This window comes from Carassius auratus, chromosome 3, assembly GCF_003368295.1.
Source record: "Carassius auratus strain Wakin chromosome 3, ASM336829v1, whole genome shotgun sequence".
NCBI lineage: Eukaryota > Metazoa > Chordata > Actinopteri > Cypriniformes > Cyprinidae > Carassius > Carassius auratus.
This window is the reverse complement of record NC_039245.1, coordinates 13,257,011-13,328,462: the sequence shown is the minus strand read 5'-3', so window position 1 is coordinate 13,328,462 and position 71,452 is coordinate 13,257,011. Positions and strand designations below refer to the sequence as shown.

General features: G+C 37.9%; 5 protein-coding genes across 6 annotated transcripts in view; 3 read left to right on the top strand and 2 right to left on the bottom strand.

The window, feature by feature from the left end:
• The window catches only part of LOC113048716 (phospholipase B-like 1), a 15,822-nt gene extending 12,329 nt beyond the window's left edge, over positions 1-3,493 (top strand). Inside the window, exons 7-11 of the mRNA XM_026210538.1 lie at positions 317-517; positions 628-768; positions 869-1,054; positions 1,866-1,972; positions 2,047-3,493. Of these exons, the coding sequence (XP_026066323.1) occupies positions 317-517; positions 628-768; positions 869-1,054; positions 1,866-1,972; positions 2,047-2,214 (803 nt within the window). The 3' untranslated portion in view covers positions 2,215-3,493. The remainder of the gene's footprint in view (positions 1-316; positions 518-627; positions 769-868; positions 1,055-1,865; positions 1,973-2,046) is intronic.
• Positions 3,494-26,265: 22,772 nt separating this feature from the next.
• Positions 26,266-37,515, top strand: LOC113048700 (phosphomannomutase 1). The gene is made up of 8 exons (XM_026210537.1): positions 26,266-26,591; positions 32,197-32,314; positions 33,227-33,303; positions 33,444-33,535; positions 33,621-33,720; positions 33,874-33,949; positions 35,387-35,502; positions 35,581-37,515. Exons 1-8 carry the CDS (start codon positions 26,487-26,489, stop codon positions 35,701-35,703), a joined length of 807 nt encoding a protein of 268 aa, XP_026066322.1. The 5' UTR covers positions 26,266-26,486; the 3' UTR covers positions 35,704-37,515.
• A 2,884-nt stretch (positions 37,516-40,399) lies between these two features.
• Positions 40,400-43,200, bottom strand: LOC113048684 (DNA-directed RNA polymerase III subunit RPC8-like). Its single transcript, XM_026210536.1, has 6 exons — positions 42,677-43,200; positions 41,952-42,048; positions 41,727-41,813; positions 41,212-41,275; positions 40,879-41,107; positions 40,400-40,793 (listed from the first exon to the last, which is right to left on the bottom strand). Exons 1-6 carry the CDS (start codon positions 42,785-42,787, stop codon positions 40,743-40,745), a joined length of 639 nt encoding a protein of 212 aa, XP_026066321.1. The 5' UTR covers positions 42,788-43,200; the 3' UTR covers positions 40,400-40,742.
• Positions 43,201-45,246: 2,046 nt separating this feature from the next.
• LOC113048670 (protein Tob2-like) lies at positions 45,247-50,441 on the top strand. Of its 2 annotated transcripts, XM_026210531.1 has the most exons (3): positions 45,247-45,460; positions 45,735-45,782; positions 47,290-50,441. In XM_026210531.1, exon 3 carries the CDS (start codon positions 47,556-47,558, stop codon positions 48,711-48,713), a length of 1,158 nt encoding a protein of 385 aa, XP_026066316.1. In that variant the 5' UTR covers positions 45,247-45,460; positions 45,735-45,782; positions 47,290-47,555; the 3' UTR covers positions 48,714-50,441. The 2 variants fall into 2 exon arrangements, with proteins under 2 accessions (XP_026066316.1, XP_026066311.1); XM_026210526.1 differs by lacking the exon at positions 45,735-45,782.
• A 1,860-nt stretch (positions 50,442-52,301) lies between these two features.
• LOC113048662 (thyrotroph embryonic factor-like) lies at positions 52,302-56,315 on the bottom strand. The gene is made up of 4 exons (XM_026210521.1): positions 56,057-56,315; positions 54,868-55,203; positions 54,243-54,463; positions 52,302-53,186 (listed from the first exon to the last, which is right to left on the bottom strand). Exons 1-4 carry the CDS (start codon positions 56,169-56,171, stop codon positions 52,971-52,973), a joined length of 888 nt encoding a protein of 295 aa, XP_026066306.1. The 5' UTR covers positions 56,172-56,315; the 3' UTR covers positions 52,302-52,970.
• Between the last annotated feature and the right edge of the window lie 15,137 nt (positions 56,316-71,452).

The window sequence follows — 71,452 nt, the reverse complement described above, 5'->3', positions numbered from 1 at the left end:
TCTATTCGTTTGTTCACTCATTCTTTCATGTATTCAGTCACCCACTCGTTCATTCATAATTTGCTCACTCACATTCGTTCTAACTCACTCGTTCACTCACTCATTCATTCACTCTTTCACTCACTTATTCTTTCATTCTTTATCTCTTCTTCACTCACACATTCATTTCACTCTTTATTTAATTATTACTTATAATGTACCGTTTTTAAAGTAGTGGACAGTAGGGTTGTCACAATATATATTATTTTGCTACACAGTTATCATTGCAACAAAAATTCCTGTATTTTCCTCAGTATGACTGTGATTGTGTGTCCAGGGTGTCTGGAGTCTCTGGATGATTTCTATCTGCTGGGCAGCGGTTTAATGATGACCCAGACCACTAACAACGTCTTCAACACCTCGCTGTACTCCTACGTCACTCCTGCCAGCCTGTTCTCCTGGCAGAGGGTTCGACTGGCACACGCACTGGCAAAGACTGGAGAGCAGTGGGGCAAAACCTTCTCCAGATACAACTCTGGTCAGAAACACGTTGACTCGTTTGACGTCTCTAATGAAGCTGCTGATCTGCTGATGTTTAGATGTCTGTCGTGAGGGTGTCTCTGATCCTGTGCTGAATCTGTCCGTCAGGGACCTATAATAACCAGTACATGGTTGTGGACATGAGTAAAGTGAATCTGGGCAGCAGTCTGGAGGATGGAGCGCTGACTGTGGTGGAGCAGATCCCAGGACTGGTGGAGTATTCAGACCAGACGCAGACGCTGCGCAGAGGTCCGACTGCAGCACACTTCACTCTCAGCTCTTTCTGACTCCTGTGTGAACCTGGATGTGTCGTGCATCTGCTGCTGTAGTGAATGTGTTCATTCTGCAGGTTACTGGCCGTCGTACAACGTGCCGTTCCACCGTAAGGTCTACGATCTGAGCGGATACCAGCAGATGTGGAAGGAGCACGGCGAGGATTTCTCCTACGACCTTTGCCCTCGAGCCAAGATCTTCCGGCGCGACCAGTCGTCCGTCATCGACCTGAGCTCCCTCAAACACATGCTGAGATACAACGGTGAATAACACGCACTTATTAACTCCTGCTGCTGTCATGATGGAGGATCTCACTTTCAATCGTTTTTATACATTATTTATGTATTATTATTATTTTTATATATTATTTTATATATTATAAATTAGTTTTTATGTTTGTATTTTCATTTTTCCAATCTTTATTCATCTTTTTTTCATATTTTTATTTCAGTTTCAGTTAGTTTAACTTGAAGTACTAAAATAAATGAAAATGATGCAAGCTTAAGGTCAAGTTTTTGGGATATCTTTTTTTTTATGTCTTTACAGTTTTTGTTAATTTTTGCTTATACAGATTAATTTAAGTTTTTGTTACTTTAAGAAACGAGATAATTTGCTGAAATAAAAATAAATTATTTTTATATTTTTATTTCAGTTAACGTTTATTTTATTTCAAGTAACTAGAACCATTTCTCGTGGTTTTAGGTTTGATTAATGATAATAAACCTGGTCGTATATACAAATATAAAAATAATGAGATTACAATTAACCTGATTAGTTTAATTTCCAGTACTTTATTGTTCATTTATGACCGTCACAGTGAAATACTAAAATAAAAACATATTAACTTTTTTCAATTTGACTGAAGATTCCATAGAAATAAATAAAAACAATTAAACATAAAAAACAAATTAGCTTATATACTTTATTTCTAGTATTTTATTGTTTACTTATGATTGTTAAAATATATATATATATATATATATATATATATATATATATATATATATATATATATATATATATATATATATATAATTTACATTTTAGTTAATTACATCTCTGTCTGTCCTCAGGTTATAAGAGCGACCCGTACTCGAAGGGCGACCCGTGTAACTCAATCTGCTGTCGAAACGACCTGCAGGGGCATGGAGCCAGTCCTGACGGATGTTACGACACCAAGGTCAGCTGACCGCCGCTCATTAACCAATCAGAGTGCGTCTCGTGCCCTGCTGACGCTGTGCTGTCCTCGCTCAGGTCACAGATCTGCACATGGCTCAGAAGTTAGTGGCTGAAGCGCTGAGCGGCCCGACCACAGACGGAGGGCTTCCTCTCTTCTCCTGGGAGTCGTTCAACAGCACGTCCCATCAGGGCCTTCCTCCCAAATACAACTTCAGCTTCATCCTGATGCAGCCGCAGCTCTGAGGACCACAACATTTCACTTCTGGCCTGCTTCTGACCTCTATAGGTCCAGCACTTATAATCACAGTCTGTCCATGTAGCTTTTACTTTGAGCCGTAATATCCAAATCAATCTTTTCAATGATAGATTGAGTAAATCGTAATGCTTTAGTGCTCGTTTCCACCATACAAGAAAAACCAACCACCATGCCTTGGTAAATCATGAATAAATGACATAAAAACTTGAAATTATGATATACGCAAGTCAAAATTATAAGGTCAAATGTCAAAATCATGACGTACTAGGTCAAAATTAACATACAAAGATATGTTAACGATATATGTATGAGGTAAAAGTTGAATTTATAACACATTAATTTGAAATTGACACATAATTACTTGGTAAAATGTGAAATTACGGGACACTTAGTTGAAATTGACAATCTAAGTCATAACAACGAGGTAAAATGTCAAAATAATGAATAAAAATTAACATAAGTCATTATTTTAAAGTAAAATGTTGAGATTATGATGTACAAAGTTTAAAAGTTGACATACAAGGTTGAAATTGACATACTAAGTTACAATTATGATGTAAAATGTTACAATTATGAAACACTAAGTTGAAATTGAGATACTAGGTCAGAATGTAGATACTAAAACATCATGATTACTGCAGACTCAGTCAAATATGAGGTAAAAAGTCTACATTATGATATACTAGGTCAAAATTGACATACTGAGTCAAACTGAGGCCAAATGATGAGGTAAAAAGTTGAAATTATGAAATATGTAGAAATTTACATAAATACGTACGACTCAAATCTCAAATATGACTTTGATTTTTAACTTAACTTAATAAATATGACTTGCGTCATTTTCTTTTCTCATCATTTCGTCTCATAAATATGACTTGGAATGTCACAATTTTGAATTGTCATGATTATGATTTACTGAAGCATGACTTTTATTTTTGTCTGAAATAACCACAACACAGATGAACATCTCAAAAGTGAGGAGGTCAGTATCATTGTAATTTTTAGATGCAGTCCAAGATCCTAATGAACAACACACAGGTGAGGTTTTTAATGTGAGTGTAAACTGGAGTGTCTCGTTGAATCTCTTGAATGTTTCAGATCTCTTCTCTCAGGGAAGCTGACTCCGTCTCTTTTATCTTTTATCTTCGGCTCTGATTTCTGTGAGCATCTCTGTCACAATCAGTGTGTTTGTAATCAATGCCGCGTGTGATTTTATCTTTGATTTGACCAATGAATGAATAAACATAAGGTAAGCCTCATTTCTCAGTCTGTGTCAGAGTGTTTTTGTTGGATACATATTCATTAATTCAGTCAGTTATTCTGCACTTGTGCAATAATTAATTATTATCATTACAGTCATTATTGACCAAAGGAAGATATTCTAGGTACTTGGGTTTTCAGTCATTCATAAATAGTAATTTCTACCTGATGAAATATTTTAAAACTCAACATAAATTGAAAAATGTATGTTCATCTGAGATTTTACTGTCCCACTTTATATTAAGTGGCCTTTAGTACTATGTACTGACATAAAAAATGTTCAGTGTACTGATTGTGTTTATATTGTATTGCAAAGCACTTCTGCTGCTATTGAGATGGCAAACAGGTAAAGTTAGGGACAGGTTTGGTGGTATAGGTTTAAGTTATTGATTTAATTACAGAAATGAATTACAGATGTCATTACATGCAGGTATTTTTTTAAATATAAGTACAATGTATAAACATAATGATTAATATAACAAATGATTAATTTAAATGCAAGTACATAGTAGTTAAGCACACTTAAAATAAAGTGGGACTGACTTGGTTTTCCGGACTTCCATGAGTTTTTAAAGAGGATTTTTATATTTTTTTTAAGATTGTATTTTTTTTTTTCAGGTCTTAAAATCACACTTCTAAAATCCCCTCAGAGTCGTCTTAATTTTCAGCAGGTTTAGTTTAATTAAAAACCCTGTCTTATCAGCAGCTATGCTAATGATGTCTCTATTTGTTTCTCTGTTTTGCCACAGGATTTACAGAACTACCAAATTTAGCTACAAGTGTGATTGCATCATATAATTGCTGTTCATAGTGTTCATCGTCTGTTTGATTTAAGTCTTTAATTGATTTTTCCTTACATTTCTGTCATATGCACATAAACTGACAGTCACCACTGATAAGCAACTACTAAATATTGTAGAAACTTAATTGTCTGTAAAGCTGCTTTGCAATGATTTGTATCGTAAAGAGCAATATTGAACTGAATTAAATCATCTGCTCCTGGTCTCCTATGAAGGACTGAAACCATCAGCAAGTAAAATGTATTTTGCCTTGTGTATGCAAGTGCACTGCAGTTTCATTTTTGCAGTTAAACTTACTCTACATTAAATCATACACTTTCAGTTTTGGTTTTTAAACATTGAGAGGAAAAGGAAAGAATGTGCATTTTTGTGGTGAGTAAACTGAAAAAGTCTGATTATGCCATTAGTTTGTGGCTTATTTAAAGACAGTTTTATACACTGACTGAAGGATGCAAGATTATAATCATATATAATAATCTTCATGTTATTCCAAATGCATAGAACAGAAATTTAAACCCTAGCATATTTTGTTATGAATATAAAATATATGATGACACAACTTACATTTTTGAGTGAACTATCCCTTTACAAACTACAGCACACAACATATGAAACATATCAGGATTTGCATACTTAAGTCATGCAATTATATGAGATATGAAATATTACATCAAGTGTTATTTATAGCCAAGAAACATGCACAAACACAATCTACCATCAATGCATCAGACAGACAGAAGTGTGTTGGGTTTGAAACACAAATGTAGTGTTGAAGATAAAACAAGTATGAACTTTTTTCACAACTGGCCCTTTTTTAGATTTCTTTTTTCTTTTTGCATGTAATTTTGACTTTATGTCTCACAATCATGATATTTCATGTCTATTTTTTTCCTCATAATTACAACTAATGTCATACAATAATTATGATTTCCCATTGCAGGATGGGAATGATGCATGACACACACACACACACAGGCTGAAATGTTTTGGCTTTAAAATCAATAGATGCAGTGTTTTAGATTAAGACAGTCAATATTGTGTCTGTTTGTTGGTGGATGATATTTAATGTGATTCTCTTGTACCATGGTTTCGGGAAACAGTCTTGACTAGGTCGTTCGTTTTCATAAAGATGCATTGTACTATGGTGGTTAATCTGCGAGCTACGTCGTTGTACGGGAAACGCACCCCAGATCTGGACTCCGAATCGCGAATCATTTGATCGGGGCTTCGGAGCGAGTCCGCAAAACATTTGATTCAGATCGGGACTCCGAAGCGCGTTTCGTGAATCGTTTGATCGGGGCTTCGGAGCGAGTCCGCAAAACATTTGATTCAGATCGAGACTCCGAAGCGCGTTTCCCGAATCGTTTGATCGGGGCTTCGGAGCGAGTCCGCAAAACATTTGATTCAGATCGAGACTCCGAAGCGCGTTTCGTGAATCATTTGATCGGGGCTTCGGAGCGAGTCCGCAAAACATTTGATTCAGATCGAGACTCCGAAGCGCGTTTCGTGAATCATTTGATCGGGGCTTCGGAGCGAGTCCGCAAAACATTTGATTCAGATCGAGACTCCGAAGCGCGTTTCCCGAATCATTTGATCGGGGCTTCGGAGCGAGTCCGCAAAACATTTGATTCAGATCGAGACTCCGAAGCGCGTTTCCCGAATCATTTGATCGGGGCTTCGGAGCGAGTCCGCAAAACATTTGATACAGATCGAGACTCCGAAGCGCGTTTCGTGAATCATTTGATCGGGGCTTCGGAGCGAGTCCGCAAAACATTTGATTCAGATCGAGACTCCGAAGCGCGTTTCGTGAATCATTTGATCGGGGCTTTGGAGCGAGTCCGCAAAACATTTGATTCAGATCGGGACTCCGAAGCGCGTTTCCCGAATCATTTGATCGGGGCTTCGGAGCGAGTCCGCAAAACATTTGATTCAGATCGAGACTCCGAAGCGCGTTTCGCGAATCATTTGAGATCAGGGGTGCGTTTCCCAAAAGCATCGTTAGCCAACTATGATCGCGTCGTTACCAACGTAGTTCAACGATTCAGTGTTTCCTGAAACCATAGTTCAAACGAATATTCGCAAACTGCATCGCAAACTTGTGTCGTTGGAACGACAGCTCTTCACCTGTGGTTAGAGGCATAGTTCGTCCTTAGTTTGCTGTGTCGACGTCATTGATTGCGCCTCACCTGGACTGTGTTCTATTCAGAGTTATCGACCCTGTGCCCTATTCCTTTAGTAGATTTCACCATCCACTTTGAGTGATTTAAAAGACTTAAAGTTATGGTTTAAGTTTATTAAATAATTCGCCTTTTTAATTATTATTACAAATTCAGTTTGAAACTATATAGCAGCGTGGCCCTCGCGATTATTCTCCTTTCGAAGTGCCCCCTTAAGCATTAATCTTGCCGATTAGAACGCAGCCATTGTTTCGTTTGTGCGAAGAAACGGTGAGTTTGTCAAGAGATTTATCTTTGTTTAATTTTAATTTAAAAACATTCCAAAATACATATATCTCATATAACAATATTGGTAAAAAAAAAAAGTGTTAGAGGTTTTCACTTATATAAAATGTTAACACTCAAATTACTGTATTTTTATAGTAAATTAATTTTTAATTTTAAATGAATGTACCTAAATAAAGTAACAAAAAATGTATAAATAAGTGAGTGATTTTGTTGTTTTTACAGAATTAGAAGAATACTCTCTACAAATGTGTTTGTGTGTGAATAGAGAGAGTATACACTGTTTGCAAAAGGTTTTTTTTAATGTTTTTAAGTGTTCATTTAATGCATATCGGCAAAGAAACCAAATATTTAACAGAAATTATGTCAGATTAAAGAAATGGTTTAAACTCCTGCACAGGTGAAAGGACGTATGGGCGAAGAGGACATGTCTCCAGCAGCCAGATATCACCAAAGCCGTGCACCCTCTTCAGCCACCTGCAAACTGCAGAAGTGGCCCACACAAAAGTGTCATGTGTGCTTCCATCACCCACCCATCAGGCCATCACCCACCACCTCCATAAATTTCCAACAGCATAATAATGCAGTGTAGCTAACAACTGAAGTTTAAGCGTTGTTTCTTCTTATTGCCCTCTGAAGATGTGAAGCCTGATGTTGAAGGGCCAGACTGGAGAGGGCCTGATGTTGGGGGCCTGGACTTTGAAGGCAAAAGCCTGGTTGATGCACATGTATCCATATCTCCAAGGATCCTTCCATTGCAACAGGCCCCAGGATGGCCAAAACTGTCTCTTCCTCTGTAGGGACAGGAGGAACTGAACTGATACCCCATCAGTCTTGTTTGCTTCCCTCTTACGTGCCACAGCCCTCTGTTTTGTCACACTTGCGAAGTCCCTCCACTTATTCCTGACTTTGTCTGGGCTTTGTCCATATCCATAGCTTGAAAATAGCTGGAATTTACTATTTTCCACCACCTTCTCAAAAATAACTGCAATTTCAAGCATTGAAAATTGGGGGTTTTGTGTCATTTTCATTAACACGTCAAAATGGCAAGAAGACATAAATAGGAAAGATTGAGCAAAATAAGCAATCCACAACAGTACATCACAGTTTTTCTAAACCCATTTTTACAATTGTGGTTATCAATATTACATAAGAAATAGTATTTATCTGAAATTGTGAAATTATTGACATTGGGATCAGAAAAGAGCACATTTTTAACTTTTAAAATTCGTTATTACTCTACTCCTACGTAACGTCATTTCAAAAGCGTAATTTGAGTCGAAGAAAAGAAAAAATAAAACCAAATTACTGTAGGTGGCAGTATGTGCTCATGTCTCCAGTCAGCCGTTAGATCGAAGAAGAAGAAGAACGACAGCTCAAACCAACGTAGTTTGAACTATGGATCTGCCACACAGGTACCATGGTTTCGGGAAATAGTCGTGTCTAGGTCGTTCGTTTTCATAAAGATGCATTGTACTATGGTGGTTAATCTGCGAGCTACGTCGCTGTACGTGAAACGCACCCCAGATCGGGACTCCGAATCGCGTTTCGCGAATCATTTGATCGGGGCTTCGGAGTTTGCAAAACATTTGATTCAGATCGGGACTCCGAAGCGCGTTTCCCGAATCATTTGATCGGGGCTTCGGAGCGAGTCCGCAAAACATTTGATTCAGATCGGGACTCCGAATCGCGTTTCGCGAATCATTTGATCGGGGCTTCGGAGTTTGCAAAACATTTGATTCAGATCGGGGCTCCGAAGCGCGTTTCCCGAATCATTTGATCGGGGCTTCGGAGTTTGCAAAACATTTGATTCAGATCGGGACTCCGAAGCGCGTTTCGCGAATCATTTGATCGGGGCTTCGGAGTTTGCAAAACATTTGATTCAGATCGGGACTCCGAAGCGCGTTTCGCGAATCATTTGATCGGGGCTTCGGAGTTTGCAAAACATTTGATTCAGATCGGGACTCCTAAGCGCGTTTCGCGAATCATTTGATCGGGGCTTCGGAGTCCGCAAAACATTTGATTCAGATCGGGACTCCGAAGCGCGTTTCGGGAATCATTTGATCGGGGCTTCGGAGTCCGCAAAACATTTGATTCAGATCGGGACTCTGAAGCGCGTTTCGCGAAACATTTGAGATCAGGTCTTTCGAGCGGATTTGCAAAACATTTGATTCTATCATGTACTTGTCTAGATCAACTTTTAATAAAGAGAAAAGCGGTTTAGAGACAGATTTTTGTTAATAGCCTGTTAGTAATCCCACAGTCCATAGCATCAGTAACTGTATAATTTAGTAAGGGAAAATTAAAACAAAATAGGATTAGTTTCATTTTTTTTTTTTTTGTAGCAATGGTCATCTTAACCTCTGTGCAGTGTTCAGGGTATTTCAGGACCCCAAATTAAATTCTAATTCTAATATACTGCATCATACAAGTGTTTATTCTAGTTGAATATTTCGATATTCATGTAAGGAAACGAAGCCTTAATTTGATAAGTTTACATTTATTAATTTAGCAGACGCTTTTATCCAAAGCGACTTGGTACAAATGAGGATTAAAAAACAACACAACAAAAAGAGCAACAAAAAGTTTATAAACGAAAATAAACAAGATGCATGCAAAATGAAGGCAGATATTGTCTGATATGTTAAGAAATAATATAAAATAAAAATGCTAAATAATTTTGCCAAAATATGACTCAGAAAGTCCAGATGATTCAAGCTGTTCGTGACTGTGAGTGTAACAGCAGCAGCAGAGATTATTAACCATAAATGAAAACATTTAAAACTCTGATTCCTCGATTTAAAAAAATAAATTAAAATGTAGCAAAACATTACATTCAGATGATCTGTCGAACTCTCTGTGATTATCAGTGTCAGACTGTGTGTGTTGTTTTGTCCGAGGCTCGTGGGACAGGCGTACTACTCTGGCTGTGACATCATCATCCTGGGGAGGGACTTTGAGAGGATTCAGATCATCCCAGGAGCCAATCACGGGAACATCCAGGTGGACACACACACACACACACACACACACATACACACACGGTTCTGGCGTCCAAACATCAAGGTCTTTATAAACTGTTACAGCACTTACTCAGAGTGACACGTAGCATAGCTTTTAGCCTCATGGTTGCAGTTTGAGGTTTAGGAATTTATTTCATTTTTAAGCCTTTGTTTATGTAAGTTTTAATAATTTTAGCATTTCAACTTTTTTGTAAAAAGTTACTACTTTAATTTTAGTACCGTTTTCATTTAATTTATAGTGCTTTTTGCTTTACAAATCATTGCAAAACAACTTTACAGAAAATTAAGTTTCTACAATATTTAGTAGTAGCTTACATGATTTATCTATATCATTTTAATTTGATGAAGGTCATGGTGTTCTTCTTCACCGCAGAGAATGATGCTCTTCCTCTTGTTTTCCAGCTCAAATATCTGAACATCCTTAAATCGAGAAGCATTAACTGAAATATAAATGTGTTCATGTTTAAAACAAGAACAAATATCTGTCAGCGGCAAAGAAAAACAATAGTTTTCACCTTTGGCAGAATTTTTTTTCCCCGTTTTAATAATTAACCAATAAAAATCTAAAAATAAATATATTGAGTAGATAATAAAAATTAATATCTGAGGTCATTATGCATCTTCTGCACATGTCTTGGTTTCATGATGTTCATATATTAGCACTGGAATACAGAGTGAAATAATTTTTTCTTCCCAGATTATTGCTGATGTGAGGAAGCAGTGAGGAATCCGCTGTATAGTGATCATGCTCTGTGCCCTTTAACCTCTCAAATCTGAATATATATACGCCAATGAATCTAATTTTATATCGAGTATGAAGAGATCTGTAATATACTTGACTGTATGAATGATTATGTCATCTTTTATTATAAACATGAGTGCAGTATTAGCATCTGTATCAACATTATTAGAAATGTCTGAATGAATCAGAATCAAACGATTAAGTGATTAATGCAGAGATTTTCTTCCTTTATCTCTGTCTTGTTTTCTGGTATATATTAATGCTGTCAAATGATTAATTGCTTTAGAATATGAGCTGGTCATTCTGTCGATTCATTCAGGGCTGCTCTGGGTTTAGTACAAACACAACACTAGTCTAGGGAGGTATAGTCTTGTCTCAGAGAACAGGTTTCCTCAGCTTTCCTTAAGGCTGTCCTTGTCCTGTTTGCAAATGACTAAAAGGGAAGAAAAAAGAATACATAGAATAAGTTCACAGATTTATGAAAAGCAGTGATGATACACTTAATTGGTAACACTTTTTGAATAACGGCCCATTAGTTAATATTAGTTAACTACTTTAATTAACATGATCTAAGCAAGAACAATTCTTCTACAGCATTTATTAATCTTAGTTGATGTTCAATTCAACATTTACTAATGCATTATTTAAATCAAAAGTTGTGCTAACAATGAAAACTGTATTTTCATGAGCTAACATGAACAAAGATGAATAAATACATTAATAAATGTATTGTTCATTGTTTGTTCATGTTCGTTAATGAATTAACTAACATTAACTAAAGGACTAGGACTTACCACTTCATCTTTGTAAATAAGTAACGGTAGTGAAATTAAAGAGAGAAGCTTTATCTCCATCATTCATCTAGACAGGGGCTCACTCTGTATATTGTGCTCATACACCATTTAGTTTATTATATAAACGGCAATATAAGTTAAAATGTAATAAGAATTCATTTAAACTTTGAATTCTTATGAAGTCAGCTTTCACTGCTAACTACGTTAGCGATATCGCTAGCTATTTATTAATAGTCTTACACTGGCTGTCAACATAATGTTAAAAATGACCAAAAAACATCAGGAAAGAGCAGCTGAGTCTTACCTGTGAAAGATAACACCCCGATATCTGTTTTTATTATCGTGTGACGGTTTGTAGGTGTCCAATCTGTCGATGAGTCTGGTATGTTTTCTTCTTCTTCTTCTTTATTGTTTATTGGCGGTTGGCAAACCAGCTTTTGGTGCATTTCCGCCACCTACTGGGATGGAGTGTGAATACCATGGAATGGAAAACTATTATCTAGTAATACACACACACACACACACACACACACAAAGTTGTGTAACCTTATATTCTGTTTATCAACCGTGTATCTCTCAAATATTTAAATAAAATAGTGTACACTTTTGGTTGTATCTGTGCACTCTGAAATAAATCTTTTATTGCTAGCTGAACTTTCAGTTCCTTTAGATCTTCCACAAGTTGAGCTCGTTCCTCATTATATGCTTGACATTGAACAAGCACATGCTCCACTGTTTCTGCCACCCCACAATGGATGCACCCATCTGTCTCACTTTTACCTAACATGTGTAAATAATAATTTAATCTGGTGTGCCCAATGCGTATCCTCGAGATAATTGTATCATCTCTTCTGGATCCATATTTTCTCCTTTCACTCCCCACTGTATCCTGAATATTGTACAGATGTCTTCCTTTTAACTCCTTATTCCAGTTGTCTTGCCAGATATTTATAACAGCTTTTCTTACAATGCATTTAGCTTCAGCTTTGCTTAATGGAATCTCTATGTCGACTTCATCCTTTTTTAATCCCGTCTTTGCCAGTTTGTCCACTATCTCATTTCCCTCAACTCCAACATGAGCTGGTACCCATAAAAATGATATATTTTTGTCTAGTAGATTTATTCTGTACAAAATCTGTAATATATCGTATAAGATATCTTGTCTAGCATCTGACATTCCCCTCTTTAAGCTGCACAAAGCTGAGAATGAATCAGAGCATATGACTGTATCCTAAATATTAGATTCTTCTACCCATATCATTGCTATGAATATTGCCATGAGTTCAGTTGTAAATACTGATATATCATTAGACAGCCTTTTAACAGTACTTTGTTCAATATGAGGTATATATATTGCTGCTGCTGTATAACCAGATTGAGGATTTTTAGACCCATCAGTAAATATCTGAACACTATTGTTATAGTTTTGATTCAAATAATTGACCACTGCTATATTCATAGATACACACCTTTCCTTTTCATTCTTTATGATGTTTAATTGTAGATCCACTAAAGGCATTTTGTACATCCAAGGGGGTACACTTGGTGTAATTACCGTATGATTCATGACAATACCATCTATTCCAATATCTTTGGCAACTTTATCAGCATTCCATCCAAAACTATTAAAACTTGCATATTCATGCTCCCAACTTTCTTTTACCACATCTTTTACTGGATGAGCATCTGCATGTCCCTCCCTGTCCGGAGCACCAATACGCCATTTTCAGCTTAATTCTCCTAATTTCTAATGGCATTTCTGCCATTTCAACCTGCAAAGCAGAGATTGGAGATGTTCTAAATGCCCACATGCTATTCTCAGTGCTTGGGATTGTACTCCATTTACTTTCTTTAGTATGGAAGGTGCTGCTAAACTGTGTACTATGCCACCATAATCAATAATTGGCCTTATCATTGCACAGTAAATTCTCTTTAAAGAATACCAAGTTGCCCCCAATCTACTCCTGCAAGACACCTGAGAACATTAACTCCCTTTTTACATTTTTCAACCACTTTCTTGATGTGTGACGCAAAAGTAAGTCTAGAATCCATCCAGATCCCAAGGAACCTAACTTCTGAGACCTGTTCTAATACCTTATCATATAACTTAAGTTTAGTACTTGGTAATTTCTTTTTCTTAGAAAAACATATTACTTTTGTTTTTTCAACAGACATTCTAAAGCTCCAGTTATTAGCCCATTTTTCCACTTCTATGATGGCTTTCTGCATACAGCTTTCCACATATGTCACATTTCTACCCCGTTTCCACAGTGCACCGTCATCTGCATACAGGGATTTTCCAATACCTTGTTCAACTTTGGAAAATATGGTATATTTTTTTCTTTCCTGATGTGTGATTTATGAGAGTTGCCCGCTCCAATATGGCGGCGACGTTGACGTGCGGTCGAGCGGACAATGAGGCATCTAGGTATTTATATGTCTATGCCAACAGCCATAGAACAGGAAGAGGAAGCCCTGTCACCTTGGCCACACGTCAACGGACAGGCACAGGAAGTGCCAATCAGTGAGGGACCCTGTGGGCGGAGTCTGTGTAATGGATGGGCACTGCACGGCCTGCCACTTCCTGCCACCGAATTGGGAGACTCCGCCCTCGTCACTGCCAAAACCGGACAACCTGTTTAACTCTGACGAGTAACACAAACTAATACAGAGAGTAGACAATCCAACAATCCTTTAAACTACAGACCTCAACCAATCAAAACTCTCAGTTCATGATGGCTTCAGAAAACCTCACAGTGAAGAAACCTATCCATCACCTCACTGAATCCCTCAGCTGTCTCTTTTTTCAAAGATATTTTCCAGTGTATATTTTGGAAGACCTCCAGCACACCGTATTGTGTTATTCTTTGGTATTACTCAATACAAATGTGTTATTCTATGTTATTTACTTAATATGGTATTATCTTACTTATAATATTATGGATAACTATGACAGAAAGCAATATACTGATCAATATGCTGAGTTATTCCCAGATACTGGTTGTCATGAAAAGGGTCAGGTGTATAAAAGCCCTCCCATAGGGCAGTACTATTAGTGTTAAACAGGATTGGACATAAAAGACCTCCCACTGGCAGATCCTGGTAATATTCCACTAAGTTGTATCTGTGAACTAAACTGACCTCTGTAATGCACCTGTGAACTAAAATAACCCTGAGAACTTTGGGTGATTTCCAAGTGTTGACATCAGTGGTAAACAGACTTGGAGGGATGTCTCACGTGACCATAGCCAACCAATAGGGAGAGATTGTTTAATTGTTGATTTGGCCGAATTCCATCATTAAGCGATAAGGAGTGGCAAACTTGGCGGGCAATGCCAATTAAAAACCGGAACTACCAAATAAGGTATGGAGATAGAGGTATAAAATGAGTGCATGGACAGACAGAAGATTCAGATGCGGCGGCCGTCATCTCGGCTTTGTTGTTTTGAGCAATAAAGTCTATATTCTGACACCTGGAACCCCGTCTCCTTAGCCTTATTTATTTGACTGAAGAAATTCATCATCAGCCCTAAGACACGACATAATTGGTGACCACGAAGGGACTGGATTGAAGTCCGGTTTCCACGAGAGCCGTCGCGGGCAGAAGGCCTGACTTCCACGCAAACTACTTGAAAATTAAAGGCGCCTAAAAAAAAGGTAAGCAATTTTTGCTTAAATTGGACACAAGAATGTTTGCGTGGGAGGTTAAGGTCATGCCTGTGGGGGTAATTTGGACAGGGCTTCACCAATAAACGAAACTTAAGTATTGAATTTGAACTAAATTTAATGAAAACTAAATTTAATGAAAAGTTAATTAAGTATAAATCAAGGGGTTCCAGGTGTCAGAAGCTGCGCTTGCGAAAAGTAGATAGTTAGAAAAAAAGGGGGAAAGCCTAGGAACTAGGGAGCTGCCCAAGTAGGTGGGGTGTGGCCCTGGTGGGTCTCCATGAAAAGCAGATAGAGAAAAAAAAGTAGGGACGCCTAGGAACTAGGGAGCTGCCCGAGTAGGTGGGGTGTGGCCCTGGTGGGTCCCTGCTTAAAGTTGATAAAGAGGTTTATATGCATATGAAGTGTTAAGTGTTGTTGCCCAAGAGGGGCATGAATTCCCGTTACAGGGACTTCCTAAGTGGGGGCGCCTAGGAACTAGGGAGCTGCCCAAGTAGGTGGGGGTGTGGCCCTGGTGGGTCCCCGCATGGGAAGGGCAGCTTGTTCGGGTGTCTGCAGACTGGAAAGAGTTAAAGTGTTAGTCTCTGTCTGTCCATTGTATGTTGAGAGAGAGATTTGTGTGTGCGCGCAGCATGCTGGATACATTACTGTAAGCACTGATTGCTTGGCTATACTAACCACATTAACTATACTGGGCTTTGCATGAAGCTATATGTGCTGATTTTATATGTTTTATGTGGCTGTTTATTTTTGCAATGGTATGAAAAACTAGTGTGAACAATTGTAAAATAATACAGGAGGAGGCAATAAGGTGGTGATTAGAAAATAAAGCGTGTATAAAGAGTTGAAAGAACAAAGTAGATTTCAAAGAACTGGCTTTATCGGGAGTTTGGAGGTCATCCAAGTTATCGACGTTGTGATCTAAATTGTGAAACAATTATTGATAAAGTAACAAGTGACTGGTTTTTCGTTTCTAGAGTGAGAGAGAGAAAGAGAGACAGAAACCAAGGCTGGTGTGTGCATGACGGAGGGAGTGGAAGCAATGAGTAGGAGTGAAGGAGAAGCTGTGTGTGTGTGTGTGTGTGTGTCCATGCGAGAAACCTCTGTATGAGTGAAAGAGTGAAATTATCTCTGTGAGTGTCAGCAAAGAGTAAAAGCAAAAGGGCAGGGAAAGAGGAGAACAGAGCAACTGTGAGTGTGTGGTGTGATGGAGAGAGAGAGAGCATGTATGTGTGTCTGGATGCATGTATTTGTGCACAAATGTGAGAATGAGAACCTGTATGTTGGTCTGACTTTGTGCTGTGTGTGTGACAGAGAACAAAGAGAAAGTGTTATGTGTGTTTATGGGTGTATGAAAGAGTGTGTGTGTGTACGTGTGTTTGCATGTGTGAGAGATAGTGTGGGAGTGAGTTTAGTCTTAAGAAATTACATTAGATACCAAACATATTTAAAACATGTGAAAATCCTTTGATCTCAGTAATACTGCTGAGGTCAATATGACCCCAAACATTATGCGTGTAGTCATGTCATAATAACGGATATTAGAAACATTATTATTAAATAAAAAACAAATTCCTAAAAAGATATTTTGTAATTAGGAAATCATGAAATATCAGGATAGTAATAATAATAAAACATAAAAATAAGGATATATATTTTCACCATAAAGTGGGTCTGGGGTCTGTATTATACCGATGATAATGAATATGTTGATGAATGTAGACTATTATACATGGATGTTAGAAATGTTGGTAGAAATTATCCAGGATTAAGAAATAGAAGAGCAAATGTTGAGATCATTGCTTAATCGATTTAAATAATAAAAAAGAGAAAAATGGGAGAAGTTGTTGTTAATAAGAAAAAGAGAAGAAGGGGATGAAGGGGTAGACAAATTCTATAAATACAAGGAAAGAGATTGCTAATTGACTTTTATGGAACCATTAAACTTAAAATATTGTCAAAAGATGAACTGAACATTAGAATATTCAAGATAGGAGGGTTTCGCATAGAGTAAACCCCATCTTTCACTTACTCAATTTGGGCAGGAGGAATGACAGCTACAGGTCACAGATTGTGGAGGTTTGAGGCAATTAGCATGGGAGAAAACAGTTCGGATAAAAAGCAATTTGCAATGGAAAGAATCAATAGATCCTGTGTTTCTCTTCAAACTGTAAACTAGAAAAAACATTGTGATTATTTTAAAATATTTGAGACAATCTAATCAGCTTCTATAAAAAGTGATAAGTCCTCCGCCCAGCAAAAGTCCAGGTGGAAATCAGGGGTCGGATACTTTTAGTGATCCTCGTCTGATGAGCCTGGTGAAGATTAGCTATTAAAGTGCTGGGATTAGAGAGGTAAGTCACTGAGGGAAAAATAATAATAATTTATTGTGTTGAGCAAATTGATAACTGTGACTTTCAGAGATGTCAACTCAAGTAGAGTTATTGGTTTCTAAAAATCCAGCCTGTAAACAAGTAATAGGGGAGCTCTCAAAAAGGTGGGCAGAGAGAACTTGTTAAAAATCTTTAAAAATTACAAGATCAATGATAAAAAAAAAAAAAAAAAAAAAAAGAAAATGAAATGAAATGAAAAACGAGAACAAGAATCATGGGTATTGACTAAGTTAAAACAACATAGAATTAAATTATTAAAATTGGAGAAACAAGAAAGAGACAATAAAAACAATGAAATCGAAGAAGAAAGGCCGCCTCCATATGCTGCTTCCTGTGATCAAGCTGTTAATCAAATGCCTTTAGTACAGGGAAAAATAGATTTAAAGGGATAAATAGAATTTGAGGGATATGTACAAGATGCACCTGCAGATGTTGAAATAAATGAGCAGAATAGCAGAAGTGAGTTGAGGAGAATGGCAGACAGCAGGAGAGAGAGAGAGATACACACACAGGCATGAGAGAGGGGCTGAAGCTTAAAAAAGGAGGGGCTGATAACATCAACATCAATGTCTCATTCAAAACAAAAAGAGAGAGAGAGAACAGCCCACAAGGTGGAGCTAAGGACTGAAAGGAGGGGCCAAGGACAACAGAGAGGACGAGAAAACAGGTGAGCCACACACATCTCAATGTCTTTCAGAGATGCTCAGAGAAATGGAGAATCGCCACAAACACCTAACCTCAATTTATGAAGAATTGAGGAGCCATCAAGCAGAAGAGCTTGAAGATGCACCTGAAAGAACAGTGACGCCTGCTGACTCAGCCCAAGAAGCACTAAATGAGATGGAGGAAAGGTGCAACGGAACAAGAGAGAATCCACATGACAAGAGAAGATTTCAAGCAAGCTGTGGACACATTGCAACAAGAGCTGGACGAACTGATGGGCAAACATGGACAAATGCAATCACACCCAAGCCAATATGATTATGTCCAGCGGAAGCAGTACAAGCAAGTAGTCGGGGCACTGGTCATGCAAGACATAGAATATCCAGATGATCTGTTTCAAGCATACAGATGAAGAGGAAAAGAGCAGCATGGATCAACAAGGACATCAAGAAGGACTGAAACCCCAAAATTTGAGTGCTCAATAATCATCAAGCAAGGTCACACCCAATACATTCCCTGGGCAAGTCAAGATCTGGACACTGGTTTCCCGTCTTCTAGACATCCATAAAGGAGCTGGAAAATGGAATCAGAACATTTGAAGAAGAAACAACTGGAAAGCTTCTGGCCCTAAGTGACATCAAAGCCCGGTTTGCTAAGCGTTTGGGGGCCTCCAAGACATTCTCAAGCAGTCTGGCCTCCACCAAGCAGTTGACAAGCCTCAAGCAGAATGAGTTTATTTTGACAAACATTGACGTGACATCTGGATGACTCTGAGAGTTGAATACCCTATGCAAACTTATCCAGAATTCCTGAAGGGGGAGCTAATTAGGGAGACTGAGAATCCCACCACCTGCATACAGAAAAAAAAAAACTAAGATGCTGGAAAGAAGAACTGGAAAAAGATCCAGAGGAAGAAAAAGTACTGACAGCACTCTTCAGGACTGCCATTGTGGAAGCCATGCCTGCAGTAATGAAAGTGAAGCTGGAGGATGAGTTCAGAGACCATGTGGTCCATGCTGTAAAACAGCACAGAAGACCAGAGCTAAAGATGAAGGACCAAGAAAAAGAGCTTCTAAATAAGAAGAAAAAAGGTCCAAGCAGTGCAGAAGGAACACCACTCAGCAGTGATGGCACCGGTCAATACTTCGATGCCTGTCAATCCACTTGTAACAATGAATGTGCCTGCACCAGCAAATCAGACCGCAGCAGCACAGGCACCGCCTGCTGGAACAGTTGATACACCACAAGGACCGGCACCAGTCGTCATCTATCTCAAGCCAGAGCAGCCAAACAACAGGAGCTGGAAAAGACAACAACAAAAAGGACGTGGCAGAGGAAGATTTAACAACAATCAACAAAAAGTTGGTGGCCCTCCAGGAGTATGTTGGGGATGCTATCAGCCTGGACACAGTAGAAGAAACTGCACCATCAATCCTTGGCAACGGAGCCAGCCAATGGCCCCAGGAGTCAACTTGGACAACAACAAGTGCAAGCTCAACCTCCAGGCCCTGTTAACCCATGGCGTGGACCTGATCAAGGCTATTAGGGCTGCCCAGAGAATCTTACGGGGAGGAATCAGCTTCCAATGATATCTTGTGATGTTGATCAAGAACCAATGCTGCAAGTTAAAATCGAAGGAAAACCCATTATACAGGGGCAACAAACTCCTGTTTAAATCCAAGATATGCCTCGCACTTCCCAATGTCTAGAAAATATATATAAAGACAGTAGGATTCTCAGGGACAACTCAGTTACTTCCCATGACTGCCCCTGTGAGCATAAGCCTGAAAGACACTGAAATAAGAATACCAATCTTAGTCTTAGAATACACACCTGTTAATTTATTAGGCAGGGATGGTATATGTAAACTAAAAATGCAGATATGGTGTACACCAGATGGAATTTATGTAGACGATAGGGCAATTAGACAAATGAATGTTTCATCATTACAACAAACACAAGAACCATGTGCTAACATATATTGGTTAGGTGATCTAAAGGAAGGTGTAGAAAAAACAATTGGCAAATGGGGAAGATACATAAGAGAACAGCTTTGTGAACCAAATCCACCAAAAAATGAATTTCATTGAACTATGAAGTGTGACGAGAACATAGACCCAGAATTTGAAAAAAGATGGTTAAAAAACACACAAGGGTTGCAAATTCCCATGAACTCGCTAATAGTAGGAGCAGAAAGTTAAGCTCTGCAGATAGATAAAGAAAAAATAATTGATGAATGGTTAGAAGTGCCAAACTCGATTCCTCATGTTACATTGTAAGTAAAGATTGTGTTTCTAAAGACTTGGCCCCCATGATGAAACAAGCAAAAAAAAAAAAAAAAAAAAAAAAAAAAGCAACTGGGAAGCCACAGAAAAAGTTGTATACTACTCCAATGATGGGAGTCCCCTATAAATACAAAAGTTGAGCCAAAGGTAAAAAAAAAAAAAAAAAAAAAACATCAAACTGAATTGAGAAAGAAATGTAGAAACATGTACCACCTGAATTATGGTCTCAGCGTGACATAGATGTGGGATTAGTAAAATCAGCTAATCCAGTTAGAATAGTGCTTAAACCAGGAGCTAAGATACCCAGAAAATTACAGTACTAAACTACTGAGAAAGTTGAGGTATCCTTCAAAACCAGAAGCAGACGAGGGAATCAAAAAGACAATTGAGGGATGAATGAAAGCAGGAGTGTTTGTTGAAATTACTAGCTGTAGTAACACCCCAATATTGCTAGTAAATAATGCATACAAATCAAAATGGCGTTTGGTGCATGCTTTGAGAGCAGTGAATGAGGTTGTGGAGGATTGGCCTACTGAAGTTCCAAATTTGCATATGTTGTTAACCAATGTTCATCTCCTAATTATTATACAGTAACTGATCTCTGCTAAGCTTTTTCAGCGTTCCCTCGGCCGTGGAGAGAAGACTTTTGTTCACATTCACCTATCAAGGTAAAAAAAAAAAAAAAAACTCACTTACATGAGACTGCCACAAGGTTTCAAAACACTCACCATATGTATTTAATCAAGTTCTAAAAGAAGATCTAAGTGATCTCAGGCTGGACAGTACATTAATACAGTATGCAGATAATTTGTTGATCTGTTCAATGACTTTGCCACCAAGGCTCAATTAAAGGACTTACTTGGCTGAAGGGGGACATAAGGCCTCTAAAGAAAAACTGCAATTTTGCTTACCGCAAGCTGAGTACTAAGGATGCACAATTTCACATGGGATGAAAGCTATATCATCCAGTCAATTAGAGGACTACAACTACAAACAGTGGGATAAATTATTACTTTTTTGGGAATTACAGGTTTTAGTGCAGACTGGAATGATAATTATTCAATCAAAACAGTTCCACTTAGAGCACAAAGAAAACATATGGGCCATCAAAATATTAAAGCACCTTTGATTATTTGAGGATTACTGATGCATGAACAACATTTGAACCATTAACAAAAAAAAAAAGAAAAATGCTAATTGGCTTTGGCGCTCATATGAAGGTCTATATCGGTTACAATCCTTTTATCTGACATGCATGGTTTTGACCATTGCGCGAGGGGGGAAGTGATTAAAAATAAATAATAATAATAATAATAAAATAAAAAATAAGAAAGATTATAAATAAAGTGACAAGGTTATTGGTTGCTTTATGTATAAGCAATGGTGGATGAATATCTATTTGAATGTGAAGTCTGCACCCTAAGTAATGTCAGAAAATGAACATGATGAATGTCAACAAATAGATATAAGAACTGACATCAAGAAAATAAAGACCCCTGTAGTTTATGTAATCGACCGCGCATTGGAGTATGAGCGTTTGAACGAATCAAAAGGGAAACATAAAATGGGATAATTAAAAAGGAATTGTGCAATAATCTGGCATTTAGACCAAAATATGTATTATAATTTAGAAGTACTCAAATCATTCTGTCTGATATATGCCACAGCCACTGTAAAGATAAACATGAATGAACATGACAATCATAAAGGTCAAAGACACAGAACTATAAGTTTTGCCCAAATTCGCACCATGAAAGATCAATTAGAAGCAATAGCAGATTACTATTGGGTATGTGAAAAAAAAAAAAAAAAAAAAAAAAAAAGAAGACAAAAAGTAAGAGCCACACTACCAAAAGACTGGAAAGGTATTGTACTAGCCTAAGACTGTTACAAGGGGTAACAACGATTGAAGGAGACTTAAATGAAGTTAAGCAGCCGCAACTAAGGTGACACAGAGCTAAAAGAGCATATGAAGCAGATCCAAATCTGTACATGGATTTAATTGGCCAACCAAGAGGAATACCAGAAAAATATAAAGATAGAAATGAAATTAAGTCTGGACTTGAGTCTATATTAGTGTGGATTACCCCAAACAAGAACTTAGAATGGATCAATTATATTTACTATAATCAGAATAGATTCATTAACTATACTGATGATGCCTTAGATGCTCTGGGAAAACAGTTGAGTCCTACAAGTAAAATGGCATGGCAAAACAGACAAGCACTGAACTGGCTTCTGTCCGAAAAAGGAGATGTATGTGTAATGTTTGGAACTGACTCATATACTTATATTTCAAACAGTACAGCCCCAGCTGGATCGATCACCAAAGCAATGGAGAAACTGAAAAACCTAAGAGAGGAAGTGACCAAGAATGCTGGAGTAGATGTGCATACTTGGGATTGGTTTAATTTACTTTTTGGGTCTTGGGGACAATGGTTAACTAAAGTGGGCATCATAATAGGCATTGTTGTTGTTGTGTTTCTTTTGTTGTTCTGTTGTATTGTGCCTTTCATCAGATCAATGCTGGCCAGTGCTGCAGCCAAACAGATGATTAATGTGTCAGTGAGACCAACTGGAGTGGACATTGGATGTACCAACGTGCACATTGGGACCTGGACTGGATGAATTTGTGTGAAACCTTCCTGAAAAACAATGGAGTGGTAGGGAAGGGGTGCCTTTTATTTTCTATTTTTTATGTTTATCCTGTATTGTAACTTTTGATAGAGAGGGAGTCAGTATCTTCATTGTATTTTCATTTTCTTATTATGTAGTTGAATTAGAATACTTGGATAGAGTAGGCAGGAAGTTAAATTGTGTTATTGTATTTTATTTTGGCATATGCCCCTTCCTGAAGTCACTTACTCCTTAAGTCATTTATTATCTGATCATTTATTTTAAAGAACATCTTAAGAAAGAAAGAGGACGCTGAAGGTGTTAAGCAGGTCATTGTCTGTGTTACGAGGCAATGCAACCAGAAAAGGGGACGATAAAGAAAGATTGCATATTTTCTTATCTGAATGTATTCATCATGTAACTTTCATTTGTTAGTATATAGTTTGTCTTATTCAACACTGGAAAAGTCATCAAAGTTTGAAAAGAATAAGGGATCGACGAGCACGTTAGTGCTTAGCAACATGAGTAGATTCAACTGGAGGTTTAAAAACCCACTATCTACTCCAACACCAGATAGCGCTGAATGGCAATGAAAGTTGCCTGAGAGCTCCTCTGGCAACGAAGGACAGCATCACCAGATAGCACTCCAGGCTACCGGAAATGCTTGGAGTTCCTCTGGCAGCGTGGGATGAACCAGTGTACAATTTATTGTATTACTTTGTTTTTACTAATTTTGATTATTTGAATCATTCATATATTCTACATAACCATGACAACCATGGGCAAGGCTAAGACATCTCATGCACATGCTTTAATACACATTGTTGATTTGTTTTGATTAATTTGACCCCCAAGAAGGTATAGGTAGGGAAGTAGATTCTATTACTCTTTTCTGGTCAATTGTGGGGAGAGATATTTGGATCTGACTTCCTCTGGAGTGCAACAACTTAAAGAAATAATTTGTTAAGAGGAAATGGAGGACCATTATTGGTTCATAGATGGACAGAAGGAGAGGTGGACTTGTGGTGTTGTACTCTAGGCAAAGGGCTTAGTGGTGAGACTTGGTAAAGTCTCAGAGGGGGGAATATATTGTGTTATTCTTTGGTATTACTCAATACAAATGTGTTATTCTATGTTATTTACTTAATATGGTATTATCTTACTTATAATATTATGGATAACTATGACAGAAAGCAATATACTGATCAATATGCTGAGTTATTCCCAGATACTGGTTGTCATGAAAAGGGTCAGGTGTATAAAAGCCCTCCCATAGGGCAGTACTATTAGTGTTAAACAGGATTGGACATAAAAGACCTCCCACTGGCAGATCCTGGTAATATTCCACTAAGTTGTATCTGTGAACTAAACTGACCTCTGTAATGCACCTGTGAACTAAAATAACCCTGAGAACTTTGGGTGATTTCCAAGTGTTGACATCAGTGGTAAACAGACTTGGAGGGATGTCTCACGTGACCATAGCCAACCAATAGGGAGAGATTGTTTAATTGTTGATTTGGCCGAATTCCATCATTAAGCGATAAGGAGTGGCAAACTTGGCGGGCAATGCCAATTAAAAACCGGAACTACCAAATAAGGTATGGAGATAGAGGTATAAAATGAGTGCATGGACAGACAGAAGATTCAGATGCGGCGGCCGTCATCTCGGCTTTGTTGTTTTGAGCAATAAAGTCTATATTCTGACACCTGGAACCCCGTCTCCTTAGCCTTATTTATTTGACTGAAGAAATTCATCATCAGCCCTAAGACACGACAACCGATGACTGTCATATTTGTTCGTAAACATTTACTTGGCTTTATGATTCGCTGCTTATGATCTTGCTTTACATACAAGCATCTGCTAATTACATAAAAATTGATGTATGAGTTTTCCTCTGTTTGTTTATTCTTAAGTAAATCAGTTTTGTTAATAAACCATCCAAATAAATCCAGTTTGGATTTCATCCAAAATATCTTATATTGTGTTCCAAAAACAAACAAAGCTTTTACGGGTTTGTAACGACATGGGGGTAAGTGATTAATGAAAAAATTGGTGGCATAGAAACCTTTTTACATAAGTTGTTTAATATTTTTCATGGTTTTCTTCAATGTTTGAGGCATATTGAAACAGCTCTAACTAAATACTTTTCATGCTTTTATTTTGGACTAATTTCAGTTCCATTTACATTTAGGTTATGTAGTTTTCATTTTTATTTATTTATTTTAGTTTTTTATTGTTTTATTGTTCAAATTTAAACAGGTTATAATAGTATTAGAGTAGGTTGGACACTAGGTGGTGCTTTGGGGTAATTTTCACCATGCAATTGTCTACACAAGGCAAGGCTGTCTAATTCTAAACTTTAAAATTTACATTTGTTTTTTATTTATTTTAGTTACACATTTAAAGGAAATTATACATTTACATGCTTAAGGATTATTTCAACCGTACTGAGGTGTGCCTGTGTGAAAACAAGTCGGCACCATAAAAAATAATATGTAATACGTGCTTAGTATTAAATTAAAGCTTCAGATGCATGATATTTGTAGGGCCCTGTGAAATCTGTTTTAAGTTTTATTTGCTCCTATTTGTCTGGATTCAGGTTTTTTTTTTCTGGATGATTATAAAAAAAATATATATAAATAAGGCCTAATTAAAATCATGAAAATTTTAACTTAAGCATATTTAATCTTTAACAAAAACCATTCAACGCGAATGCACAGACGTTTGTCGTGGTAATTAACACCACACCCAGCACTTGTTCGTCCACACTGAACACGCATCTCGCATTTAAAAGCATTTTAGGGGGCGCTTGGCTTTTTGGGGCCCAAGGCCGGCACCTACCTTTGCCTAATGGTCCACCATTTTTTTATTATTTAGCTAGAGGCTGGGAGAAACGGTCTTGACTAGCCTAATCTACAACATTTAAATGATCTATTCCTTTTTTATTTATTAGCCTGCATGTCATTGCTCTGTTGTTGATTTTGATTGCTTCCCTTGTCCTCATTTTAATTCGCTTTGGATAAAAGCGTCTGCTAAATGTAACGTGAATCACAGTCACTTGAAAACAGGTTTTTCTTTGGCCTGTGTTCTTGTTTATTTTCTTGATTCTCTGTAATTATTTCTCTGTTGTTGTTATTGTTATTGTTATGATGAGATGTAATGAAGTAGGTGAGAGGTCGAACTGTCTCCTCGACGCGTTTGACTGACGGAGCTTGTGACGCTTCTGAGCTCCTCATCACACAGCGAGGTAACGCCCCCTTAGCGCACGTGACCAGACTTCGCGCTTGTGATTGGCTGGGGCGGACCCTGCCCAGGACAGAGAGTGCTGCAGAAAGAACCACATGTGCAGATTAATCCACCCTCAGCAGTGATGTAGCCTGCCGTATACACAGTAACCTTGGGAAGTAAGACTCATCAGTATACACTTTTTATCTTTCGGTTTCATGAAAGACGAGAGACCGTGTCTCGTTATATTCTTATGCATTGACTCATCTTGAGTCATTTCTGATTTATTTATATTTATTGTCCTTTTTGGTTTTATTATAAAATTTTAAATGTCTACTGGATTAGAAGAAATGGATATGAAGTCTATTTTAGCCGGAGGTCGAAATGTTTTGTGCTTGTTTGACGTGGACGGAACGCTGACAAACCCGAGAGAGGTAAGATGCGAGACTGTTCATTTATATAAAATCTTTTTTTTTTAAATCAACACAATATTTATGAGATAATATTAAATGTAACAGATTAAGCATAACATTTAAAGGGCTATAAATCCTCTCTGCTATTAAGAGAACATTATGTTTCTATATGCTGCGCTGATCTGTTTAGGTGAAGCATGTCTCGTGAGTGTGTTTTTGTGTGTTTGTACAGTACTCGTTCTGCACGTAGCTGTACAGTAGACAATGTTTCCCACGCGACGCTCTTGGAATGTTCGTTCATGGTTCGTTCTAAACACAACATGCGACATTCGGTGTTCCCTCGGTTCGCTCTGTTACATGAGCAGTTACCGAAATCTGCCGCGTGACGTGACATGCCGTTCTGCTCATGAACTGTTTATTTACGTCAGATGTGCTGTATCAGTGTGCTCCGATGTTGCATCATCAGTCTTTCCTCCGCTGTAGAAGCAGTGACTCGTGGGAACGTTATAGTACTAAAAGTGAAAAGTAAAAATAACCTTTACAGCTTATACAGAACGTTGTTAACACACACACACACATACTGTTTTACAACGTTAATAGCCCGTTCACACCAAGACGAGATAAGACAGTGCTGTTTAAATCACTTCAACCTCTTAGATGATAACACTAGCCAATCAGAAAATCTCCGTCCCAGCCGGCACATGACCGACCTTCAACGTTGAAATATGGTTGAAATAAGGTCAGTTGTGGTTTCAACGTTGAAACAACGTTGATTCAACGTTTAAAGCTGAATGGTTGAAAAACATCCAGCACATGACCAACTTTCAATGTTGAAATATGGTTGAAATAAGGTCAGTTGTGGTTTCAACGTTGAAACAACGTTGATTCAACGTTTAAAGCTGAATGGTTGAAAAACATCCAGCACATGACCAACTTTCAATGTTGAAATATGGTTGAAATAAGGTCAGTTGTGGTTTCAACGTTGAAACAACGTTGATTCAACGTTTAAAGCTGAATGGTTGAAAAACATCCAGCACATGACCAACTTTCAACATTGAAATATGGCTGAAATAAGGTCAGTTGTTTTAATGAAACAACGTTAAAAATGTTTAATGCTAAATGGTAGAAAAAGGTTAACAAGCTTTTAAATTATTTATATTAAATTATTTAAATTAATTATTTTAATAGCATTTTAAAATATTTTAGTCATGATACCTATTCTAAAATCTAAAGGTATATGTTAAATATTATCATTATTAACAACAATAAAACTATATACATTTCGCTGCTTTATCACACTGAAACAACTCCCATTGGTAGTTTTATTTTATTACTTCTATCATGATTGGTTAATCTGGCTGTCATTCAGGAAACTGGACAATGAATCGGTTCGCGCCTTTCTACATTTAAAAATATGACCGTTATTGTCGTCTTTCTGTGAGTGAGGCGGCTAACTGTGAGCTGCTGCTCGTTATAACTGACTGCTCTATCGGTCCCGAATTATTTCATATTTGCCTGTACATTTTTTATTTATTTTGAGCGAATTTGAGTCGTGACATGTCAATGGAGAACAAAAACTGCGAACACAAGAAGGGTCAGGTGTTCTGCGAGGTCCTGAAAACATCCTGGCAAAATGAGGTAAGAAAATCGCTAACGTTATCTTTATTATCTTTTGAAAATAGTAAAGTATTACCAGAGTTTACAAATGGGTAGTTTAAAGGACATGTAACCTGCAGATAAATAAATACCCGTGTGTCTATTTTTGCATTGCTTTATCACAGCTGATCAAGTTAGGTGCTCACCTAATGTGTTGCTGGTAAGAGAGATTTAGAGATGGTTTAGAGATTTTCCCATATTGTCCTGATATGTATCCCATGCATTAGGTGTGTTATATATGTTTGTATTCTTATAATAATTTCAAAGTGTTTTCTGAAACATAAGTGCAAATGTCGGTATTTAAATAATATAATTTTAATGAATTAATGAAAATGAATAAATAAAAAAAAGGATCGTTTAAAGCCATGGTTCTCAAAGTCTCAGGCCCCCTCTAGCTAGTTGTTATGCAGGTGAATCACTAAATTAAACTAATTAATGTTAATACATTTTAACTTAATCTTTGAGTAAGTTTTTTTTTTTTGCACATTTAAGTATGTTACAGTTAAAGTACAGTACAGTTTTGTAACTTTTGTTACATAATTACATTTAAAATTACATTTTAATTTAAACTTTTTTTTTTATTTACCTGTGTATGTAAGCACAGTTGTAGTGTTAATGTTCAAACATGGTAAAGTGTCTGACAATAAATATTCTTATTAGAATAAAACTGCCTCATTTTTTAACTGTAGACCTGTAGCTGAATAGTTTGGTCTACTACGCTGCTGAAATGTAATGTTGGTCATTATGGTGCAACTTAATATTTAATAACAAATATTTTCTGAAGTGGTACTTGGTATAAAAAGTTTGAGAACCAGTGGTTTAAAGAAATGGTATAATATGAAATCCTGCTTTTTAAGAACTTTTCAGTAAACCATTTCTTCTTTCCCCTTGTAGAGTCATCGAGGATCCAGCTTGTTCTTGAAACATTGGTAAGAAATTGTTCATCTGCTACATTGCACTGTCACTTCTGCTAGAGATGCTTTGACCTTTTGTGATAGGTTTTGATTGTACTTAGTTTATTAAAATTTACTGAATTAGATTTTATTTGTTTTACTACACTGTATTACTAGTGTTTTGATTAAAACAGTGTAACTGGGGGCTCTGAAAACACTGTTTGTGAATAATTTGTTAATATTGTAAATTTTCATCTGAATACATTGAATAAGTGTTTAATGAATAGTGTTGTCCACTTTGTTTCCAACCTCACTGTTACTGAACTGTAAAGTGAAAATATTGTGTGATTTATTTTGCATTCAGTTTTCAGTTAAATATATTTCACAATATCAAAGTTATTGTGAAACATTGTGGACATACCTAAACAAACTGGTTAAATCTTATGTTCCCTCCAGAAGTTTGCCCTCTGCAAGTGAACGACGCCTTGTGGTGCCATCCCAAAGAGGTTCAAAATCACTCTCACGGACCTTTTCCTGGACTATGCCCAGCTGGTGGAATGACCTCCCAATCTCAATCCGAACTGCTGAGTCTTTACTCATTTTCAAGAAACATTTTAAGACTCCTCTTTTTCACCGGAACTTAACCAACTAATGCTAGCACTTTTCCTTCTTTTCTTGTCTTTCATATTAAAAAAAAAAACCTGGCTATGCGTTCTGTACTAGACTAACTGAGACTTGTCATGGCACTTGTATACTGTTGTTGTTCGCTTGTACACCTGACTGCTTCTGTTCTTCTCATTTGTAAGTCGCTTTGGATAAAAGCGTCTGTTAAATGATTAAATGTAAATGTTTATACAGGACGGTACAGAAAGTGCACAAGTGGGAGAGAGTGGAGGGGACGGCGTCAGAATGGACCTAGCGCTGGGACACTTTCAAGGATCACCCGAAGCACAACCACACTGTATACACGAGGCTGCTGGTTCTAACATTTTAGAGTGCCCTGCGGTAGAAATCTCATTCTGCATTCCCCACGGTAAAGAAGACACAGTCCGGGGGGGTTCCCGTTAGAAATCAACTGGTTGAAGGTTCCCTGCTCGTACTGTGCAACACATTTTCACGGCACAAATGTGCACAACTTGAAATGAGACACATTACTAAAACATGTTTTTGACAGAAACTGTAGTTTTCCACCAAAATAAAAGATCCACTGGTTTCAGTCATAAAGGTACAAGGGTTTGTCTTGTAAGTGCTGAAAAAAATATGCTTTTTTGTGCCGAATTATTTTACAAAAACCTTTAAATATTGTATTTGGATTGTTCTACTACATGTTTTTAGCATTACCTCCATGCATACTCTGCATAATAAAGTGTGGGATTATTTTCATCTGTTTTATACAGTATGTTTCCAAAATTAAACTGCTGTTTGACAATTTTGAGCATGTGGTAGTTTATTGAAGTTGTTTGTAAAGCCATTGCTGCCAGTCATTAGATTTTTAGCCTTGCATGTACCATGTTGATCTAAATGCCAACTAGGATCTAGGTGTATTTATACACGGTGCAAGGTACGACGGGGAAACAACGTCGTGTTATCAACGCTGATTAACTTTTCAAAATCAACACCTCATTCAGCTTTCATCCCAGGGCTGCAGCACGACCCTAATTCACCCATAATGCAGGTAAGACGGTGAAACAGCGTCGCGATTTCAACGGTGAATCCACGTCGTTATTTCAACGTTGATCCAATTTGCAAAATCGAAAGGTTATTCAACGTTGATTCAACGTCGGGATTTCAACAGTGAATCAGCGTTGTGATTTCAACCGTACATCAACGTCACGATTTCAACGGTGAATCAACGTCGTGATTTCAACGTTGATCCAATTTGCAAAATCGAAAGGTTTTTCAACGTTGATTCAACCATGGTACCTGACGTTGTTTCAACGTTGAATCAACGTTGAAATGCCGGCTGGGGTGCTTTAAAGAGCGAGCTGAGATTATTTCCACACGTGTGCGCTAAAGAAAGGATGTGTGGATGCTAATATTCATTTATCATGATCCTTCTTGTGAAAAATCTTTCTACTGTCAGTGTAGCCTTAATTGTGTTTTGACAGTTTCACTGATTAAAATGGTCATGAACTGAGAAATCGAATTCCCCTGGATCTTTTGACATACAGGTCAATGTATAAAAACATCATGTAAGTTTCAAAACTCAAAACGTTCTTGTTAGTCCAAAAACAGCTTTTATTGAAACCAAGCTCCGAAAATGACTTGGACTTGGAATGTGCCACTTTATGATGTAATAGTGTGGCTAAGCCCCGCCTCCGCAGGAGTAGATCAAGTCAGCTTCTGCATCACTGCCTCTTTAGCTCCACCCACTGATACACGCTTGTAGTAGGAGGAGAGGAAATACACAGGACTACTCCATCAACAGAACCATACAGATGACATTACAAGATTACAAGACACTGTAGTGTAAATTATGAAAAATAGTCTTTAAATTGCCTTCATAACATATATCTAGATCTAAACATCATGTTTCATCATGTTGCAAATTTAAGTTTAAAACCACACTAACACAAGTGAATTTCAGAGAACATTATAACATAATAATAAGAATAATAGTAGAAATGCAGCTCATGACCCTTTAATTGTTCATCCGCCACACCTGCATGATGCTGTTAAACTCCCTCATTAAACATTTGGGAGTTTCCTTACCCTCCTAGCACACTGTTATGAATCACAGAGGATATGACTTCATGTACAGTGATAGCGTGAGTCTATGACAGTCTGCAGCTCTGACACAGAGTGTGTTTGGTTACACAACCAGTCAGTAAACAACACCGCCATTAATTTGACTAACATGCACTTAAACATCTGCCGAAAACATAAAGGTGAAGTATAACATAAGGGCTGCAGACATGATGACTAGTAAATTTAGACTATTTAGTCTGCCCAAAGTGTGTTCCCTGATCAGAAATACTCTGAAACCTCAGCTGCATCCACTGTTTAATGGAGACGTAAATCAGTTTTCAGGAGCACTGAGGTGATGTAGCTCTGTGTGTGTGTGTGTGTGTCTGCAGAAGATCGACCCTGAGCTGGACCAGTTCTTCCAGTCCTTGAGAAAGAAGGTGAAGATCGGCGTGGTGGGTGGATCAGATTATTCCAAAATCGCAGAACAGCTCGGAGAAGGAGATGAAGGTTAGAGAATCACACATTTCTTCAACATCCGCCCCAAAAGACGGTCACCAGTCTTTGGGATCATTATCCAAACTCGTGTTTAATCAACACAACAGCTGATATCCCATAATTACAAAGTCTGAGCATTGAAACATACGCAATTAAACTCAATGAACTCTTTCTCCCGCTTCTGCTCTTCTCTGGCTAATACAATTCTGACTGCCAGGATATTAGATTATTCTGTTACCAGACAAACAGATATTTTCTGCCAGGATCTGGCATCTGGGGCTGGATCTGATATTTCTGGCATGGAGGCATGATCTAACATTATGGAGATGGAAACACAGAGGTCATGGGTTTGATTCCCAGTGAATGCACGATACAATCTATTCCTTAAATACAACGTAAGTCGCTTTGGATAAAAGCATCTGCCAAATGAATAAATGCAAAATGTCAATGTAATTTCATTCCTGTCCAGAAGAAAAGTCATCTTTCAGATGTGTGGTTTAATCTCACCTGCAGGTGTTCATTTTAGTCTTGACTTTCTGTTTGACTTCTCTGGATCTTATCAGTTATCTAGATCTGTTCATTGTGTCATCAGTGATCGATGATTGTCTTTGTCATTATGATTGTGCAGCTCTGATTAGATTAACCAAGAGATCAGGATTTAATCTGAAACGGTACACGATCACATTCCCACTCAGATAAGAGCAGAACCTGAGCAGATGTGTCTTTGACCTCATTAAGTCATCCGGTCAGTGATCAAACAGGACTCCTGTGGATCTCACATTTAAGCTCTCTGAGTGTAAATGAGCTTGTTTGTGTGTGTTGTGTAACAAGGTAAAGGTCATCAGGATGCAGAGAAGATATGCTGAACAGAGTGCTTTGATTGCATCTCATTCTGTTGTTTTGTTATGTTCTCTCTCGCTGCAGTCATACACAAGTTTGACTACATCTTCGCCGAAAATGGAACCGTGCAATACAAAGAGGGCAAACTCATCTCCAAACAGGTGATTGATAATGGGAAAATATTCAAATGTCTTAGAAGTCCAAATTGGAATTCTTTGTAGAACTTTAAGTGACACTCTTCAGAATTCTCTGTGTTGATTCCAAATTGGTGTGTTATTGAATTGTTCAATCTGTTTCTCAGGCCATTCAGAATCATCTGGGCGAGGAGTTACTGCAGGACCTCATCAACTTCTGTCTCAGCTACATGGGGCTCATCAAGCTGCCCAAGAAACGGTAACAGAGATGTGTGATCACCTGTGATGTCATGTCAGTACAGCAAACCAAACGTAATCATTTAAACCAAATCTCTTTCTCTCAGAGGGACGTTCATTGAGTTTCGTAATGGCATGATCAACATCTCGCCCATCGGACGCAGCTGCACGCTAGAAGAGCGAATCGAGTTCTCTGAGATCGACAAGGTATTCTCAGTTCACAAGAACCAAGTTATTTTTCCAGATTTGGTCAAATGTTCAAATGAAATGTGTGAAACGGTCCGCAGAAATCGATTGATTTGATTTAAAACTCTAATGAACGTTAACACATAAAATAATCCAAACTGTGCCGTCCTGCAGAGAGAGAAGATACGAGAGAAGTTTGTGGCGGCTCTGCAAGAAGAGTTTGCAGGAAAAGGTCTGCGGTTCACCAGAGGTGAGCAGGAAATGACATCACCAGCTCTCTGGTGATGGGAAGCAAATGAACCGTGCTGAAACAGAGCTGTTTGTATCTGCACGGCACATTACACACACACACACACACACACATTATCTGTGTTCAGTGTGATAAATGAATGCTATCAGATGCGCTCGTGTGTGTGTGTGTGTTTACAGACCAATGACCCGTGAGAGAAAACAAGTGTTTACTTTGCCACATATGGACACACACACACACACACACACACACACACACGGATGGGCATTGGCTTTGATGTCTAGAAGCAGTTTCCAGTAGTTTTGCCTCTAAAGTCCAGCTCAGTTTTGCACACACTGGCTTTGTCTCTTTCTTTTTTGGGGGGTGTAAGATGATCGAGCAGTCTGATTGGCTGTTCCTTTAGCTACCATTGAGCCAGTGCTAGAATGCTAGTGGAGGGACACTAATGATGGTCTGTGTGTGTGTGTGTGTGAAGATCATTCAGTTTTAACGTCTGTTTTCAATCACTCTGAGGACAAACAGTCCAGCAGTTCACTTCTCTGAAGACAGACCGTATCAAAGACTAAAAGGGTCATTACTGTGAGAATGAGCCTCGGGGCTCGTAAACACATTAAACTCTCTGTAATAGGTTGCAGATTCACTGCTTTAATGCCGCTGGGAGGGTTTATTTTGGAGGAACACACATTAAGTGACAGATTGACCCTATGAAACCTACTGTATCATTTGTGATATTACGCTGAACTGTAAGATCATAAACATCGCTGAAAATCCTGTTGCACTCAATCTACTGCATGCCTTGTGTCGTCTGATTGATAGGTCCAACCCCCAGCAAGTTAAAACTCATTTAGTATAACTGCACAAACATGCACCTTTACTTGATAACCCAGTTATCATTATTTAGAAAAGGTTAGTGAGTCTCAAATATAATCTCTGAGGCTTTTAGAGAAACGTATATTCGTTCGTCACTCAGTCATCAGTTTTGCAAGACGTTGTTGTGAGATTGCATATTTTTCCTCAGTTTACCACATATTTTCAGTGGCATAAACACACATGCAAAACTTACTTTTTTTATAGATTTTTTCTAAAGTTTTTTCTAAAAGTGTTAGATTTTTTGGACTATTTTTTACAGGGTTAATGCTTTGTAAACAATGAACCGGAGTCAGAGATGCAGCCTGTTTAACCAGTTAAAACCCATGTGTACCTGCCACTCATGTAAACCCGTTCAGATCAGATCAGCTGGCTCGTGTTAGGAAGGCAGGGTTCGCTATGAGGGCATCTGATTTAGTGGATAAACCTGGTAGAAGTTTGCAAACAGCTAAAAACTTTACTGAACATTATCTGGAAAAACGCTTCAGGTGTTGTAGTTAAACTTATGCGCAATGTTACACCGATATCAAATGAATCTTTTCCTAATGTGTGTTTTGTGGTTGTCTGCAGGGGGTTTGATCAGTTTCGACATCTTCCCGGAGGGCTGGGACAAACGCCTCTGTCTGGACGTGCTGGAGCAGGAAGGATGGGACACCATCTTCTTTTTCGGCAATGAAACTTCATTGGTGCGTATTTGAATGGCTGTGTATCTGTATTAATGTGTGTTTATGTGTATTTATTTGTAATATTTGTTCTCGGATCAGGGTGGAAATGACTACGAGATCTTCGAGGACCCTCGTACCATTGGTTTCACCGTCCGCTCCCCTGAAGACACGGCGAGGCTCTGCAGGGAGATGTTCTTCAGCACTCCGCCCAACGAGTCGTGACACTGGACAGCTGACTCCTGCGCCCACTGCTGGTCACTGTGGGCAAACACAGGCAGATCAACCCAAACCACACCTCTGCTGATCTGCAGACCGAAGGGACTGCACGGAAACAGCTCTTACAGAGCCCCATCGGATTTAATGTTCAAATATTACTTGTACATAGAAAGATTTCCCCTCGTTTCATAGTAAAAAAAAGTGTTTTACTGTGGCCACGTTCACACTGCAACATTTCCGCAGTGACAACAATCCTCTGAATGATGAAAGAATACAGGACTGCTTGACATCTCAAAACTGTAAACCAGGTGCTTTAATGGTGCTTTACATATTTAAAGGAATTACGCGATTTAAAGGAATCTAAGGGAAGAATGAAAACTTAGATTTACAATATATTGCAAAATAATGCATTTAAAACGTTTTATTTTAAAGTATTCTCTCATCCACTCAACAGAACTGCTCGTTGTCATATGGGCTATAACAAAACACATTTTGATTTCTTTAAAACGGTGAAATCTGACAAAACGTTGAGTAGTTTGAATACGTGCTTATTACTGTCGGTCAGTAATTTTTCAGCTGTTAAAACGATAAAGCCCGCCTCATTTGATATGATTGGTCATCTCAATCATTTGAGTGTTCATAAGCAGACCATAAATCAACAAAAGGATGACAAAACATAATAATAAACAGAGCAATACACTTTTGTCATCCTAATAATAAACAGAGCAATAGAGAGCAGCTGAGCAGAATATCTGGAGAATATAACATAATGAATCAGATGTGTCTGGTTAATTGCAGTCCTGTTTTGTGAGATACTGAAGACACGCACCAGTTTCTGTGGTTTTCTGGCACCTCAGATAAGCCAGCGTTGTTCAAAAGGAGTCACTCAGGACGTCAAGTTGGCTCCAGATATTTATCATGCTAGACATTGATTCATCAGCGAGCCTCTTTGAGGCAGTAGTTCACTCATTAAGACTTGACGAAACGCTGATCATCCGCTAGTTTTCTGTGAGTGATCTAATAACTTGCTGTAATCCTGTAGTGTGAACGTGGCTTTAGTAAACCCCATCAGACATCAGAAGTGACATCAGAAGTGACATCAGAAGTGACATCAGGAGTGACATGTGATGAAACGAGTGATCACTTCTGTCTGTTCCACGCTTCAGTTTTGTTATGGTCTCGTGATCTTATTTGAAATGTTTGTGAGTAGGTGAATGTGCTTCTGATCTCGGATTGACTCTGAGATATTTACAAGATGATGAAAATGAAAAATCTGCGTATTTATGAATGAATGACCGCCCGAATTGATCAAATCTGATCTAACGCCAACTAATAGTTGATCTGTTTGTGGAATCGCTCTTTTAATGTGGTTAAGATTACGAATCAGTTTAGATGTGATATTATCATTCCTGAGAGAATCCAGCATCGCTGAAACACCAGGTTGATTTCCGGGGCATTTATTATGACCTTCCTTACGTTGAGCGTTTGTTAATCGGACATCAGTGTTTCTAATTCAGGATCCGTCGTGTGTTTGAGCGTGTGCTGTGAATGTTAATATATCGTTGCTTCATGTCTGATTGCATAAATGCACTTTAACTTGAATTGATTCATATCATAAAATTACACTAATGATGTAAACGGTGCTGGATTTAAGAAATTAGGTGACCTTAATTCTTTTAAACAAACTCATTTAGTGAGGATCTTTATCTTTTAATTTGTTACATTTTAAAGTTTTAACACTCCTGAAGAAAGGAAAAACTGAAAAAGTAATAGGATTTTCGTGGTTCAAAAATACAGCCTAAACATGTGAAATGCAAATGCAAATATGCCTGGTGATGAATTATGAACAAGTCTGTTTGTTTAAAATAAAACTTTTTCATATTGCACTGTTTATCGATGTTTAACTCAACTGTTTAACTCTAGGGGAGATGGAAAATGAGCCTATTTTTTTTAAGTGGAGTGTTTCTTTAATGGACAAAACCCTGATCATGTTTACGTCTGATCAAGGCTGCATCTCATTTCTAGTCTTACTTGATCTTAGTGCTGCGTTCTACACCATAGATCATGACATACTCATAGATAGATTACAAAACTATACAGGTATTCAAGGGCAGGCTCTAAGATGGTTTAGATCCTACCTGTCCGATTGCTACCATTTTGTTTATTTAAATGGGGAGTCATCTCATTTATCATCAGTAAAATATGGAGTGCCACAAAGATCCGTCCTAGGTCCCCTTCTATTTTCAATATACATGTTGCCCCTTGGTAATATTATTAGAAAATACGGAATTAGCTTCCACTGTTATGCTGATGATACTCAGCTATATATTTCAACGAGACCAGATGAAACTTCCCAATTATCTAAGCTAACGGAGTGTGTTAAAAATGTAAAAGATTGGATGACAAATAATTTTCTCCAATTAAATTCAGATAAGACAGAGATACTAATTATTGGACCAAAAAACACTACACAGAATCTTGTAGATTACAATCTGCAACTAGATGGATGTACTGTTACTTCCTCTACAGTCAGAAATCTGGGTGTTATATTAGACAGCAATTTGTCTTTTGAAAATCATATTTCCAATGTTACAAAAACTGCATTCTTCCATCTTAGAAACATTGCCAAGCTATGAAACATGTTATCTGTTTCTGATGCAGAAAAGCTAGTTCATGCATTCATGACCTCTAGACTGGACTATTGTAATGCACTTCTAGGTGGTTGTCCTGCTTCTTCAATAAACAAGCTACAGGTAGTCCAAAATGCAGCAGCTAGAGTCCTTACCAGGTCAAGAAAATATGATCATATTACCCCAATTTTACATCTTTACAGATGACTTATTTACCCAGTAACGAACGCTACGTAAACTTCTGCGAATGCGATGTTTGTTCTGAGACTCTTCGGGCCACAGGGTCGTGTGGGATATTAAATATTTGCATGTGTGCACTTGAGTAAAGTCTGTTTCAGATTCAAACGTTCCTGTAATGCAGCAGACTCTGCACCCTTCGTCTTTCAAAAGCCTTCCCATGGTGCATTGCTTCCTAGGAGCTGATGGTCTGTGAACTGTTGAACACAAGGTAGGCCTACCACATGTACTTATCACTGCTATGCTGCAATAATCATCTTCATCTTTCTCACAGTGTGTGTGTGTGTGTGAGAGAGAGAGTTTATATTCAAGACGGCACGAAAGCATGCTTTGTCTTCCACGAGAGCTTAAAGAGATCAGACTGGTTACAGTCTCTGTAGGGTTCGCGCGCAAGTGTGTGACGTGAAATCTGGCCTCGTGACGTCAGAGCCGCCGGACGGAGGGCAGGCAGTGCCCCGAAGTCTCGTCAGATGACTACACAGCGTCTGTGGAGGCGTTATCATCATATTATGCGATTATTTTGAGAACCAGCACAATAATGCGCTTGAAATAACTGTTGTTTAGGGCGCGCTAAAGTTTGAAACACGGCCGGTGTTCTGTCGATTTGTCCTACGCTGTCAGATTTTCCTACCTCCCACCAAAACAGTGGGTAGTACAATTCCACAACGAAAATTCTACTGTAAAGTTATGGTTTATTAACGTCTACACCTACCACAACCCTAATCATACCCTTACAGTACTGCAAATACAGTAATTATGTGTTATATTCGCGGTTGTAGCTAGAAGGGATACAGTTACAGGAAACCAACAATAAATATTATTTTCTACCAATTAGATTGCGTTTTTATTAAAGTCTACACCTACCCCAACCCTAAACCTACCCTTACAGTAATGCAGATACATTAAATATCGTTGTTTAGCATGAGACAAAGGACGCGATATTGATGTGCGCGTGCGCAGTAAACCCGCGTAGGAAAATCTGACAGGGTAGGATAAAATGTCAGGACACCGGACATAAACTAAAGGTGGGCGACAGGGTGGGATCACGCCTAAAATAAACAAGCACTCAGTTTAATTATTCTATGTCTGTTATTAGATTATATGCACGGTTATCTATAGTACACACATCACGGGAGTATTAAATACAGCAAAATAAATAAAGACAAACGCCCAAATAAATGGACTAAGAGCAGAAATGTACTGTCTGGAGCTGGCAGACGCTTCCGTCCCGTCCCGTGGATCACCGTTATATTAGATGAGGAGCCCATGTGTCGGAGGAGATCCCCGTTCACACACTCTTACCGGGAGAACCGACGCGTCTGTTCGCGCATCCTCACGACGATGATGCACTAAAGTCGTTCCGTCTCGTGCCATATGAGATTCTGAAAACAGCTGTCAGCTGACAACACATGCAGGTAGTGTCTAGTACTTTACAGGAAATATAATAAACATGCTGACATTGGCACAATGGCTATTACAACAATGTGGAGACAGCTGAGATAAAAAGACATAAAAAAAATTAATACAAATGTTTCTGAAATGATGCATGCATTATGTCAATGTAAACCTCTATATCCCCAGAACACTACAGCAAAATATTGAAATAACTGGCTGAAAACCTTTTTTTGTTGGTGAAAATACTAATGGTCTACTAATGCACAGTATAAGTCATTGTAAATATATATAAATTATATTACTGCAAAATACAGTAACTGGAGAAAATAAAAAGAAAACAAATTTAGCAGTCTTATAAATTAGAATACTCCATCAATATGAAATTTAAATACAACATGACATGCATTTAACAAAATGTATATAAATAAGACTTTAGTCAGTACAATTTAAACATTTTTATTTTATTTTATTTATTCCATTATTGTGCCTTAACAGGCAGCCTGAAGGAAATAAAAAAATATCCAAAAACCATATATAAATGATCACACAAAAATATTTCATTCAGAGTGAGAAAAAAAATATCATTTGCTAAACACTTTTTTTTCTATAAAGTAAATTCTGTAGGACACAGCAAGTCTTTAATTATACCCAAAATATCACAATCCTCCAAAAAAATGCGTCCTCCATTGGTCGGCATCAGCTGCTCACTGATTGGTCCACAGAACTTAAGTTAATGCAGTCGTATGAGAAGTTTCAGCTGGTGTTTATGACACAAAGATATTGTTAACCGTTCCACCAGGAGAGAAGACCCAGCCCTGGTTCACTTACAGATCCCTGCAGGAGAAAACAAGAGATGTTTGTGGATGGAACAGGTTCTACACTCATAACAGCGATCGTATTAAAGGTCTAATATCCTCACGATGAGTGTGTAGGGAGCCTCTTTCTGCTGCGCGCTGTCCTCCGCTCCTGCAGGTGGCGCTGTGTCTGCGCTCGCAGCATCCTTCTCTGTGCTGGGACCGGTGGGTGAGGTGTCGATGAAGACCTCGTCCACCACCCGGAAGCGGATCTCCTCGCCCTGGTCCATGAAGAGGTCGTGAGCGCCCTCGTCTGTCTCGTACTCCCACACCCACACCTGCTCCGCCTCGTCGCTAGCACAGCCGTCAAGGAACAGAGCATGCTGGGAGATGATGCTACACATAAACTAATAAGAGTTTAATGTGAATGTGTTTGCAGACGTGATCGTTCAGGATACAATTTAGCCGGCTGCTGTAGTGACTCCGGTGGGATGATGATGTCATCGAACAATCCGAGGCTCACTGTGGAGACGACACACACACACACACACACACACACACATTATTCGCCAATTCAATCGTTTTCCAATGATCTTTTCATTTTTGATTTCCAAACGGCTTTCATATTCGGCTTTGTTCTCGAAACATTTTGACTTTATCCTTGAAACATTTCGACTTTATTGTCTTTTCGACATTATAAAATGTTTTCTCAACTAGCTGAAATAAAATGTTTAAGTGTATAATTAATATTTATTTTCGGTAACATCTTATATGTAGATTTTTTTTACTTTTTGTTTGAAATGAAAATGAGAATGTTGGCAACTAGCTGAATTTTTTTAATACATTTTACTTCAGTTAACATTTTATTTTATTTCAAGTTATGACCTTTTTTTTTTATGGTTATGGTTTTAGTTAACACTGAAGAACACATGAAGATAACTTCAGTTTTTTGTTTGTTGGTGTCCTTTCTCACCATGAACACCTTCAGCACTGCAGCCCTTAATCTTCCCAACCAGGATCTCATCCAGGAACGGGTGGAAGACCACGTATCGAAAGTGAACTGCAGGAGAGAGAGAGAGAGAGAGAGAGAGAGAGAGAGTGAGAGAGACACACACACACACACACACAGAGAGAGAGAGAGAGAATGAGGTTTGGTGGAGTAATTGCGGTGAGGCACAGAGACGTAAGAGCTCAGCACCTTTAGTATGAGACGCTCCGTCTCCAGGAAAGATGAAGGAGTCCTCCAGTTTAGTAATGTCATACAGACAGACACACAACCCCACCTTATACACCACCTGCAGACGGAGAGATGGAGGGATGGAGGCGTTAGACGGGCTCGATGGGTTATAAGACCTGAATGTCTTTGAGAATGACTCTAAGCATCTTCTGCTCAACAAGGCTGCATTTATTTGATTTGTTATTAGAGTTATCAATGTCGGCAACAGTCGTGCTGCCACATCCTTATTGAACAAAAGTTGTAATTTATTAAAAAGGAAAAAAAAAAAATTTACTGACCCCAAACTTTTGAACAGTAGCGTATATTGTTAAAAAATATGTATATTTTATACACATTCTCTTTTTAACCTTTTATTCATCAAATAATCTTGAAAAAAAGTATCACAGTTTCCAAAAAGAAAAAAAAATCACTTAGCAGCACAACAGTTTCAACACTGATAGTATATCGGCATATTAGAATGATTTCTGAAGATCACGTGACACTGAAAACTGGAGGAATGATGCTGAAAAATCACAGAAATTAATTAGATTTTAATGTATGTTCAAATAAAATGAAATTTTACATCGTAATAATATTTCACACAATATTTTTTTTAATCAGATAAATCCAGCCTTGATGAGCAGAAGACACTCCTGTAAAGTTTTATAATTAAATGTGTGGATGTTGATGTCTGGGTCTCTGCTCACCTTGTTGGCGAGTTTCTTGTTGAGTTCTTCTGCGATCGCTTCGTTCAGCTGCCGATGAAAGCTCCAGGGCGGGATCCGGACCGTGTCCACCATCTCCACCAGCACGAACATCCTGAACCAGAACCAGAACCAGAACCAGAACCAGACCCGAGCCGAGCTCTCAACACGAGGAAACCGGACTAAAGGACGCGCTGCGAGCTGCTGCACACCCGAGATATTATAAAGACCGCGCGCATCACATCTATCAGCTTCTGATCTATGAATCTGTCACTCTTTCAGGCTCTGGGATGAGAAGTTGCTGCGGGTTTTCTGTCATATTACCCCTCCTTACACCTGAAGCCTCAGCAGCCCGTGTTTGTGTGCAGACAGATGTTATCCAGCTGCTCCGGTTCATACATTTACATTATTAATAACCCATAATCTCTCATGATTCGAGCTCACCGAGTGACAACAGCTACACACATGGGCTGAATCACGACAGCCTCTGGCGCTTTACGGCACTGACATCACGTGATGTGGACACGTTTAAATTTTGTTTTAAGAATTAAAAGCCAAATTGCTTGCAGGACTATTTGTGCTGTAATACTTACATAAAAATACATAATACGCTTTATTTTCGTAAAATAATTTCTACTTTTTTTATAATTTTTTTATTGTCTTTTATGTTTGTAAATGTTGCCATTCATTGCAAAAAATAAAATGAAATAAATAAAATAAACACTTGCAAAATAAATCATATAAACTAATATTAATGAACTAATATTAATTAATCTTACATTAAAATATAAAATATATATTTTCCGTTTATGTGTGTGTTTGTGTGTGTATGTATATATATATATATATATATATATATATATATATATATATATATATATATATATACTCACAAAGATGTAAAAAAATTAAATCAAAGATGTTATACTAATGTCAGATTGATAATTCATCATTCATGCATAATTGTTTTGTGTCGATCAAGTTCCAAATAATGTCAGTACCTAATAAGGATTGTGACACTTGCAAAAAAGTTTTATTAATATTTACTTGATATTAATGTATTACATAATTAATATGTTCAAATTCAGTGTTTAGTGCTCAGTTCAAAGAATAATGACTAAAATCTAATGTGTGTTTCTACATTTATCAGAAAAACATTTTTATGACACCTGAGACACACTTCAAACAAAAATATATGAATCCTCTCCTATGCCCTTAATTCTTGTTTCTTATGTTTTATTGAGGTGGTTTTACTTCTAAGACTGATATTAAATATCAAAAATATAAATGAAAAATTGTTCATAAAATTTAGTCTGATAAAGAGATTTCATCATAATATTTAAGATTTTTAAGATATTGTGACTGATATTTGATAAGTGTAATAGTTTAATGCCTTGCCTCTATGCTTGTTTACATTCCTGCTGTCCACTGACGTTCCTCAAACCTAACCTCAAAGAGGAGAGAGATTCAATGTTCAGGAACAGGTTAGGCTGTCAGAAATAAATCAGAGACTGTGTAAATGTTGAGACACTTAGTTGAGTGCAGCTCATGCATATAAAAGCCATTCAAATGTCAATTGTACAACAGATATATTTTAGCAAGCATGTGAACATTAGGACCGAAATAAGATGTTTAGATGGGACACACTATCTTATGGCCCAGTAAAAATGAAGAGACGTAATATCGGATGTGTCATGTTGATGGTAAACCACATATCTGACATTTTAACAAATAATAAATTCCTAAAACATATTCCTAAATTATATATATATATATATATATATATATATATATATACTACTAATTACTAATTGTTTTGTAGTAGTAATGTATTAGTAATACCTAGTATTAGTAATTAGTATTACTAATTTTCTTTGGATCTATAATTATTATTGTTTGGGTTGTCTTTAGGTTGACGTCAAGTTACTTTTAATTTGTTTTTAATTTCATAAAACTTTAATAAGAATAAAAAAATTAAATGAATGAATGAAAAAAATATATACCGTAAGCTCTCATTGCTTCGATGTGTTGTCTAGAAACTCCAATTCCCATCATGCCCGTTGTCACGCGCCGAATCGACTTCACCCAGCTCGCGCCAGCCAATGACTGCACTGTTGCTATGACATCTTTTATTTTTAGCCTTCTGCAGCACAGCCTCGCCTGATTAATTACAGACGAAGAGAAATAAACGTCTTATAAATATAAAATAAAATGCCATATAAGCATGATTTTAACATTATGGATAATAAAACACCTAAACAACTAAAATATTTAAAATAAACACTGATTTATTCGCCTGCAAAATCAAGTATATATATATATATATATATATATATATATATATATATATATATATATATATATATATATATATATATATATATATATATATATAATACTCAATAAATATAAATGAGCTTTAGAGCGTCTTAACAAACTAGTGACCTCTCACTCATCTTGGTGGGTTAAATTATTGCGCAAGATCTAATCAGTAAGTAGTTCCAGCTGAATACACGTCATAGCGCAGGGCGGAGCGATATAAATGCGCGAGGCTGTCAAACCGAAGTTTCCACGGACGCGCACGCGAGCAGGGGAGCGTCACGCCGTGACATGAGATAAATTAAACCTAAAATTAAGCAAAACACAAGTGCGTTTGAATCAAAACATGACACAAGGCAGCGATTCTTTGTGAAGGATTTCTTCAAAGCCTCAAGCACGAATAATTTCTGATATCTGTGTAATTAATGGAGAAAATATGCGCAGGATATAAACAAGAGCTTTTTATCAGTAAGTAACGTTACTTGATTCATTTCTATTTAAATTACCGACTGTTTTCATCAGTGACAGTAGAATTGATTGGTGCTGGACTTGATGTTGAACGTAGCTACATATTCAGTCTTTGTTTTTATTAATATTATTTATTATTTTTTGGAATGATTTGTTAATTTTAGATTGTCAAGAAGTAACATCTAAAGACACAATATTATGACTCTACTTGATGATATGTGCGGTATTTGCGTGTAACCCTGTGTGAGATCTTGCTGAATGTGTGTTTGCACAGATGTCCTTGTCTTTAATGGTGTTCTGAGGAGACTATAACAGGCCAAAGGTTTGCTAAAGCTGATTATTCCTCTGCTGTCAGCGGCTAACAGCTGCTGGACATTTATAAGCTCATTTCATATCAGTCATGTCAGACATCACTTCATGGAACACGCTGTTCTAATGCAATTTTGTGTGTGTTAACTGGAAAACCGTAAGTTAAGTTATTTTAAAATAAAAGTAAGTTTCTTTGAGGGAACCCCCATCATCTGCTTCATTTGTTTGTGTTGTCATCAGCACTATTATAATCATGTTTAAGTGTGTTGTGTTAGATAACAGTGTTTGGTTCAATTGTGTAGTCTACATTGAACATTATAAAGTCGAGAGGGAACTATTTGTTTGGTGTTTTGATGAAGCTGGTGTCATTTTTGGAGGTGATGTGAACCCCCTGGGTGTGTTATCTGATGGGGGTGTAAACAAACATCTAGGCTTGTGGATAATGGTTTAGGAATAATATTCTGTCAGTCGCTGTTTATGTTCTGGCACTCGGTCAAACTCTGACATTGAGTGACATTGAAAACACGACATTATTATTTTTATTTATTTATTATTATTATTTTTTTTAGGTGGACACTTCTCGTTTAGTTTATCAATTAATAATTCCAACGCGTATTAAATGACAGCATGAAACCTCGAACTGAGATTATATTTATTTCTAAAAATGTCATGCATTTTAAATAAGATAACTGCAGAAGGAAAACATAGAATCACTTAACATATGCCCATATATCTAAACCGCGTTTTGATTTTAATAGTTTTTTTTATTATTATGAAATAACAGTGCTGGTATTTAAGGGCACTACTTAACGCGTCTCTTTTCTGAAGAATGATCCGTTTCATGACATTTACCAGCGGTTACTGTCCTCAAATGTGCTACAGCTCATCGTGGATCCGCCTCTGTTAGAAATCCAACAAGGGCGGTGCATTTATAAAACGGGCTTTAAATGAGCTTATCAGTGTTTTGAAGATGCGGAGGCGTCACATCAACATTTACACGCACGGTGATGACGTCAAAGGCGGCGGCGTGGTGCATGCCGGGAGTTGTAGTTTTTAACTCATGCCTTCAACAGCACCATTTTATCAGCAGTTTACAGGGTTTCCCCTCAGATGGTTTAATTTTTAGCTAATTTAGGTAGAATGTATTACAGTAAGTGTATGTCATTTAAGGTGCAGGTAAATTATAAACCACAAACCAGTGGTTTGTTTGTAAAGTGTATACTCTGGCACAGTCAAAAGTGATGAGATTCCACTATTGGGACAAAAATGATATTCCCTGAGCTTGAAGTAATATCTCTTTGTAGAACATTCCCTCTTAGTGTTTCTTTGAGCTAGTGTGAGTGGATGGGTGCATTTGGGGGCAAAGGTTCCTCTCTTTGCACGTTATACTAAGTGCTTTAGCCAGAGGAACAAATGAGGGATTTCATTAAGATAATCACAGATTGGTACCTTGGCCTCAGCATCTACAGTCATACTGTGTATTAATATCATGTTTAACTGGTGTGTCTTTGTCTTTCTAGAGGCTTTGACGAAACCGGATCTTAGAAAGCTGCTGTCCAGTCTTCATACATCAGTGCTTCAGGGTGAAGATTTTTAAAGATCAACTGATCTCTGACAATCACTTTTAAGCAAATTCTGAACAATAATCCAAAATCAGAGGCCCTTGCTTTTAAATTGACGTTTAAGGTCAAGACTAAAGGCTTTCACCTGGATATATGCAAGAGATGATAGGACAGCCATAAATTTCTATAACTGAAGGAACTTTCAAGACATAATCAAATTCATCATGCATCTGGAAGTTAAAGTTGCGTTGAACTTCATCGTGTCCTACTTGTACAACAAGCTCCCGCGCCGTAGGGCGGATCTGTTTGGTGAGGAGTTGGAGCGTATCCTGGTGTCCCGCTTTGAAGGGCATTGGTACCCTGAAGCTCCTTTACGAGGTTCTGCCTTCCGCTGCCTGCATCTGGGAGCTCCCAGGGACCCTGTGGTGGAGCTGGCAGCCAGGAGGAGCGGTCTGGACACAGAGGAGGTCCATGCCAATGTTCCCCCCGAGCTCAGTATTTGGATCGATCCTTACGAGGTGTCCTACCAGATTGGGGAGAAGGGTGCTGTGAAAGTCCTCTATACGGAGGATCTCCCAGGTTTAGGGGGTGACGCCGAAAGGTCCGACGTTGCTCTCAAAGGAGATGTGGAGTTCGAGGATGTCAGGAGTCTGGGCTTTAACCCAGAGGCTCAGGTGTTTGTTCCCATCGGTGGCCAGGTGTCGCCAGTTATGCTACAGTCACACTCCAGTTCGCCAGCTCCCCTTTCTACCTCATCTTGCCCGGGACTGTTCGGTTACGCCGCTCCCAGCACTCCCACCAATCCCAGCACTCATTCCTCCAACACATCTACCCCCTCACCACCTGGCAGCAGCCTTTTGTACTCTACACCCAACTCGCGGCCCATACCTCAGCCGATCACCTTCACCACAGCCAGCTTCGCCGCTACCAAATTTGGCTCCACTAAGATGAAGTGTGGGAACCTTGGAGTTGCCTCCGGTTCTGGTGTTGTCACAGGTCCGCAACAGAGGATGATCACGTGCTCCCCAAGCACCATCTCCCCACCGGGGCTGGTCAAGCACAAACCCCTTTCCCTCTCCATGCACTCTCTAGCTGGACCCATCCCAAGCCAATTGTCTCCTAATGCCAAAGAGTTTGTGTTTCCCGCTTCCCAGAGGCCCCTCTACTTTGATGTTGAAGGTCCATCAATGGCACCATTCCAGGCTCCACACCCACAAGCCTCCTTTGATCCATTCTCCAGTCCACAACCAGGACAGGCTGTGGGAATCATTGGAGGCAACAGTGGGATTTCCTTCATAGATAAACCTCCATTTGTGGAAGGACTCGGATACAACCTGCAGTACTCCAGCCAGGCCTTCCAACCTGTGGTACTGGCCAATTAAAGTCTCAGAGCTGAAGAGATCCCAGTGCTGAAACGCTTTACTCGAGGACATTTTTTTTCTTCCCTCCATAAATCATTAACTACCACCATGATAAATCAAGAGTATTATGACTACTAATTGAGTGTTACTTGTGATTATTTTCCCTTCATTTGTTTCTGGTTTCATGATGTTGTTTATTTTTTATGAATATCTCTTGGAGTAACCAACCTCCTGTTGCACAGGTGTTTTTGCGTTTGTTGTTTTCACGAATGAGTCACTTTATTTCCCTAATATTTGTCTCTCTAATCTGCTTTGATTAATGCTACTTTTTAAAATCAACTCTGGGGAAAAAGCTAATATTCTTACAGAAGATTCTAGATGTCTAAAAGGGATTTTTGGATGGTGTTTATGTTGAGAAATACGACACCCTGGAGATTACAGCCACGTTAACAGTTCGGTCACACCTCAGTGGTCATAATTGATTATTTATGGTAATTTTATGTTCTCTGAACCGACATGGGTCTTGTGCTCTTGAGCTGATGATTAAGAGGCAGCTCACGTCTACTACATTGCTTTAGCTTTAGGATTCTCCTTTTCAGTTTGAACACATTAAGTCATATCCTGATGAAACCAGCAAGTGTTTAAACCCATTCCTAGTGAGTCATATTGAGAATTGATGCATATTTTCATACTCTCAGATCTCGTTAGTTCAGACACATAAGACAAACAGGCCGAAAGATTGATTGCAGGATTGTTGAAGTCTGATTGGTTTCACACTTGGGTTCCCAGTAGGAAGTGCGTGAAGGTAACCATTGGAGGTTTTGATTAACCACTGATTGTCTTTGAATGGGACAGGACACGAGATTAAAGGTCATTGGTGTGGAGACACTCCGAATAGCTTGCCAGCACAGAGACGTATGTTGAATTTAACGCTATTTTTATGTTCCTAAGGTCGTAAATGGTGGTGATGCTACAGTGAAAATTGCACTTTGTATTCTCCACTCTAGGACTATGAATGTTACCTCATATATTCTGACTGCAGTGGCTGTGTTTTGTGAAGCGTTTTATTGAGCTAGTATGGAGGCTGGCGTTCTAGAATCTTCCTGAAGGTAGAAGCCAATGCTGGCTTCCTTTGTGACATCACTTCCCCTCAGCGTTCCCTTCTGTCCAGTCCAGCAGCATTGCACTTTACGCACCGGATCTTTGGAAACTCCTGTAATGCCTCACAGTAAACGCTATATGCTAGATGCTAAAGGTCCTTTACTCGCCCTTTAATGGCCAATTATGTTTGAACTATAGCTTGGAAATGTAGTTTAAAGATTGTATTAAAAAATTGGTGAGATGTTTGGGTGAGACTGTTGTTGTGATGTCCCTCCTTGATATTTGAAATGTGAACATCAGCTTCATGATTATTCTCTCATTTCCATTGGTTTCATTTGGGGGGTGGGCGGGGTTTAGATTTCTGTCTAAATGCTATGACTGGGTGTATTTTTACATTTGTTTGTAATTTATTTACAATTTTTCTATTTTGTTTTGTGAGTTTTTTTCAAAAGAGTTATCTACGGCATTTATAAAGCAAATTAAGAGATATATACGACTATGACGTGAATATGTATATATTTCTTATGTTCAAAATCTTTTGTTTAGTTTCTTACGTGCTGAAGTTATTTTTTCAGAAATAACTATATGAATATAAATGCAATATATGCAAGATGAAATGACTAATAAAATGTTTAACAAAGTGCTGAATGTACAGAAGTCATTCATTTGAAGACAAGTTGGTTTTGGTTTGAGGTTTCTACGGTTTATTGGACCATTTTGACGTACGTTTGGTTTCTTTATACAGTTTATCAAATGAAAACATTAAGTGTTGCAAAGAAGGATTTATATAAACCTAGCATCCTTAATGTTTAAAATCGAAATGTTTAGCTCCTTAGTCGGTTTCTCTTACATTAACAATATCATTGAACCTTAAATGCAGAAAAATGCAGCAATCCTTTAATCATTTTGTTATTGCCCATCCTGTCTATTGGGAAACATGGATGGAAGTTATCCGTAATTTAAGACATTCCTGATAGTATTGCAATGTAATACAAAAGGACACAGTTCCCAATTAAATAAATCCAAGTCTTCCAGGTTTGTAAAGCAACTCAAACTCTTTGTTTGTGACTGGAAACTGTCTGAATTTTCAGCAGAACCGTTTTTTTGTTTCTGAAAAATAAACTAAAATAAACGATCTTCTGCTTTATCTCTAAAATATTTAGAAAATGAATGACATTATAAACTGAATGATTTCATATCCAACAATATATTAAAAAAATCACTATATATTCAAAAACTTTGGAAAAACTTATTAAAGTCTTATTTTCATGTTTAAAAGAGAAAAAAACAAGGTTTTTATTTTGTCTCAAGCATATAAAGGTGATTTCGTTCTCCTTCATATTCAGATCAGTGTGTGTCTGAAGCAGATGTTATGTAATAACACTGGAGTGTAAGGATGATTGTTACGTAACATCGTACTGAGAATAATAACAATGAACCCACACAATGGAGCACACACACAGACACACACACACACACACCCTGCGGTCTTTGTACAGACAGAACTGCACTAAAAGCATTAGCAGGATGTATTTGTACAGTATTATTTATGCTCACAGATGCTCATAAGGTCACTGATCATCTCCGCAGTGACAGCCGTAGTACCACACACGTGATGTCATCAGCAGCAGCCAATCACAGCACAGATCCATCACGACCTCAGCAAGGTCAAATCACTGAGATCTGGCTTTATTAACATGCATGATATGGGATACAGTCTTAACACACTGGTTAAACCAGATGAAAGTGACTTTATAAAAACAACAGCACTCTTTTTTTTTTTTCAAAATGTCTTTATATTGAAAGTTACATGTTTTATTAAAGACAAAACCAAGTCAGAATGCTACATTTGAGTTTCATAGAGAACGTGAACGGATAGAGAGTTTTTTCTCCATATATGGAAGAGAAGGACACGCCCACTGCACAGCATCACCATGACAACAGCATGCACAAACAACTGTTCAATATACAATTGATTTACTTCAAACCCATTGTAAAAAAAACATCTTGATGACTTACGACATTAGTTTATATAATGCAATGTATATGTGCAACTATTATATATTACAACGGTAAAATATTATTAGATGGTTATTTTGTTGTCATATATAGTGATTGTAAAAAAAAGAAAAAGATCTGTTAAAAATACAAATATAAATAAAATTGTGGTGTTCATGAATTTGTTTGAGCATTGAAAAAGCATGATATGTGTAATCTTAATCTATCAAAATCCATAAACACTGGAAGCACATTATTTCGTCTTTGTTTTTAAATACACTAAAACCGGCGATAAACGTTGAGAGATGCTAGTACTGCTAATGCTAATGTCATCGACTGGAATAAATCACACTCACGCCACAATGGTTTTACCAATGCAACAATTGATCTAAAAATGCATTATTATTATTCTAATAATTCATTGAAGTATGTAATAACGAATCTGTCATTGATAAGAATGTAAAAAACGAAAGTTACATTTGCATTTCAACTGATGCTGAGCTGCCCGACTAAAATGGTATTTTAAAAATAAATAAATAAATAAAAGACACTCGTCAGAAACATCTGATCTGAGGTAAAGATGAGTTGCACATTATTGCCGTGGATCAAACCCCGAACACAAACCAGATCCAGTGGATGAGTCACTCGTAGTTAAACCCAAGCGCAGACGCTCACGTTACAATAATCGCCCGCTTAACTCTGGTGAAGAAGTGTTTGAATCGCTCTAGAGTTAATCTGCATGACAGAAGTGTCGACTCTACACGATTAGGTCATTCCCGACAAACGACGACACTAGCAGACGAAATACAAGCGTATATATATTTACGGACTTCACCTTCACAGATCGTGACCATCCGTCGCACGCTCGTTTACGAGGAATAAAGAAAAGAATTGCTTCATATCGAGGGTCATGCGCTTGTTTTCTGCGAAAAACCTCTTGTACACAAACATAGACACATTATCTCGTCTTCATACCGAATGAGAGGGCAGAATGAGGAGGTCAAAGGTTATGTTGTGTTATCATATGACTTCTTCTTCTTCAAACGTTCTTTACAAACACACGCTCGTGTCGTTCTCGTCCGCCTCCTGCGCGGCGCCATATTACCCACAATCCCCGGCTGTGTGACTGCGGTGTGAATTATAAGGGAGACTGATGTGTGTCGGGGTGAAGCATGTCCCTCACAGCGAGCCGTACTTGGCCTCGTACAGCAGCATGATCTTCTTGCAGCGGCCGCAGTCTTTGCGCAGCTCGGCCACTTCCTGTCGGAGCGCCGCGTTTTCCCGCTCCAGGAAGGAGGCGCGAACGGCGATCTGGTTCTCCTTCAGACGGCGGGCGTCACGCGAGCGCTTCGCTGCCATGTTGTTCTTCTTCCTCCGCGACCAGTACTTTTCATCCTGCAGAGAAATGCAAACATCTCATTAACGAAGCGGCTAAAACAAGCTTTAGCTTTACATGTCGTAACATTAACAAAACAACACTGTACATGTATTACAAAAAGCATCAGCAATTTTATCCTTAGTTTAAATTCATGTGCAATACAGCGTGTCCATCCACATTTTCAGCAGCCTTGGTTCCCCAAGAATATTCTTTTTTCCTATAATGATTTTAAGAAGTCTTTGTTAAAGGATTATAAACTATAATCCAAACCAACCAGCTACAAGCAGCAATCACAACATTAGAAAAGATATGCTTCAAATCAATGAAAAAATGAATTATTTACAGTGCTATAAAGTATTTCAAGCAATGTCATATAATATTATATATATATATATATATATATATATATATATATATATATAATAAAAATAGCTTATTGCTAAAGTTGTTTGAGTATAGAATCAATGTAGTTGAGGTTTATTGTATTGCAAGATATATATAAATATTAGTGTTATTTTAGCATTATTGATATAATTTGTAATTTAATATTAATATAATTTTTACATTTAATTATATTATATAATTATATTATATTTTTATAATATTTAGATTTAATATTAAAAAATATATATATTTTAATTGTAATATTTTGTTTTAATTGTGTTGCGTTTTTTTGTCATTTTTATTAAAATAGATCTATTTTGTTTTTATAATTTTTATTTTTAGTACTTCACGTTAAATTCGAAATGTTTTCTTGACAACAAGCAGAAACAAATACGTTTTTAAAATATTATATTTAATTGAACCTTTATTCTACTTTAAATAAGTTTTTTTTTTATGTTTTCAATTAATGATAATAATTTCCCTAATTTACCCAATTCATGTTCCAGGTGTTATTGTGATTGATTCATTGGTGACCATAAATAAAATAAAAACAATTAAAAACAATAACGATATGATCTGTATTGGTACCCAATAGCAGCTTTAGATTATCCAGTCTGTTTGTGATGGAGAAGCAGCTCATTCTGAATGACTGGATGTTTTCGGTAAGTTCTCAGAGGGTTCGGTCTCACCTTGGCCTCTGCAGGAACCAACACTTTTTTGGCTTTCTTGATCATGGGCTGTGGCTTGAGCTCGTCCACAGAGAAGCGATGTTTGCGTGGATTGAAGAGCTCTCCTCCGGGAACGCTGGACAGCACCAGGTCCGTGGGGTCCGGCTGGAAGGCCACGCTCACCTCGATCTCCTCTGGGTCGATCGGAGGGGGCGTCACACGGTCCGGGGCCGCTTGGACTTCTGGGAAGGTGAAAACAGAGCGATGTATGGCTGCTCTAATATAATCATCAGATTAAAATATTTTTCCTCTCGCAATTCTTTTTCTGAGACTTTTTTTTCTCTCAGAACTGCCAGTTTATATATTGGAATTCTGAGTTTGTATCTCGCTTTTTTTCTTGGAATCCTCAAGAAAAATGGAATTCAGATTTTTTTCCTCAGAATTCCAAGTTTGCTTCTTAAAATTATCTTTTTTTTCACGGAATAAACACAAATAAGGTAATTGCAAATGTTTAAATGTTCTCAATTCTGACCAAATTTGAGATATAAAAGTCTGAATCGTGAGATCACAAATGCCTTTTTATCCCGTGGTAGATATAAGCTTTCTTAGAAATGTGTTGCTCAAAAACAATGCTCGTATGTCTCACCTGCGTTCGTCTCGATGTTCACAGTGAGCGAGTGGTCCTCAGACTCTTCGTCGTCCTTGTGTTCCTCCTCAGGCATCTGCGGGACGGTTGCCGGCTCCTCGGAGGGTGTGTCTCGGGCTGACGGACCCCTGCTCAGCTCCTCCTCCAGTGTGACGGGGATCTCGTTCTCCAGCAGGAACTCATCCAGGTCCATGTACTCCAGGTGGAAGGTCTCGCCGTCATACGGGATGGTTTTGTCCCAGATGGTGGGGGTGAGAGAGGCCGAGACACCCCCCGAACCACCGCCGCCACCGGATGTCCCGCCGCAGGTCGAACCCTGTTTCTCCTTCTCAATATCTGTCAAATATCACACAAGTTGTGGGTACTGTAGTCTTTACTGTAGTAGAAATGTCAATGCCAGCTACAGTAAGCTTACACATTTTCTGCCAGTTAAATGTGAGTTTGTGAGTCTAGCTGTGTTAGTTATTGGTTTAAAAGTCAGAAAGGATGAGAAAAGAGCTTCACAGATTGGCAAACCAAGAGATGCCCTACTGTGGGTATAAAACGTTAAACTCCTGAATGAGCTTAACTAAACAGAAGAGGAGAAAACACTATATTAGTGTACCATAGTATAACCACTGTTCTTCTGCATTATTAATATGATCATGATTTAGAAGACACTTTAGAAATCCAAATGGGCCATATGTAATGAGTCAGTTAAATTGTTCCCAAATATTTTGACCAATACATTTCCAGGAACTCCACATGATGGTGTTTATACATACTACTTGTACCATGGTATTTTTATGGTACACAAAGGCTTTTCAAAGAATAACATGGTACTTCCACACTGTACATGCCAAAGTAACCACATTATTAACATGGTACATAATTTCACCATTGTTTTTTTTTTTTTTTTTTAGGATTTTAGCCATTCTACGTGTTAACACTGAACAACTTATTCAAATCGTTTTTTTTTTTTTTTAAGCAATGCACATATAAAGGTAGACACGTGGGTCGTGGTATTTTTGAAGTAACAGACATGCAAAATCGTAAATATATCAAAATGCATGCATCTTTGATTTGTTTTGTCTGCGGGAACTTTCTGTTCTTTGAGCGCCCAGTGAACGCGCAGCTGGAGGTGAAGCGAGCGCGTGACCGAACGCGTTGAACGTGTCGAGTTGTTTTCTTGCAGGTTCATGGTTCTTACCGTCGTCTTGATCCTCCAGTATGTTTGGAGGAGGAATATTCATAATCTTCTTCAAAACAAAACCGTTCGACTTCTGCGGGCCGCTGGCCACCGTCACCGACGCCTGTCCGGGCATGATTAGTGCGATATTATGCGGGATGATACACAAACGTCGCTTATATCCGTCAATCCTCCTGTTTCTGTCTGAGAAAACACAAAGCGCTGTAGACTGTACAGGACCTACTCCAGCGTACTGCGATAAGCGCTCGCATATTCATGAGGAACGCGCTGATTGGTGATCTCCCCAACGGCTCATGAATGTTTAAACAGACCAGGGCGCATTCTCGCTCTCTGATAGGTCAACCGTTAATTCAGCGCTTCAACAATGAGCGGGACGAAGCGGACGAGCCTCTTTGTTCAGAAAACATCAAAACAACCTAAGAATGTCATTAATGTCCCTGAACACTGAAAACAGACGAAATCGACGAAACATTTGGATTTATTACCTTTGCATGTATTGTAAAGGGAAAATTAATTACTTTATTATATTTTCACAAGTTAAGGCTAAGATGTTAAGATGCCATTTTTAATTTAACTTCTCAGTACATTAAATCATAACTGCTAAAAGCAATAATAGTGTTAGTGCACTACTACGGTTGTATTTTTCCACCCTAGCGTCGAGCTCGTGCTTTCACACGTGCCGCCGTGCGCGTACGCTGGGTGGGCGGGGCTCTGGCACGTGCGGAGTACAGTTGCCTGAGCGCGCAATGTCTGAGCAAGAATTGCTTGTTTTTGTCATCAGTAGTACTGTGTGGATTATTGCATTTAATGTCAGGGATGATCCCTTATGAACCAATTGCTTTAAATAACGAAGACTGATGGAGAAAAAACGGCAATTATCCACACATCAACTTTACACAGACTAGCAGTTCTCCCAAAAATGACATTAAGGTATTTTATTCCTAATGTCATTCCATGGCTTTTTATTTTGTGGGTCACGAAAAGTGGATTTGTGAAGAACAGAATACCTTTGACATATTCACATATTTTTGTATCGTTATATACCAAGTCCTCTGAATCCTTTTATGATTACCATTTTGTCATTTTGTAGCTTGACAGATTCCCCGTCCTATATCCAGATGACAGATGAGAAGAAAACGACACAGGTTTGGAAAGACATGAATAAATACATTTAGAATCGTCACCCTTTCTAATTGTACATGGTCTCAGTGGATCAGGAGGAAGGTGTGACTTTATATTACCATTGTCTTTATTAACCTCATCTTCTCATAAAAAAAACTGAAAATATCAGTTATAAATTAACTGTTGTTTAATAATTTACATTAGCACATGAAATTATGTAATACATCAACACAGACAATCAGGTTTGTGGTAATTCATCATACAACATTTTTTAAAGGGTAATTCTTGTTTTAAATAAAACAAGAATAAACAATTAATAAGATTGCGTAGCAGTTATAGGAAGTATTTCTGTAAAAGGCTGTACAACAGTGTGAATCACACCTTTAAATAACATTGCATTTAATTTCTTATAACTAATTAACCAAAGTTAGTTTTAATTTTAAAAAAAGGCTATTGCTAATTGTTTGTTCATAATACATTAATGATAATCTAATTAATTGTGAATGCTAAAAATATGTTTGCAATGTAGAGATTAAGAGTAACCGAGAATAACAAATGCTATAAAAGTATTATTGATTGTTCAAGAGATCTAATGTTAACCCAATGAAACCCATTCTAAACTGTTATGTATTCTGCATTTAGAGAGTAATTTTAACAGACAAATTTAGATCAGACATGAAGGAACAAGCTATTTTCTTTTTACGTTTACATTTTAGACTTTATGCAGATTATTTTATTCACAGCTGTTTTAGTATGAGAATAAACAAATCAACAAAATACTCTGATAAATACACATGTCAAAAAAAAAAACACACACACACACACTAAAGATCCCCCCATTGACATCAATAATGAAGAAAAATGTTTATTATAAACCACCCCATTCGTTCATATAAAAAAAAGAGTTATTAATTATTTAACAATGCAGATCTGAAATAGTATTCTGATGATGTCCTGCTTTGAAAGCTGATTGAGCAGATTAAAAACTTCAACATTTAGATTTTAGTGCTAGAATATGAAAATTATGAAGCCATATTTCTAAATGACATCTAACTAAAATAAACCCTTGAACATTATGACTCCACTTTGTACGTGTCTAAAGGTTAATAATATAAGATCCTCGGAGTGGACCTGCAGTCTGAGGTTTCTTCTTCTGTAATATCTGGAGCTGCAGCTCTACAGTCTCACCGCCAGAGGACAGTGTGCAGATTTACACACAAGAGACTATTACTTTAATGTTAATGATGGAGCCAAATCTTCTCTCTTTAATTTCATTACCGTTACTTATTTACAAAGATTAAGTGGTGACACTTTAGAATACTAGTCCTTTAGTTAATGAACAATACAAACAATGAACAATACATTTATTACTGTATTTATTAATCTTTGTTCATGTTAGTTAATGAAAATACAGTTTTTCATTGTTAGTTCATGCTAATTCAGAGTGCATTAACTAATGTTAACAAGCACAACTTTTGATTTAAATTAATGCATTAGTAAATGTTGAAATGAACATCAACTAAGATTAATAAATGCTGTAGAAGGATTGTTCTTGCTTAGATCATTTTAACTAAAGTAGTTTACTAATATTAACTAATGGACCGTTATTCAAAAGTGTTACGGATTAAGTTTATCATCCCTTGATTATAAGGATTTCATTGCTTTTCATAAAACTGTGAACTGATTCTATGTATTATTTTTTCTTCCCTTTTAGTCATTTGCAAACAGGACAAGGACAGCCTTAAGGAAAGCTGAGGAAAGCTGTTCTCAGAGACAAGACTATACCTCCCTAGTCTAGTGTTGTGTTTGTACTAAACCCAGAGCAGCCCTGAATGAATCGGCAGAATGAACCGGCTCATATTCTAATACTGTTGACTGCATTTAAACTGCACAGGCTGTTTAATGCTGATAATGTATACTGCGTGTGTCTTTACACAAAAACTACATGATGTTAATAGCCTAGAAATAAAAAACACAGGAACTCATAGTGAATCCAGCTGCAATATCACGATAAACTCATTGTGATGTTGTTACAATGATTATTAATTTCGATTAATATAAAGGTTTTTGAGGGGACCATCTCATATTCTGGTCTGTGATAAACATAACTATACTTTGAGATTTTGTTGAGCAAGGTAAACCTCACATACTCGCACTCAAACATGTGTTAACACCAGTGTTGTGCTAGTAAGAAATAATAACTAGTTATAGTTACTATATATATATATATATATATATATATATATATATATATATATATATATATATATATATATATATATATATATATATATATATATATATATATATATATATACCTGCTCCGAAGTCCCGAACTGACTCAAATGATTCGCGATCCCCAATCTGACTCAAATGATTCGCGAACCCGCTTTGAACTCCCGAACTTATTAAAATGATTCGCGAACCCGCTCCAAACTCCCAAAATGATTCAAATGATTTGCGATCCCCAAACCGACTCAAATGATTCCCTAACCCGCTCCGAAATCCCGAACTGACTCAAATGATTCGCGGCGCGCGATACCCATAGACAGTTAAACGGCGATACCCAAACTGACTCAAATGATTCACGATCCGAACTCCCGAACAATGATTCGCGATCCCCAAACTGACTCAAATGATTCGCGAACACGCTCCAAACTCCCGAATGGACTCAAATGATTCAATTCAATTCAAGTTTATTTGTATAGCGCTTTTTTTTTCAAAATCGTTACAAAGCAACTTTACAGAAAATTATGTTTTTACAATATTTAGTAATAGCTTATAAGTGGTGACTGTCAGTTTGTGCACGTATAACAGGATTTGTAGAAAAATGTATACAAGTAGTAGTCAGCCAGATGATAAACATTATTAATATTATTAATAATTAATATATGATGCAGTCACACTTGTAGCAATATTTGTTAGTTCTGTTGTTGATTCAGGGTTAGCATCATATGAGGTCCTCTGAGGGTCAGCATCATCTCTTCTCAGGTGTTCTGGATCCAGACTGGAGCTTGTGTAAATCCCGTGGAAAAACATAGAAATAAATAGAGACATCATTAGCATAGCTGCTGTTCCAACAAAGTAAAATTAATTATTTCATCCCAAGCTTAAAGAATAAGAATGCACATTTGATCAGATACAACTATACTCACAATTTAAGATACATTATTCGTATGCTTGGCGAAAGAGATGTGTTTTTAATCTACATTTAAACAGAGAGAGTGTGTCTGAACCCCGAACATTATCAGGAAGGCTATTCCAGAGTTTGGGAGCCAAATGTGAAAAATCTCTACCTCCTTTAGTGGACTTTGCTATCCTAGGAACGACCAAAAGTCCAGCGTTTTGTGACCTTAGGGAGCGTGATGGTTTGTAGCGTGGTAGAAGGCTAGTTAGGTACGCAGGAGCTAAACCATTTAGGGCCTTATAGGTAAGTAATGATAATTTGTAACTGATACGGAACTTAATAGGTAGCCAGTGCAGAGACTGTAAAATTGGGGTAATATGATCATATTTTCTTGACCTGGTAAGGACTCTAGCTGCTGCATTTTGGACTACCTGTAGCTTGTTTATTGACGAAGCAGGACAACCACCTAGAAGTGCATTACAATAGTCCAGTCTAGAGGTCATGAATGCATGAACTAGCTTTTCTGCATCAGAAACAGATAACATGTTTTGTAGCTTGGCAATGTTTTAAGATGGAAGAATGCAGTTTTTGTAACATGGGAAATATGATTTTCAAAAGACAAGTTGCTGTCTAATATAACACCCAGATTTTTGACTGTAGAGGAAGTAACAGTACATCCGTCTTGTTGCAGATTGTAATCTACAAGATTCTGTGTAGTGTTTTTTTGGTCCAATAATTAATATCTCTGTCTTATCCGAATTTAATTGGAGAAAATTATTGGTCATCCAATCTTTTACATTTTTAACACACTCTGTTAGCTTAGATAATTTAGAGGTTTCATATGGTCTCGTTGAGATATATAGCTGAGTATCATCAGCATAACAGTGGAAGCTAATTCCGTGTTTTCTAATAATATTACCAAGGGGCAACATGTATATTGAAAATAGAAGGGGACCTAGGATGGATCCTTGTGGCACTCCATATTTTACTGATGATAAATGAGATGACTCCCCATTTAAATAAACAAAATGGTAGCGATCGGACAGGTAGGATCTAAACCATCTTAGAGCCTGCCCTTGAATACCTGTATAGGTTTGTATTCGATCTATGAGTATGTCATGATCTATGGTGTTGAACACAGCACTAAGATCAAGTAAGACTGGAAATGAGATGCAGCCTTGATCTGACGCAAGAAGCAGGTCATTTGTAATTTTAACAAGTGCAGTTTCTGTGCTATGGTGGGGCCTGAAACCTGACTGAAATTCTTCATACAGATCATTTTTGTGCTGGAAGGTGCTCAATTGAGCAGACACAACTTTTCTAAAATGTTTGACATAAATGGAAGATTTGAAATAGGCCTATAATTTGCCAGTACACTAGGATCTAGTTTTGGTTTCTTAATAAGAGGCTTAATAACTGCCAGCTTTAATGGTTTTGGGACATGACCTAAAGATAACGATGAGTTAATAATATTGAGAAACGGTTCTTCGGCTACAGATAACAACTCTTTCAGTAATTTAGTGGGTACAGGATCTAATAAACATGTTGTTGGTTTAGATACAGTGATACGTTTATTTAGCACTTCCTGTCCTATAGTTGTAAAGCACTGCAGGTTATCTTTGGGTGCGATGGATGAAACTGAAGTGTTAGACGCTGTAGAATCTACATTCGCTATTGTATTTCTAATGTTATCTATTTTATCAGTGAAGAAATTCATAAAGTCATTACTATTTAACGTTGGTGGAATATTTGAATCAGGTGGCGTCTGGTAATTTGTTAATTTAGCCACTGTGCTAATAAAAACCTTGTTTTGTTTTGGTTATTTTCAATAAGTTTGTGTATATGCTCTGCCCTAGCAGTTTTTAGAGCCTGTCTACAGCTGAACATACTGTTTTTTCATGCAATTCTAAAAACTTCCAAGTTAGTTTTTCTCCATTTGCGTTCGAGACTACAAGTTTCTTTCTTGAGAGAGTGAGTATTACTGTAATAACAGGGCACAGTACATTTTTCTCTAACCTTTTTCAATTTGATGGGGGCAACAGCTTCTAATGTATTAGAGAAAATAGTGCCCATGTTGTCAGTCATTTCGTCTAATTCATGTGTATTTTTGGGTACAAATAGCAGTTGAGATAGATCAGGCAGGTTATTTGTGAATCTGTCTTTGGTGGCTGGAACAATAGTTCTGCCAAGACGGAAACGCTGACATGCCCGGTGACATTTTGCTTGACTCCAAAAAGAGTTTATTAAGTCAGTAAACGCAAGTCCTAATGCATCATTTGTATCATCAGCGTGAATATTAAAATCTCCCATAGCGTCTTATCAACTGTAACCAGAAGGTCTGAGAGGAAATGTGCAAATTCTTTTAGGAATTCTGGCCCTGGTGGTCTATACACAGTAGCCAGAGCAAGAGATACATTAGATGCGCGCTCCGAAACTTCCGAACTGACTCAAATGATTCATGCTTGAACTCCGAACTGACTAAAATGATTCACGAACCCACTTTGAACTCCAGAACTGACTCAAATGATTCGCGAACCCTCTCCGAGCTCCCGAACTGACTCAAATGATTCGCGAACCCGCTACGAACTCCCGAACTGACTTAAATGATTCGCGAACCACAAACTGACTAAAATGATTCATCAACCTGCTCCAAACATCCAAACTGACTCAAATGATTCGCGAACCCGCTCCGAACTCCCGAACTGATTCAAATGATTCGCATTCTCCAAAACTGACTCAAATGATCGCGATCCCGCTCCGAACTCCCGAACTGATTCAAATGATTCGCGAACCGCTCCGAACTCCCAAACTGATTCAAATTATTCGCATTCCCCAAACTGACTCAAATGATTCGCGATCCCGATCCGAACTCCCGAAACTGACTCAAATGATTCGGCGATCCCGCTCCGAACACACGAGAACTCTTTGACCACAGCTGCTGTGCTTCAAAAGCTCTTGCAGCAGCTAAACACTGGTTTTCTCTGAGGTGGTTGGATCGCATCAGATTGTGGTTAATCTTGCAGATCATGACTTATATCTACTCTTCCTCTCCCTGCAGTTTGGTAATATAAAGATTCCTCCTTTGAACTCCCACCTGTTCTGTTGGTTTAATTGTTCTGGGTCTGAATTTGGGCTCCTGGGGTCTCAAAAAAGAAACATTTTCAATCTCCAAGGGTGAACATTATGACAACACCAGCATTGTGCTAGTTACTAAGAAATATGCATTACTGTTAAAAGTAACTTTTTAGTTACTTTTTTAAAGAACTTTCTTTAATGTTCCCATTAATGAGCTTTTATGCGTTATGGTCTATACAAACACAAAGTAAAACAAAGCAATTAAAACACTATTTTGATTAAGTCAGAACAGCACAAACTGAATATTGTATATCACAAGGATTTCTGAAATAAATAACAAAACACCTGAATAATATATTCAGAAAATTATGATGCAAGCTTCTGCATCATAAAAGCTGTTAAAAATGTTCCTTTCACAGTTTAAGTATGAAAACTATCAACAACGGACAACATAACACAAAACATTTTGAAATAAATAAATGAAAGCAATCTGAATTATTCAGAATTTTGAATCACTGTTTTTTTAGGATTTTCTATTTATATATATATATATATATATATATATATATATATATATATATATATATATATATATATATATATATATATATATATATATATACAGTACAGACCAAAAGTTTGGAAAGATTACTATTTGTAATGTTTTTTAAAGAAGTTTCTTCTGCTCAAGCCTGCATTTATTTGATTGAAAATACAGAAAAAACAGTAATATTGTGAAATATTATTACAACTTAAAATAATAGTTTTCTATTTGAATATACTTTAAAATAATAATTTATTCCTGTGATGCAAAGCTGAATTTTCAGCATCATTACTCCAGCCCTCAGTGTCACATGTATATGTATGTATATGCATATATGACGCGACATTCAGCCAAGTATGGTGACCCATACTCATAATTTGTGCTCTGCATTTAACCCATCCGAAGTGCACACACACAGAGCAGTGAACATACACACACACTGTGAACACACACCCGGAGCAGTGGGTTTTATGCTGCGGCGCCCGGGGAGCAGTTGGGGGTTCGATGTCTTGCTCAAGGGCACCTAAGTCGTGGTATTAAAGGTGGAGAGAGAACTGTACACGCACTCCCCCCACCCACAATTCCTGCCGGCCCAGGACTCGAACTCGAACCTTTCAATTGGGAGTCTCTAACCATTAGGCCACGACTTCCCACAAATATATATGTATATATGTATATGTGTGTGTGTACAGATATATTACACTTACACTTAAACACAATTTGGAACTCATGTCCACAATTTTTTTGTGTTGTGTCATTAGTTGTGTCTTAATTTGATTAATAATTATTACAAAAATAGTATTTTAGTATTTTTATTTTACTCTTTAATTTAATATTAATTTATTCTTCATTTTTGTCTATTATGTATTATTCCACCCTTGATATTACATATTCTTCTTGCTATTATTAACCTATTGTTGTTCAGTTATTTATTACGGTATTATTCATATTATACATTTAATTTTATGCTATTATAAATCTATTATATCACATACCGGTATGTTATTGTACCATTGTACTCGCTTTTCATATTACTCACTTTACTTTAAGTTGTACTACATATACTTTTTAATATAAGATATCACTTTTACTATATTTCTACTGTGCACTGTATCAGTGCATATTTTCATTTTCATTGGATCCATAGCCTCATCAGTTACATGTTATTATTAGTTCATCTGTAGGCTATAGTGCTATCAAAATGAAAAGCAGACTAAAAGTGTGTCACTTTTGATTTGTATTTACTTGTTTTATTACATTTTCTCAATGATAGTAATTATTAGTGTTTAAAGATGTATTATTTAGATTTTATCCCAGTATTTCAAAGGGAATGAGCTGTGTTCTGACCTGAGACACAAGAAAGAGAGAAAAGAAAGAAAGAAAAATGTTGGGATTGAACACAGAGAAAGCAATAAAACAACTACATATCATTTAATGTACATTCAAATGACATTGCATGAATATGTCACAGTTATACTAAATTAACAGATTTGTAAACTGAAAAAATCAACGAAATCAACAAGTGAGACAAATGTGAGCTTTCAATTAATAATTTTCCAAACCTAACTAAATAACTGGAGGGAAATTTTTTTAACTGCACGTAGATCATAAACCTCTGAAATCGGTTGATAAATGTGAACGTTATCGTGTTTTTATTCAGTAAAAACCGCAGCTCCCCCGTTTACTTTCATTTGTTTTAATGTCTTGCCCTCACTAACATGGCGGATGCGTCAACGGCTCAAAGCGGCCAATGAGGCGTCTAGGTTTTTATATGCCTATGCCCTTCCTTCTAGGCAGGTGTTTGACCCGAAAGCGTGTTTGCCAACCGCCAATTTAAAAAAGAAGAAGAAGAAGAAGAAGACCCGGAAGGGCAAACGGTTTTTGACCGTAATAGCGCGAAAGTTGTGAACGTTTGTTAAGTTTCCTTTTAAAGTATGCATCTGGATACTGAAGTGGACATTATACACGCTGGTGGTTTGTGGAACCAATTAATTGTTTATGGTGATGCAAGCAGAAGAATGGTCTTCTTATTTCTAATGAACTAAGTAAACAACGTACATCAAAGAAAGAAAGCTCCTCAACCTAAATTCTCCGGCATCAAATAACGCAATAGCTTAAAGTATTAGATTTGGCTCCTACAATGCAAGTCAAAAACCTGACTCGTGGAACTTTGTTTGCAACCTCAACACGTTTGGATACATTGAAGATGAAGTGGACACGGTGTTAACGGGAGTCGTTGGATTTTGTCTGTGTGAAAGAGTGCATCTGCGGTTTGCTATCAGACGTCGCGACGCTGGATTTATAAGTTTCTAAAGCTGGCTGAAGAAAACATTAACATCATCTAATGACATCCAACGCACTGAGGTATGTCTAGCGCTATACTGTTTATGGCCATTCAGTTGTGTGCACATAATTAAACGGTCTGTTCACCGACGCTGGCGGTTAATAAACTATGACACATTGAATGTTTGTTGCAACAAACTATTACAAATAGACTAATACTTATGGAGACACGCAACGCAACATCGGATGAAACTGTGGGGTCTGGTGTGTCAACTGTTAGTAAATCAAATAGTGTGGTTAGCAATGTGGAAGTACAAACTGAAAAACGTGTTAAGCTTTCATTTAAAGCATTAGCTGGTAAATTGGATAAGTTGCAAGCTTGCAGAAAAGCCAAATTGAATAAGGCAAATAATATAAGAAAATCCTTGCAAGGTTATATTCAAAAGGGTGACAAAGTACAAGTTCAAAGTGCTCTTGATGAGCTCACTGAGGTATGTGTTAATGCAAAAAGCATGCATGAGTCTTTATTGGGTTTATTGCCACCCGGTGAAAAGGAAGAACATGAAACATGGTTTAAGGCAAAAATGATGTTTAATGATGAGTGCATTGCTGATGCAAAACAGTGGGTTTCGTGTAGTGAAGGTAATGTGTTTAAGGAATGTGATGTTATTGATGATGGTATTAATCCAAATGACAGTGTTGAAAGTAAGCGTTCAAATAAAAGCAGCATGAGCAGTAGTAAAATCAGCACTACATCCTCTGCAAGGGTAAAATGTTGCTCGTGTTGCAGCTTTAAAGGATAGTCATGCTCTTGAGGAGCAGGAGCAGCAGTTGAGGAGGAAAAGGGAGCAGCTCGGTTAGGAGGTTGAACTGACTGCATCTTCTGCTAAACTGGCAGTGTTGGAGGCTTTTGAACGAAAAGGCTCTTTTTAAGGATCTGCAAGTGTCATGACATCCCACTCATAAAAGGAAACCTGAAAATGGGTTAAATCCTATAGCAACAGAGGTCAACAAAGTGTATGTTCATTACCACAGTAATAACACCTATTGATTGCAACCCAAATGGTTTCACAAAAAACAATTTAAAGGTAATTCTTCATTTAAACCATTGGTGTATACTGTTTTAAGTGTGCAGATCCAAAAAGCCTCTCGTTGAAGAAGCTAGCGCTCCCTATCACCTCCCCGTTGAAGAGGTTTGATTAACTCCGCAGTTCTCAATCCCACTCCTCGCACCCCTCTGCTCTACATATTTTACATCTCTCTTTGTTAACACACCTGATTCAGATAATCAGCTCGTTAGAAGTGAGCTCCGTGCATGGACTGTGTTCCAGTTGTTCATTGCTCCCTACTCCCTGAGCAGGGGAAATCTGTTGAAGTTTACCTCACTTCAGAACGTTCATTCATTTGAGCTACGCAGCGTCTTTACACATGGACAACTGTGACATCATATATCTCTGTAAATAAATGCTGTTTTATAACAAAGTTCGGGAGGAACAGTCGCAGTTCATTAACCTGATTAACACAAGTGGAGACCAATCAGTAATCAACTCATGACAAGGTATAAATAACAGCAGAACCTACCTCTGTTCATTGACAGTTTTCAGCATCCCGGTTCGCACTGTCTGTCATCGTATCACAGACCCAATTTTCCTTCCAGCAAGGAGAGCCATACCGGGGATTTTTCAGATCTGCTACTTTTGCTAACACCCATAATCATTAAACACTGCAGTTGAGCACCATCAAACGTCATCGCGACAGCTGCTCTTCTCGCCAAGCCACACGTCGTGGCCAATAGACCGTGCAAAGCCAGAGCTCGCCTCGCTCGACACCACGATTGATCCGATCAAGACCGGGCTCTCTTTGAGTGCTGGAATCGCAGCTCCAGCAGGCATTCAACCAGCCCGCTCCTCAGTTCTTACTGCAGCAGCAGCAAGCCTCTCTCACTTCCCGCCGCGGCTCAGCCCTTCACCGCGGCTTTTCCGGCCGAGGCACAGTTTGAGGCCGCCTCCTCTAGTGGCGCAGACCGTGCATCATAAATTAATACATTTTCAGGTGAAGACGCTAAATACAGGTTTGCGGCTAGAAAGTAGTGCGGGAGCCGCGTGGAGTTCCGATCACATACGTATGTGGAATTTCGGATCCAAATTGAGCCTCGGATGCGTACAAATATTTATACTTCAGCGATTAGACCGTGGGCGAACGCCCGACCGGATGTGATGTATTCTAATCAGATCTATCGGTGCGAGGTCAGAATTACCTATATCTTGTTAACTATTATTAAATGTATTCAAATATATAAAAGATTAGAAATAAAAAGGAAAATTATATATTACAATATATCACAATATATTTTAAGAAATATATTGGTAAATATATTTTCCTTTCGTAAGGGGGACCCTGATCATTTTTACAAGCAGCATCTGAAAACATATTTTCTCTCTGTTATCTCGGTCAGTGTCATGTACTTGTCGAGGTACGGCCACGGCGACTCACTCCTCAGGATTAACTGTTCTCCGACCTCATCCTATGCCATCATTTCATCAAATAATTTTTTGCGTGACTGGCCAAGGAGTGGTACCATCCGGAGCAGAAGGTGGCGGTAATGCATCATAAAGAAGATTGGTTGCTATCCACCATAAACACGAACAAGAAGTAGCACCGTCGCGTCACTACTGATCCAGGATCAGCGATATTAGCAGTTGTATTTCCCGATTTGAGTTTGAGCTTCAGAAATGCTTGCGAAAATGTAGCTTGTGTGGAAGCTACCGCACTACTTGGTTAAAAAAAAAAAAAAGAAAAAAAAAGAGCTTCGCTACTGAAAAGCTATTTGATTCAGAAAGTAGCGAAGCTACGACCAAGCTACTGAGAAATGTAGTTAAATTAGTAGCTTCGCTGCTTGTAGCGACGCTACTGCCCAACACTGATTATTAATTTTACCATGGTGAACATGTCAAGGTAACAGTTGCTGCACGACCAGTTTGAAAGTTCTGCACGAATGCCGCTAGAGGGAGAAATGCGACAATCGTTTCCAAATGTTGCGTTAAAGTTTGTTAAATGAGGCTATGACGTAGTCATCATCCACACGGAAATGTCCAAAGATATTATCTGCCTTACCGTGCATGTTTTAAACCTCACTGAGGTTTTACAGACATACATTTCATGCAATTATTCTGGCAGGACCAATTTTTTTAGGGACATATTTCACCATCTACTGGCGTGATCACTACCCTCATTTTGCCACAGGACAGCAGTGTGAGTAAAATTCTGTTGTCTTTCTAGAGAAAAGCATGCAAGTAAATATCTTTAGAACTGCTTGGAAGTGAATAGCACATAACTGCAATTAACGTTTGTGGCGAGTGGGGCAGGGCCGAGAGGCGTGGGAACGAGGAGTGAGGCCAGGTGTAGTGATTGAAGATGAGCTGCACCTGCGCCCCACCGCCGGTATCGAGTCCCACGTAGGAGATGGAAGGATATAAAACTGGAGCGACTCTAGTGAAGGACGAGAGAGCACAGGCCTGGGACATTATTTTATGTTTGCTTTTTATTTTGTGCGCATCAGTCGTCCGTGAGGGGCTGATGCGCTGTTTTGTGTTTATTTTTGAATTATTAAATGTTTTGATTGTGCGCCGGTTCCCGCCTCCTTCTTCTCGATGATATGGAGTTTAATATCGTTACAACGTTATTGCCATAATCATGTCTTGGTATGTTTTACAGACATAACGATATTCATTGTATAATGATATTCATAGTTTTCAGAAGCCTCTGTTTCCACAGTCTATACTACAACATGAAACCAGTGTTCCAAATGTATCCATTAGGGCTAGTGACGTGTCGTTCGTGAACGAATTGTTCTTTTTGAACAAATCTTTTAGGTGAACGAATCGTTCACGTAATCCACAGACTCATATTTCCCGTTCAGTGAAGTTCCTCCCTCCACAGCAGCGCGGCGCTTATAAGCAGCGCATGCGCAGCTCAGTGAACCGGGTAACAACCATTTCATCCCGTCAAAGAATTACTCAACCTCGAGCCGATAGCCTTCGAGTATGAGATGTGACAGAGTATGTGATTTGTTGAATGTAGTAACGAATACGCCCTTCAATGAACGAGTTTCATATGAGTCTGAACTAGATCTAGAGATCTTATCGTTCGTGAGTGAAATGACTGAACTGGCACACATGTCATTCGTGAACGAACTGAATGAATGGATACATGTCGTTTGTGATTGAAATGAATTAGCGTAAACTGGGTTAGTCTGCTATTTAGCATGTCTATCTCGGAAAATGCAAAGCGCAGTTATAGGTACAGTACTGTGCACATACGCTCGTTTTGATATTTAGCAACTCCACGTTTAATCCATAGATAGTAAAAGAAAGGTTTAATCCCCAATTTATGGATGTGAATATATAATATACAAACTGTCTGACCAAACAATTAAAATGCTAATTAGGCAAGAAACCCTGTGCTTTGTTCATCTGAACAACTCAATTAGACTTTATATATTGAATGCGATTATACACACATTTTAATAAAGCCAGATCAGTTTTTTTAACAAGTGAATGCGTTCGTTGACTTAAGACATAACACATAATACACTCTTTTTGCCACCTGCTGGCATATTTTGTGTAAAACGAAGAAATTATCACTGAACGAATCTGAACGAATCATTTTGGTGAACGAACTGAAAATGAACGAATCTCTAGAAAGAATCATAATTTCCACCACTAATTAGTGCTGCAACGACGCGTCGACGCGCGTGAAATGCGTGGACGCGTCACACTGTTTACATCTCGCATAATGGCATACTGTGAATGAAGAAAGTTGCATTCTATCACAAACAGAGACCACGGTTATTAAAAGTATGAGAATACTTTAAACAGAGGACAAATAAAATGGCTCTTTGTTCCCTTTGCAAAACCGATATGGTGTACCATGGCAGCACAACTGCGATGAGCGAGCACCTCAGAGAAAACATCTAGGCGCTCTCCGGTGTCTCCATGCAGTTTAACTGGTTACCCTGTGAGTGGGTGACCAACTTCCTGGTTCATGTCTGATATTCTTGCGCTGCGGCATTCTGAAAAGTTGAGATGTTTTCAACTCGATGCGGTGCGGACGCGCCTAAAAAAAAAAAAAAAGCGTGTCGCTTCCATATTGAGCACGCTTATCGCGCGTCTACATTGGAAATGATGAACTTGAGCTCGCAAGAGACGTGATATGTGAACGGCCCCTTAAAAGACAATAGTCACAA

What these genes read in the sequence shown, in the direction of transcription:
- LOC113048700 (XM_026210537.1), top strand. Translation starts at nt 26,487, where the DNA reads ATGTCTACTGGATTAGAAGAAATGGATATGAAGTCTATTTTAGCCGGA. An exon ending in CGCTGACAAACCCGAGAGAG is followed by an intron (nt 26,592 to 32,196) that starts GTAAGATGCGAG and finishes GTGTGTCTGCAG; the next exon opens with AAGATCGACCCTGAGCTGGA. An exon ending in GCTCGGAGAAGGAGATGAAG is followed by an intron (nt 32,315 to 33,226) that starts GTTAGAGAATCA and finishes CTCTCGCTGCAG; the next exon opens with TCATACACAAGTTTGACTAC.
- LOC113048684 (XM_026210536.1), bottom strand. Translation starts at nt 42,787, where the DNA reads ATGTTCGTGCTGGTGGAGATGGTGGACACGGTCCGGATCCCGCCCTGG. An exon ending in CGGAGCGTCTCATACTAAAG is followed by an intron (nt 41,814 to 41,951) that starts GTGCTGAGCTCT and finishes TCTCTCCTGCAG; the next exon opens with TTCACTTTCGATACGTGGTC. An exon ending in CTACAGCAGCCGGCTAAATT is followed by an intron (nt 41,108 to 41,211) that starts GTATCCTGAACG and finishes CGGCTGTGCTAG; the next exon opens with CGACGAGGCGGAGCAGGTGT.
- LOC113048670 (XM_026210526.1), top strand. Translation starts at nt 47,556, where the DNA reads ATGCATCTGGAAGTTAAAGTTGCGTTGAACTTCATCGTGTCCTACTTG.
- LOC113048662 (XM_026210521.1), bottom strand. Translation starts at nt 56,171, where the DNA reads ATGCCCGGACAGGCGTCGGTGACGGTGGCCAGCGGCCCGCAGAAGTCG. An exon ending in ACTGGAGGATCAAGACGACG is followed by an intron (nt 55,204 to 56,056) that starts GTAAGAACCATG and finishes GATATTTGACAG; the next exon opens with ATATTGAGAAGGAGAAACAG. An exon ending in GAACATCGAGACGAACGCAG is followed by an intron (nt 54,464 to 54,867) that starts GTGAGACATACG and finishes TCACCTTCCCAG; the next exon opens with AAGTCCAAGCGGCCCCGGAC.